Source organism: Crinia signifera, chromosome 6 (genome assembly GCF_055691185.1).
Source record: "Crinia signifera chromosome 6, ASM5569118v1, whole genome shotgun sequence".
NCBI lineage: Eukaryota > Metazoa > Chordata > Amphibia > Anura > Myobatrachidae > Crinia > Crinia signifera.
Window position 1 is genome coordinate 269,194,619 of NC_139222.1, and position 72,089 is coordinate 269,266,707.

The 72,089-nt window shown below is 46.3% G+C and overlaps 1 protein-coding gene across 3 annotated transcripts; it reads right to left on the minus strand.

Annotated features, from left to right (window-relative positions):
• Positions 1-637: 637 nt before the first annotated feature.
• Positions 638-48,677, minus strand: R3HCC1L (R3H domain and coiled-coil containing 1 like). 3 transcript variants are annotated; one of them, XM_083149571.1, is made up of 8 exons: positions 48,275-48,677; positions 45,025-45,103; positions 32,956-35,583; positions 28,043-28,218; positions 23,624-23,694; positions 22,315-22,410; positions 8,140-8,280; positions 638-1,785 (listed from the first exon to the last, which is right to left on the minus strand). In XM_083149571.1, exons 3-8 carry the CDS (start codon positions 35,575-35,577, stop codon positions 1,733-1,735), a joined length of 3,159 nt encoding a protein of 1,052 aa, XP_083005697.1. In that variant the 5' UTR covers positions 35,578-35,583; positions 45,025-45,103; positions 48,275-48,677; the 3' UTR covers positions 638-1,732. The 3 variants fall into 3 exon arrangements, with proteins under 3 accessions (XP_083005697.1, XP_083005698.1, XP_083005699.1); XM_083149572.1 differs by having other exon boundaries at positions 44,993-45,103; XM_083149573.1 differs by having other exon boundaries at positions 34,933-35,583; positions 48,275-48,673.
• Positions 48,678-72,089: the final 23,412 nt, after the last annotated feature.

Here is a 72,089-nt window from a genome sequence, read left to right on the forward strand (position 1 = left end):
ATTTCATAAAGGCGCAGTGTGGAATGTTTTAAAGGTGCAGTGGGGAATAAAATAAGCCCTCCCCCGAAAATAAGACCTATGGTCTTTTTTGAGGGAAAAAAAAAAATAAGACAGTGTCTTATTATCGGGGAAAGACGGTATATATATATATTTATTTATATATTTTTTTTTTTTTTTAACAATATTATACAATGCTTGCTTGGGACAGTGTTTGATGCAACATAACTAATAACACACAGGAGTGCGGAGTCAGGAACCCTAAAGGTATTACCCAACTACACAATATAAGACTCTTTTGTGTGGATGTACTTTGGTATATGAGAGAGCCATTGATTCGAGTTTCTGCCGTCCTGAGTTAACATCTTGTTATTAAGAAATTAACAACAGGAATATACCAACTTGGAAACCCCAGCAGCATTGTAGGTCTTTTGTCCACTACAAATCAACATCACTTTTAAATAAGCTGGACCAGAAATCTTGTGCTCTATTAATACCTTGACTGTTTAAAACAGAGGCTATTTGTGATCTAGACTAAAAGATCACATTAAAGGTAGCCCATGACCAATTAAGAGTCATATCAGTGGACTAAAAGGGGCTGGTGTCTTTCCCACTGCTTTTTAATACTTTTAGTATTATAACCATTGATTTTACCATAATTGTTAGTGGGAGAGAAAAGAACATTTTGTTATTTTTAACGGCATCTGCAGCATATAAAGCGCTCCACCCTCATTCTCTTTCTCTATATACTTGATTTTTGGGAACTGGCCCTCCCCGAGTGTGAGCAGCTAGCTCAACAACCCACCCCATAAGTGCCTGTAGTTTTCACCTCAGGTGAATATCGTCTTTCTAGTAATAAGGAGATGGTAGGGAGTGCAAAGGAAAGTAGCTATCACGGAGTCTGTCCCATGCGGCATGTTTTTGTATTTGCAGCCATCTCCACTATAATTGTCGTCTGACAGTTTGTTCCCCAAATGTGACGTGAAAGGTTTCCGTGTAAAGGTTATTTTTGACAGAACACGGTGACAGAGATGAGCGGGGAACGTACTGTTTAGGTCAGACCCTTGTGCTTACAGGGAGCTGTTCTGTGCTGAATCAAGAACAATTTTCACTTCACTGAGTTTACTCATGATAATTAAGCTCTTCGGATAGGAAGTAATTTATCACTTGAACGTTGCACTAGATTCCCACGGAAACTCATTTTATGACATCAGAAACTTGCAGTGCCCCCCCATGGAACATTTGCAGCCAGTTTTGGATTTCTTGAGACATTTAATAAAAAAGTGGATGGGGGATATTAATCAAAATACATCGTAAACTCCAACAAGTAGCAAAAACAATATATTTCTCTAAAAGGCTCATTTCGCTTCCAGTTCTATGAAAATGCTCAGACGCCGGATTTCTGCAGCTTAAGGAGAGAAGAAAAAAATAAAAGAATGGTAAAAAGTAGAGGAACACAAAAGATCTGTTTCTCTTAGAAGCAGGACTGTTTTTTTTTTCCTCGGCGACTGATGTAAAACAAACACGATAAGATCATCGCTCCCACCAGCCCGCCTCGGCGCTGTCAGCACACTCTGAAGTGTCTATTTTGTCAAATAAATCTCTGTATTCTTCCATAGTGGAGTAAAACCAAATAAAAACAGGACACGTGGCCATCCGGGCAGGTCTTCCGAGACGTATGTCCGCCACTTGTCCATGCTGTAGCGACAGCTGCTTTGTAATGCCGCCGTCATCGTCACCTCCCTTCCCAGGCATCTTCTCGCTGTTTCACTTCCAAATGCCTTCGTTCTGTAGAGGAAAATATACACATACACTAAGAATTCTCATCGTGAATGCACTTTGCTTTCTCCTGAACAAATACAGAGAGTAAATGGTCATTCTAGAACCCTGCAACTTTCAAAACATGTGCAGTTCTTCTTCCTTGCCTGGGGGTGTTACTCTGCTGTGGTGCTCCTAGCACAGCCTGGTCTGTATATCAGTGCTGAAATACAGACCACTCTGTGCTAGGAGCACCAAAGCAGTGAGCGACACCACAGGCAGGAAAGAGAACCCGATTGGTTCTTAAAGATTCGGGGGTGCTAGAACGAGCACTAGAGCTAATCATTACATCGGCACGACTCAGATAATAATCTGTTTGGGCTTCAAGGACAGCAGCATGGGACCTACACTGGCATTTGTAGGCCACATCGTGCGTCTGTCGGAGTACCTGACCATTGGACGTTGTATATATATTTACAATCAACCAAGTGCTAGGACACAACACCACTGTTACAATACTATCAGATTCCATCCACCTGCACTTACAACTCTGACCACTACTACACTGGGGGTAATTCAGACTCGCCCTTTGTGGGACGAATTTGCACCCTGTCGATGGGTTTCACGGTCACGAATATGAGCATGTGCGAACACCTTCGGCTCCAGGGTGGGCAGGCAGGGGGAACGCTTAGCGTTTTATAAGTGCCCCCGTAGAAACGCTGGGCGTACCCTGTACCCCTGCAAATGCAGGTGTGTAGATGCCTGCTTTGGTTGGGCGGCTGATGTCACATGATGTCAGCACACACCTCGAATTCGGTCATCTCCGGCCAGAATAAAAAAGTCAGTCTAGACTGATTTTTACTAATGAATGGGAAAAAAAAAATCATTAGATAGCGAGTGACCATGAAATGAATTCTCTCCTGCGCGGCAGCGGACGTGTATGCGAATGCATCCTCTTGCACGCCAGTAAGCGGATCGGGTGGCGGGCGTTCGACAGGACTCCGTTTACCTGCTCGCTTGGCAGAACTCCCATCTTCAGGCGCCCACATACGGTCAGATGCGAGCTCAATGCGTTTTGTACTAGATCACATCCAGGGACTAATTCAGGTTTGATCGGAAAGGGCCAAATTCGGGCTGGCCCAATGGGGGGGGGGCTGTGCATGTGCGTATATGCAGACCCCCTGTGCGAACGCCTTCATCAAATACCACACCTGGCAAGGCGTTCGCACGGGTAGGCGAAGGGGCGGCATCAGAGGGGGGGGAATGAAACCGCTGGGCGGGGCGGGCGTCTGATCTCAAGTCTTCGGTGATTAGTGGCGACCGTCCAATGATTTCTCTCTCCTTCAGCCACATGCGAGGGGACGCGTTCTCGTACACGCATGCTAGCGAGGGGATGCGCGCGACGCTTGTGTCGGCGTTCATACACGCACTGCCTTGCGAGCGGATCTGAATCAGGCCCCCAGTTCAAATCGCACGCGTTTCTCTAAAACGGGTTGGGATCACATGGTCGACCTCAGGAAGGTTGACATACATTAGGTCGAAAACTGAAGGTCGACACACGAAAAAGGTCAACATGGGTTTAGGTTGACATGGGGAAGGTCGACAGTCAAAAGGTCGACGTGGGCGGTCCACTTTTTTGTCCTGGATGTCAACACAGTCGACATGGACACCGTATTGGTGCACCGCTTCTGCTCACCATGCTTCGGGCACTATTTTATTCTCCCACCATGCTCTAGTGCAGGGCTGGGCAATTGCGGCCCTCCAGATGTTGAGGAACTACACATCCCAGCATGCCTTGTATCAGTTTCAGCATGGCCACATAGCAAAACTAATGCAAAGCATCCTGGGATGTGTAGTTCCTCAACATCTGGAGGGCCGCAATTGCCCAGCCCTGCTCTAGTGGATGGTAGGGCATGAAATACCGCCTGTCGGCACATGTCGGCTCAAAAAAAGTCCTGAGCTCGTGGAGTGTAAGGGGACACAAGTATGAACGGTTTTATTCCTACACAACCGCAACCCGGTATGACTGGTCTGGACACCAGTGTATTTCTATTGCTGTGTCTGGTTAAGAGAGCGCCATCTGGTGGCCGTCCCTAGGCAACTATGCAAACTCCAATTGTAGGTTACAATATGAAACAATTTTTACAAACCGGACTCTATATTTTGCTTTAGAGTGAGAAAATGTTCTGCGTGCCGCCTATAGGTGTCCTCGAACATATATTACACCGCAATGTAAAGGAGTGAAGGCCATTGATGACCGCAAGCTCGCGCTTGCTCAGATTCTGGATCACAGCAGCATGGATGGGTTTGGAGTCTGCCACTATTAATGATGTTACAATTGTCTTCCCAACTCCACTACAGAGGGTCTAAATCAATAAGGGGCAGCGAGCAAGAGAACACATCTGTGGTATTTATGGTCACCTCTGACACTGGGGGTAATTCAGACTTGCTCGCTAGGCTGCATATATTCAGAGCCTAGCGAGCAGGTTAGCACGGCCTCACCGAACGCACGTCCCCCCCCCCCGAGCGAATATGTACGCTTATACATAGAAAAATAACAAAATTTGATGGTCGCTCACCATCGAATAACTTTTCCTCTGTTGGCAGCACAAGAGTAGCCCAGGACTTACTTTTCAGCTCAACAATGTTTTACAAATTGGGGGTGGGAGCTAACATTATGTGACATCATCCGCCCGCCCCGAGCATGCAGGGGAACAACATACGTTTCCTGGGGCTCACCCAGCGTGTCTATGGACGCACCGGCCGTTTTTGTGGGCACACCGCTGAAACACCGGGTGTCCACCCCACCCGGCTTGTCACTCAGGCAGCGAGTGCTCCAGTGAATGAGAATATCCCTGAAGCCCCTCGCTGTGGGGCACTGCACATGTGCAGTACCCCACCATCGGGACACGGCCAAATCCATACCTGTCCAAGCATGTCTGAATTGGCGCCAGTCTACAAAAAAGTCTGAGAGTCCGGTGCCAGATGGGGCACCAGTGTTTCCGCCATTTCTCCCCACTCGCGCATAAATAAATTCATCCCATAGTGCGCTATATGTGATGGGATAGAAGCACTAACACAGAACATTACTATAAGGCAGGGGTGGCCAAACCTGTCCTCAAGATCTACCAATGGTGCATGTTTTCCAGGCAACCTGTGGATCTATGGTAGGAATGAATGCAGCATGTTTTAAAATGTGACAGTTAGTAATGACCACAGCTGTGCAGCAGCTACGTAACCTGGAAGACATGGATCGTTGGGTAGATCGAGGACCGGTTTGGCCACCCCTGCTATAAGGTATAAAAACTGCAAAGAGACTCTGCAAACCCCCATTTGTCAGAACTTTTATCCTCTGAATATAGCTACAGAGGCAATGTGTCCTCCCTCCAATGTCTCCTATACCAGCATACGAGTCCCAAGTGACTCAGCCGCGGGAGCGTGTGGGTCATTCTGTGTCAACTCAACACACTTTTTGTTAAAATTTGACCTCACTAGCTCAGATTTTGTTATAAGGATAAAATGAGAGAAAAATACATTTGGATTTAATTATCTCATGCCATTACAAAATAATGGCATATTGTATAAACCTCACAGCAAGTGGGAGTGGTGTGATTTTACGGTGTTCTTTACGCCCTTTCCTATGATATACAACAATAGGCTTCAGGAGGAAAATATTTTCCAAATTCAAACTGAAAATCTTTCACCATGATTATCTCAAGAAGTGCGTTGACAAATTGTTTTTTAAAAAAAATTCAGGAAATAGTCTATACTAGTGCTAAATGTTTGTTTAAAATTTTAAAGTGTGTGTGTGTGTGTGTGTGTGTGTGTGTGTGTGGTATAGGTTAATTTTTAAAAACAGTTTTAGAGCAAAATAGTTTATAAAAAATAAACGGTGTATTACAAGAAGTAATAGGCAATAATATAATTGATGGCTTCATTAGTTTAGTAACATAAATCAAGTTGAATAGAAATACTTCACTTGTATTTGTAGTTAAGGTGGCCGTGCATTTTGAACTTCTGTAGATGGCATTGCATCTAGTTTAGAACGCATGTTAAGGGCTACAGCAGCGTTTTGAACTAGATGCAATGCGATCTTCAGTCAACAATGTTAGCTGAAGATAGTTTGGCAGTGCATCACCATGGGGCAGATATATGAAGCCTTAACAAGAGATAAATGCAAGGGTGATAAGGAGAGATAAACGTCCAGCCAATCAGCTCCTTACTGACTTTTTTCAAACACAGCCTGTAACATGGCAGTTAGCAGGTGATTGGCTGGATGTTTATATACCAAATTTGATCAAAATCTGAGCTGGTAAGATAAAATCATTGCGTAGATTTGACACAAAATGACCCACGCACACCACGGATTTAATGTTCCATTTCCTATGGAGAAACAGCGGCACTCGCACACAGAACATTGACATGCCGCATATAATTTTAATCAGCAGAAGCTGCTTGCGTCCTATTCGCACAGTTTTGAAGAAGTTGAGGGTAACAAAACAGGATGGACCGCCATGTACTAGTGTTCATTCTAGCACCCCCTATCTTTGAAAACCCATGCAGTTCCTCTTCCCTGTCTGGAGTGTCGCTGTCTGCTGTAGTGCTTCTAGCACAGTGTGGTCTGTATATCAGCACGGATATGCAAACCAGACACATTACTGCAGCATATAGCCACACTTGCTTGCTTGGCCAGGAGACTAACGGGTGATTTAATTGTTCCTTTATTGAGAGGTAGATAGTGAATATATAATACAACTCCTGTGTCGACCTTTATCAATGTATGTCGACCTTACTGCTGTCGACCCTATAACCCATACCCAGTTAACCAGTCCTCTCAATTGTGTAATGTTCTCTATATTATTCTAATTTCCCACCAGGCCAGAGCTGGTAGACCGCTGCTTCAGGTGTAAGACTGCCAGGAACATGGTCATACACTGAGGTGTGCAGTGTGATCAGATTTATGCCTCTATAGGGCATATCAGCAGCTGACAATCTACAAAAGGTTTATTGCGAGAACGTTGTATCGCAGAAACAGGTTGTGGGTGGTGCACCAACGGTCAAAATACCGACAACCAATGGCAGACAGTCAGAATGCAAACATTCATCATGGCAAACCGGGCAAAATACAGACTGTAAAAACATTGACATTTAAAAATGTCGACACAAGTTTTTCATGATTTTTGACTCGTACTTCACGATTCAAGTCAGCATAGAGTAACATTCGAATAGTGAGAGGGCAGCAAGGGGACTCCTTATATGGTGTCCATGCCCACCTATGACGACAGCCCCCCCCCCCCCCCCAAGAAAGAATGTCGACTTTTTGACATCTTGACAATTTAAATGTAGGCATTTGACCGTGTCGGCATAATGACTGTTTGCCAATGCCGCAGTTACCCCCCCTGAATATCAAAAGTACATTTGTTAATCATTTGACTTCTAATACCCCTTTCACATTTGAATACGGGTCCATGACGGGAGCAACCAGGTATTTGCGGTTTGTAGCTGGACACGGCAACCTGGCTTATCGCTGGGTCCCCACTGTCATCCGAGGGGTGGAGCAGAGCATACAGGAGGTGGAGGCGGCAGCCCTGAGGTTTGTCTACCTACTTCTCCATAGCAGTAAACAGGACCTGGGTCGCTCGACCACTGCGCAGAAACCCGGCTCCCACCCGGGAATAACACTGATTTTATCTCTGTTCGGACTGCTGGACCTGAGATATTCAAAATGGCCCTGTCACACTGCACGCCGACCCGGGTCGACCCGGGTTATTTGTGCGATGTGAAATAACGAATCGGTCTCACAAAATAAAATGATATTATAATGCTCCACAGGTGTAAGGGCTAATGCTCTCTACATGAGCTTTCCCTGTACGAGCTGCTGACTAGACTGAAAGACAATAAAATAATAATAATTAATAACTATGGCAAGCCAAAAAGATACAAAAACACATAGGACCACCGCTTCTTAAACACAGTTCTCAGGACACGCTAACCATGCATGTTTTCCATCTTTTCTTACTGGAGCGCAGGCAGGTTCATTAAGGACCGATGGACTCATTGAGGTGACCTGGAAAACCTGCACCGTCGTTGCGTTCTGAGAACTGGATGTGCGAATCGCTGCATTAGAGAACCATCTGCTTAATACATTTGTGTCGCTTTAAAAATTAACAGGATCTGGAATGCGGCAGTAACAATAAAGTAAGGTCGTCCTCACTATAATAAGGCTTTGCTCATCTACAGCCAACGAGGAAGGAGCGATAAGTACTTGTACATATGCAGCGAGAAGATTGTGCCACTTAATACAGTTTGACAGCGTCTGCAGCTGCTAACAACCAAATCCTACAAAACAGAAGCCTTCTGCATAATCTAATTGCTTCCTCTCACCTTTGGCTTCCTGTAGCTTCTTGCGTTCAGCCTCTCTCTCGGCGCGGCTCTGGGTACTTCGCACTCCCAAGGCACTAATCACCAGCCTCCTTGCAAGAACCGCAGACGTTTGTGGACGGTCTTTAGCAGGCTGCAGAAAGTCTAAGTCACACAAGAACAAAAGAACCATAAGAAAAAAGTACTGGGGCTTTCAGAACATGACATTGAGGAGAGCTCATAGTTTATCTCCTGGCATCGGGGGAAGGAAGGTTGGGCTGCGTCCCCCTTACGTAGCCTGTATCCTCGCTCCCCTAGAAACATCGGTTTTGTAATAGTCATTCATGACCAATAAAAAGGACCAATCTCACATCGTGCAATTACTGTAACACTCGAGATAATTGCAGACGGCGTGCGCTGGTTAATGAAAAACTTGTTTTGTTAAGAAATGATCATTATGAATGGTACGATAAACGAATGTTAATTAGGTCATGCCGTGACCACAGAGGAGCGGAGCCGGGCAGGACAATGTCACCAATGTTATTGCGCAGAGGTAAAAAAAAAAAAAAAAGGCAATAATATGCGGTCTGTAATATTAAATAAGGCAGTAGCAGCAGAATCTAGCTTTACCTTTACACAACTACAAAGAATAAATGGCAGCACTGCTTAATGAATTAATAATAATAATAATACATTGTCTACAATACATTATAAATATATCTAGTGTTCCAGCTAGGCCGTTTAGCTCTGCCCGATTTTTAAAGGGCAAAATGCGCCCTGCCCCTCTAGCAGCGCCCTGTTAAAACATCCTGCTGCCTGGCCCCCCCAGAAGCACGGGGAAGCCCAGCGCCGCCATAGATGCCCGGCGCTTCCTCAGCAGGGCCAGGCCCGCCCTTTTTGGCATTGTTGGTGGGTCCGGCCAGCCTCCTTCCATGACTGCGGCGACTTGACCCGCCCCCTTTTGTGACATTGACGGCCGGGCATGCACCCGCTCGTAGTGTCGCGGTCCGGTTCCATCCCCTTTCATGACGTCGGTGGCTCGGCCTGGGCAGGGCTGCACCATAACGGGGGCGGGCCTGCCGACGTCATGAAAGGGGGCGGGCCCCCATGCAGCACCACCCTGCCTTGCCCAGTTCCTAGAAGGAACACTATATATCCATAACAAAAGTCTTATTTTGAATTAATAACTGCTGCACCTCTAAATAGTCAGAGCCTAAAAAATGGATCTCTATCTATCTATCTATCTATCTATCTATCTATAAAACTACTCACCTTTATGAGGTGATCACCTCTATGAGGTGAGAAGTACCACAACTGACCACTAGAGGCCACTTGGCGGACCAAATATAAAATAAAAACTGTCATAACAGAAAGTGAAAGCAATTTTTGCAGGGACACTGATCCGTTTCAAACTTGATGCATATGGAGAGGAGTAGATAGGGACTGGGGGTGGGGTGGAGAGTTTATGGGCTAAAAACTGTCACAGCTCAAAGCGAAAGTAGAAATAGTCACAGCTCAAAGTGAAAGAACACTGCAGAAGCCGAAATTTTGGTGGGCTTTTAACTAGCAATTAGATACACACAGAGTATTACAGAGCGGTAGTACCATAATTGAATCTGTTGATTTCCAATACATACACACACACACACACACACACACACACACACACACACACACACACACACACACACACACACACACACTCTATAACCCAGATGTAAAAAACAAAATGATAAAACACTTATTTATGAAGAGGGCATCTTTTAAAATATTAATAAAAAAAAACAAAAACACAATTCTAAGACCTTGTGAAAAAGTAGACATTCGTATAATATTTTATGACTTAGGATTTCATAAAGCCCAAAATTATTATTTCCACGTTGGGTGTGACCCTATGCATTTCATCGGTTGGGACTTCTTCAGGGGTTCAATCAATCGACAAACTACTCAATAAAACGTGGTTTCAAAATGACAGCTTTACAGGTTACTCAGGAACAACCCTTCTGTAGCGAGAGCCAGAACAGGAACACAGAAACGACTGTTGCGAATCCACACGTGCGCTCTCCTCATGTGCTCTGCATAGAAATGCAACATTACACCGTTTTCCATTTCTTTTGCAGATACAGCGACAGTCACACACTGAACACAGGCATGATGCATAACATTTTAACCAGCAGAGGCTGCTTGTGTGTCCTGTTTTGCAAATAAGATGCCATTAAATGTAAAAAAAAAAAAAAGCCACCCAGCGCTACAGAGTCAGCCGGAACTCACATCATGTATAAGGCAACTTGTATCGTGTGGAGGACAGATGCGGGTGTATAATTATTCAAGCCTAGAGAAAATCAACATGCATTTGGGGTACCACGTACAGCAGTGTGCTCTAGGCTACGGAATAAGAGGAATTATCTGTAGTACAATGTAACAACTACAGTGGTTCAGCCGTGTAGTAAGACATAACGCAGACCTTAAACCCGCTTGACATTAATGACATCACTAGGGCATTCCGCAAGAAGCCCGATTCCACTCTAATTGATGATACATTTAGCGTTCAAACCATCTCTGGGTCTTGTTCCTGTGATAATACCTTGTACTTTAAAAGAAAAATAAATGGTTTTAGGAACAGTCCGAGAAGCACCCACTCTGTGAAGTCACCCTATGATCCTGTGACAATTCTGTGACAACACAGAGATTCTGCCTCAGACGCGGTTCCGCAGAGAGGGTCTGAGAATAGAAGGGCTTGTTAGGAAAAGCAAGTTCTGAGCTCCCCAAGCACGGGACACAGGCGGGTCAAGATCACGGTTCCACTGAATCAGCTTTAGTTTCTGATAGAGAGAAAATGAGGAAAGTTCAGCCATGGTGAGACCCCCGGAGGTTTGCTGCTGCTGCTGCCTCCTCGGTGTGATATTTCCCTTTACTGAAAAATGCTGCTAAAAGCTTAGACATTAAATGGCCTGCGCCCGACTAGCAGAGCAGCGCTGTCATTCTCTATACCAGCACGCAAGACGGGCAGGCGTCTATTATCATTGCTTAATGAAGTAAAATGACCCCAGGAACACTTTCTTGGCTCCGTATGTATGGACAATAGGTGCGGTGGCCCTTACCCCCTTCACTCTGACAAATTAATTACTGGTTACATTGTACAACAGCCTAATAACCACTGTGAGACCAGTGCGGGCATTCCTCACAGCGACATTAGCCTTGGAGGAGTAATAGCTTAGGCCTCCCAAATAGAACAGTGACAACTTTATACTGAAATACATAAAAACATTAATGCTGTACATATATAGCTTATATACGGGATCATTCTAGAACCATATATACATCTTTCCAAACCTGTGCTGTTCCTCTTCCCTGCCTGGGGTGTAGTTCTCTGCTGTGGTGCTTCAAGCACAGGTCTGGTCTGTATATCAGTTCTGAAATACAGACTATACTGTGCTGAGTACAGTATATCATCAATGCCGGTGTATGGCGCCGGGACCTTGTAATATCACCGAATGATCGTGTTAATGATATCGTTCAGCAGGACACCCAATATTATTTGCAAGGGAGTTAAGAGGTCAATACTTGACGATATCTCTCATCGCTATCGCCGGCTCAGATCTTGAGTGCATGCAGGCACAATAACCAGACAACAAGAGGTTAAAAGGAAATCACCTACCCTAAATCGCTTAGCACACATTGGACCTTATTCTGGCCCGTTCGTAGGTCCGCGTGCGTTTGTGCATGGGGGGGGGGGGGGGGGGGTGCAGCTAACATCACCGGATGTCAGCTGCCCGCCCACTTCCTGTTGAATGTGCGCGCATATGTACGGTTGCTCAGAGCATGTTCTACATCATACACAATCTACATCATTCGATGGTCGCCGACCATCGAATGATGTGGGTGTTACGTCGCAGGCTGCAAATGGATGTCTATGTAAAACATCCATTCACAGCCAGTGTGTGCGGAGGCACAAGCCCAAGCCACCATTCGCAAGAGGGGTTTGGTGGACTGGAAAGGCTGCAAATTCAACCAGAGTTATGGTCCCCATACATCAGCAATCACAATTTATAGATTTCCAGATACAGGGATTTTTTGGCCAGATAAATGGATTGTACAATCTATCTGACTTTGCCCACACATTACAGATTTCAGTGATCGGCAGATTTTTCCATCTAAAGATTGCATCTTCATATCTGGAAATTGCCCAATCGAGTGCTGTTCATAATGTTAATAGATGAAGACGACGAATTGGGAATGCCCACACATATAAAAAAGATCTGCAGATAATACCAGATTATTAAACATGTTTAAAAACCTGATTAAGCAATCGATTGGCGATTGTGATTGGGATTGCCAAAAGGGGGAGCCCACACATCTAAAATTAATTGTGGCAGTCATCTCCATATTTGAAAATTGTCACAATTAATTGCTGATGTATGGGGCCCATAACCCCCATACTGTATTGCGCTTTAGCCACAGGTGACTTAATTAGTACCTCAGTAAATTTAATTTAGCCATCTGTGCTAATCGGGGTAGCATGGATGGTGTAACGTTAGTGTTACTGGCTCACAGCGCTGAGGTCATGGGTTCAATACCCACCATGGCTCTAAATGCATAAAGTTTGTATATTCCTCCCGTACTTGTGTGGGTTTCATCCCACAATCCAGAAATATATTGGTAGGGTAATTGGCTCCCAACATTGCCTAGTTGCATTGCATTTTGGCACAGTTTTGCGGAGTTAGTGGAGCTGCACGGAACATGGGGACTCACTATCTCTAAGCATTCTTGCATCGCATGGTGTATTAGCGTTGGATGTATGAGGGCGCATCTGTATTACAGAGCGTGTGAGCATTGGCTAGAGGAAGGTTATTACACCGTGTAGATATTAGCGCAGACTTCAGTATCTTCATGAACATACGGTAATTTAGAGAGTGGTTAGGATTCATGGGTTTCTAGTATCCCCTCCTTGTGACCTTAGGTGTCATCTCCGTCACCCTAATTAACTAACTCCGCAGCCGAAATGACAATGTAATACAATAACTTTATAATCGCTATTTGTTCTTTGAAATACTCATTTAAGGGAAATGCGGTGATGCAGAACGTTTTCTAGACATAACTAATGATTAAACCAGAAAGAAGAATAAGCTGGTATGCGGTATGGAAGATGTAGCGTTAGCATTCAAATATATTACCCTGAATACCAAGAATGATCTAGCATATACCCTGCTGCTAACAATTCAGTTAGATTTGGCCTATTTTTCTTATATAAAGCAAGATAGAATCGAAATCGAATGGACATCGAATGGTTTTCAGCAGCGAAATCAAATCGAAAAATAGACTGCAGACAAGACAGATATAGAACAGATCAAATGAGTTTTGCGTGCTGTTCCATTCAAACACGATTCCATCCCAATCGAATTGTGGTCGAATCACAAGCAAAAATCGCACCGTAGAAACAGAGATTGAATCGAACAGCACACAGAACGTATTTGATTTGGACTATTTTGCCTGCACAGTCTATTTTTCAACTCAATTTCTATGCTGCACATTGGGATGGAATCGGCATTGAATGCAGCTGAAAAACGTTCTCTGTCCACTCGATTTTGTTTAAATTTAGCTTAGATAAGCAAAATCGAGAAATAGACCAAATGGAACCGTGTGTATGGGGCATTGAGGGATGCCAGTGGTCAGAAAACTGACAGCAGCATCACGAGGCTCCAAACCTGCAGCCTAAACGGCTCCCCTTTTCATACCACCACTATCCACGTCGGCGTAGAGTTCACTTTATAAAGTGTGGCAAGCGCAGCGAGCCCGAAGCGTGGCGAGTGGACGCGGAATACACGTAAAGTAATCTGTGTGTCCTCGCCGTGCTTCGGGCTCGGTGGCTCACTGCTCTCGCCACACTTTATAAAATGAAGTCCACGCCGACATGGATAGTGGGGGTATGAAAAGGTCGGGAGGATGCGTTCCACATCTGCTCTCCACGCTTCAGGGTGATGTGGGTAGTGGGGGTGTGCTATATCGCATTGCATCGCATCAACGTGGATAGTGGGGGTGTGCTAAATCGCATCACACGCGATAAAAATCGCAAAATTGCATGCAATGCGATCTCACTACGCAGAATAGAGCACTAAGCTATTTGCTTAGTGCGCACCCTGATAATACACAAGAACCAAATTGTTTTAGCAGGGCAAGTTATGCAGCCTCTCTTATCCTTGGTGGTAGAACTATGGATATGCTCCTTAGTATGCCAACCTACAGTGGTCATATCAATGACCTAGTTGTATTTGATCCGACAGCCTGTAGCTAACATTAGACAGGAGGTGTTCTAGTATATCCAGCATCAATACCCCATACAACGCAAGAAGCCTGGTATGAGCGAGTCTCCCGGTCACATGTGGTTTCTACCCAAAATGTGTCTTTTGCGCTACACAATGCAACTAGGACACACGGAGACAGTGCTGAATAATATTAAATTAAATCAGGAGCTGCTACGATGTATCATTTTGTGTACGGATTCAGAGACTTAAGTGGTGTACACAAACTGTGCAAGTTACTTTCTATTCAATCCCGATCGGGATCGCATGGCGTGGTGTACACTTTCCATTTCAACTATATAGTAGAGATCTGTACTATAGTCTTGCCTGCACAATCTATTTTTCGGTACTTGTTTCCTAGCACGGCGCCCATCACATTGCATACCATAAGCCATACAATGGTATGCGACGCGATGGCACCCGATCTTATACAATTTAAAATTGTATACCATTGTATATGGCATATAATGCCATAAAATGCGACGCGATTTTAAATTGTATAAGCACCCTAATGGGTGCTTACAATGTTAAATGGCCCCCCTGTAATATTATTAATTGTATAAGCACCGTAATGGGTGCTTACAATGTTAAATGCACCCCCACGCCACCCCCACTATGAACGTCAACCCGAAGCGTGGCGAGTGCAGCGAGCCCGCGACGGGCGGCGGTACGCGTCCTCCGACCTTTTCATACCCCCACCATCCTCGTCGGCGTGGAGTTGATTTTAGATAGCGTGGCGAGCGCAGCGAGCCACCGAGCCCGAAGTGTGGCAAGGGGACGCGGATTACATGTAAAGTAATATGCGTCCACTCGCAGGGCTCGCCACACTATATAAAATCAACTCCACGCCGACGTGGATAGCGGGGGTATGAAAAGGTCGGAGGACGCTTACCGCCGCCGCTCGCCACGCTTCCGGTCAACGTTCATAGTGGGGGTGCATTTAACATTGTAAGCACCCATTACGGTGCTTATACAATTTAAAATCGTATTTGGGGGATATTAAACGGGCATATGGCATGCAATGAAAAAAATGCCATGCGACTGAATATCGTGGGCGCCGTGCTAGGAAACAAGTACCTATTTTTCTTTTTGATTTCGATGCCGTGCATAGAAATCTAATGCACTCAGTTTGGTTTTGCTTATATAAGCAAAATCAAATAAAAAAAATAGTCTATATTGAATTGTGTATAGTGTACCTTCTAGGAACTAGGCAGGCCTGGGCGCTGCTGCATGGGGGCAGCAAAAGGGGGGCAGACCGGGCACGCCACCAACACCATTGTGGGCAGTCCTGGGACGCCGCCTTCACTAAAAGGGGCGTGATCGAGCCGCAACGTCACTAAAAAGGGGTGGGCCCTGCCACTGCCGTCACTAAAGGGGGTGGCCCGGCCTCCAGTGTCACGCAAGGGGGCGGGCCTGGCCCTGCCAAAGTCCATGCGCTGCCGGGAAAGCGCCAGACATTGCTATCTACGTCGGCGCTGGGCTTCCCTGGGCACACCGGCGGGGACAGGCAGCAGGCTCTTTTAGCGGGGCGCGGCGCATTTTGCTCTTTGAAAATTGGGCAGGGCGCAGTGCCCCGCTAAAACATCTTAGCAGGAACACTAGGGTATACGCCTTATCAGTCACAAACAAATATACAAGTGTCCTATCACATTAATCAGCACAGGCGCATTGTGCATCCAAGTCACATTGCTTTGTGACTAAGACGCAAGAAAAAAAAAAAAAAAAAAAAGTTTGAAACGAAGCCGGTCTCCAGAAGATTCTCACGTTCCAAGCAGGTCTGTTTGCAGCAAAGATGAATGAGGACACATCTGTAGCTGCCGTGGTACATTCTACAGCAGCATTTTCGGTACTTATGTAGTATCTGGGCGTCCGATTTTTTGATTGTATGCCTTAAGTTAAGGCATACAATCAGATGCGATGCGATATCGCATCGCATGCGACCATCGGATGCGATGCGATGACCCGATTTTTCCATAGGAATCAATGGGCATGGAGTTGGATATAAACCTGTGGCGAGCGTAGCGAGCCACTGAGCCCGAAGCGTGGCGAGCGAAGCGAGCCCCGCGAAGGGACGGTATTCTGTGTCCCCTCGCGGGGCTCGCTACGCTCGCCACAGGTTTATATCCAACTCCATGCCCACTTGGATAGTAGGGGTATGAAAAGGACCCCTTTTTCCCATTGAATTCCATGTTAAAATGGACTCAGTCCATTTTAACATTGATTCCTATGGAAAAATCGGGTCATCGCATCGCATCCGATGGTCGCATGCGATGCGATGTGCCCGATCCGACCCGATTTCTAAATCGGACGCCCAGATACTACATAAGTACCGCATTTTCTTATTGTTTAAAATATTGTAATTCCTTCAAACAGCCCTGAGTATTGCCATGGAAATATATTAACTCTTAGTCTTAGAGAAAGGTCATTATTCTTTATTACCACCTTTATTACATTGCATCAACATAGAAAGCAGCACTTTAAAAAGGAGAATTTGTAATCGTTCACCTTCAGTCCTTGCTCCAGTACCTCTAACAATCTAATTCTATAGACTAGGGGGACTTACGTCCAAAGACAATTGATGCAGGTCTCTTTTTGAGGGTGCTGTGAGGATACCAAAACAGTCAGACAAAAGCCTCATGAACATGGGGTGAATGTGAAATATTCCAAACATAAATAGTGCCTTGGTAGGAATCGCTCCCTAGTCTATAGGCCGTAACACCAATAAGCGTACCACGCCACCACAACGCCCATCATCGAGGCGACGGTCACTAAATGGTAAAATTGTAGCTGGAAAATACTGTAGGTCACAATTACATGGGCTAATATATAAAAGTGACTCAATAGCAATGAAACATGTATTAGAAGCAATAGATAATGATGAATGATTAATATGACAGTTATTAAGGTATGTTCTAGGTGTTCATTTTTACAGAATGGTCAATGTCAAATGTCTCTGGATTTCGATTCTGTAAGAAATACACAATGAAGATGTAGATCCAGAATGACTCCCAGAAACTGTAGCCTCTGAGTGGGACCCAGCTGGGACTTTGGCAGATTTAATATCCACCCATGGCTCTGCATAAAATGAATTGCAGCGGACAGATTCTCCGCTGACTCCGCTTTGAACAAAAAATCGTCCAAATATGGGATGGTTACAATTGTCCGGAGTCTGAGTGCTGCTGCCATGACCGCCATGATCTTTGTGAACACCCTTGGAGCTGTTGCCAGAACGAAGGGGAGAGCACGAAATTGCAGATACAAATCGCCTATCGCAGCAAAAACTTTGTTCTTTGCATATAGGTACGTCCAAATAGGCATCTTGAACGTCCACAGATGCTAGGAATTCTCCCGGTTCCAAGCTCATGAGAACTGTTCTCAGAGATTCCATTCTGAAGTGGTCCACCCACAAATTAAGGTTCAGGATCGGTCTGAACTAGCCGCCTGGTTTGGGCACCAAGAAAAGAATGGAGTAAAACCCCTTCTTCCTTTCCTCTCGTGGTACCGGAATCACCACGCCCTTCTCTAGGAGAGACTTCGCCGCCCTCAAAAGGGCCTTTTTTAAGCATGCCTCCCTTGGTAAGGGTGTAGGAGAAACCTAGCGACCGGGGCATCTACTAGTGGGACTATTTCCCACAACTTTACATGGTCTTCTGGCATGGGGTACAGGCTCAAAAACCTTTTGGGCATAAGGAGTCTCTTATCAGGAGTCTTCCACGCCCCTCCCAGCAGTTCTTGCATGCCTTCATCTGAAGGAAAAGTGACTGTGTCTCTGCACTGTCTAAAACACTCCTTGTTGGGGAGCCTTATCCACCTCAGATACATTTAATGCCTGCTTAACAGCCAAAATCAAATCATCAATACCAGGGACAGAGGATTCAGTCTCTTCCCTCTGTTCCCATAACATGTCCTCCACACACTCTCCTTCCTCCTCAGAGTCTATATTAGGGATAGGTGGGGTGGATAAAGGGTATCTGGGAGAAACCTCAGACTCCTTTTTATTCTGCTCCATAAAAGCATTTATCTTGTGTACACTTTGAGCAGTGTCCTGCATGGCCTGTATAAATGCAGGGTTCCCTTGCGAAGGAGGAATGGAGCCAAACCGAAGACTGTGAGGATGACAATGGCCCGGGAGAACTAACCAACTCATCTCTCTGTCTGTTCAAAGCCTGTACTAAGGCAGACACAGACCTTCACAGAGCAGCTGCCTACGCAGGCTCAGGGTGCTCAGCCCTCTGGGCTTGCGCCCCACTGGTGACAGATTCACCTGTAGGGCATATATCCCCATGGTCCCCATCTGTTCAGGAGTTTATTTAAGCCCGCACAATTTGCAGTTAATTATCATGGCAGACACTCCCTCCCCAAGCACAGCAGCATTATACCTTTCGGTCATGATTTATCACAGTGCACTAAGTCAGGCGTCTGTACAAAGCCAATTTATCAGTGTACTTATGCCCCTTTCAGACCGCACTTTGTAAACGGTATATTGCCGTTTTTTTACCGTTTTAAAACGGTAATCTGTGCGGTCTGAAAGGTGCAGGACCACTTAACCGGTTAGAAAATACTGTTTTTTCTAACCGGTTAAAATGCAGGGTCCTACCCGTTTCAGAACCGGTATTTTAGGCTCAAAATCGGCTCTGAAACGGTATTTAGGACCCAGCCAATAAGCTGGGTCCTAAATTCAGTGCAGTGAATATTTAATGCGCTCATTAAATATTCATTGCGCAGGAGACCGCCGCCGCCCCCCCCCCCCCCCCCCGCACGCGGGTTAACACATACAAACCCATTAACCCCTCCGCACCCCCACCCCCGTTAACACCCCCCCCGCATTGTGTTTAAGAACACCCCCCCTGAAGCAGGTACCTCCTCACATTGCAGTTGATCGGCAGCCGCAGAACTGTACCACGGCTGGCTTCGCGTATGAAAAAAATAAGGAACTTTCTGAAAATGGCTGCCCCATAGGAAACCCCATTTAAAAAAAACTGTCTTTTGTATGGGGGGGCAGCCATTTTCCGAAAGTCACTTTTCTTATAAGAAAAGTGACTTTCGGAAAATGGCTGCCCCCGTACAAAAGACAGTTTTTTTAAATGGGGTTTCCTATGGGGCAGCCATTTTCAGAAAGTTCCTTATTTTTTTCATACGCGAAGCCAGCCGTGGTACAGTACTGCGGCTGCCGATCAACTGCAACGTGAGGAGGTACCGACTTCACGGGGGGGGGGTGTGTGTTCTTAAACACAATGCGGGGAGGGGTTAACGGGGTTGGGGGTGCGGAGGGGTTAACGGGGTTGGGGGTGCGGAGGGGTTAACGGGATTGTATGTGTTAACCCTCGCGCGCGGGGGGGGGGGGGGTCGCTGAAGACTGGCTTTGACCCTGTATTTGGAAGGTTTCCAAAAACGGGTCTGCCAGTGCAAAAAAACCGCACTTAAACGGTAATATACCGTTTAAGAGATGCGGTGTGAAAGGGGTTTTACCTGGCAGACCCGTTTTTGGAAACGTTTCCAAATACAGGGTCAAAGCCAGTTTTGCGGTCTGAAAGCAGCATTATCTGTCTGCCACTGTATCTGACCCTCTGTGGTCACTGGTGATAGCGCTGCCTCAGAAGAAACTTGTCACTCTGTCTGCAGAAATAAATCTCCTTTCAGCTCCGCACCGTGTGGGAAGAAAGGGTGCCAGGACAGAGTGAAGGAAGAGGCCAAGTCGCTGCTACAGCGGGGAGGGAAGCTTTTTGGCACCCTCCCCCCTGTAAGCCGCTCCTAATAAGTGTTTCTTCTGTCTCCCAATGTCTCCCCTTTAATGGGGACCACTTGGAATCACCCAGCTGCGCTGAGCTCCTGTGACAGGCTTCAACACTCAAGAGAGTTCGGCCTGTAAACACATTTAATATGGTGGCCGCCATCGCAGGGTGTCAGTCGCCCATGATCCCCCCCCTCCAAGTAGGGAGCCAGCTCAGGAGTCCCCAGGAAACCTCCTGTGAGGAGGTTAAAGCACTGTGCTGAGAGACCAGACAGCTCCCTGTGTACTGAGAGATGCTGACAGGACGTGATTTTGTCAGCCTCTGCTGCGCTGACAGTGTGAGGAAATTCCCCTGGAAGCCTCACACTGTAACCTGCACTAACTAAGGTGATATTGATAAAAAGCTTTAGCATAGGTGCCTGGCTCCTTTGGACCCTCTTACATCCCATGGTTGAGCTGTGTCACCAGGATAGATGAAATAAATACAATATAAAAGGCACAGGACTGCAGCATAAAAGAATCAATAGGATTCCCTCAGCCAATAAGAATCAACATTAATCTTACTGGCTATTGTAGTCACACGTGACCACTGCAGCTTCAGCGCAGTAAGCCAATAAGAATCAGCCTGATTCTCATTGGCTGCTGCTGGGCGTCACAGTCATCTACATTTGGCCAACCCGGATGTATGCACTATATAAAAAACAGGTAATAAATAATAAGTACACTTAGGCCTATCAGATTAAAATAAAAAAGGACCTTTTAAAAATAGACCCATTGCCTGCAGACATTTTGCGGCCTAATTAATATGCTCTTTATAAATATTGATGTTGGGTTTCATGAATATTAGTCATTCCATGCCACAGATATGTAACCTGTTCCTAGCAAGCTGAGAAACTGCACATTGGCTCAATATAGGAAACAGGTTCACCTTAAGAGACCAAAGTGTGCAGCAACATTTTTGTTTGGTTTGAACCATGCAAAATACAAAGGCAGCCACGGAAGTGTCCTGTAAGCGGTGGCCTGTAAACTGCAGCTAGACAATCGTCCCCATTCTCAGACTACCGCGAGGGCTTCAGCGACTTTTCCCGGAGTCACGTTTGTAACTTTAAACTAATTTTAGCACAACATGGTGTACAAACGTGCAAGGACGGCGATGTACACTTTGTGTATTTTTAGAGGCAACAATCCCAGCTTGACACCACTATTGGACACACTTGCACTTACCCCATGCTAGGTGCAGAATCGGTCAGCTGTGTGACTATACAATGACCTAGACGCATGCTCAGTTAAAAAAAAAAAAAAAAAAAAATCAACCAATCCGTGTTCATTGGAGCACCCTGCACCTCTGTCAACCTGCGCAGTTTCTCTTTTCTGCCAGTGGTGTCCCATCTCTGCTGTGGTGCATCTAGCACATTCCGGTATGTATCTTAACACGGAGATACAGATTAAATTCTGCTAGCACTACAGCAGAGAGCGACACCCCAGGCAGGAAAGAGGAACTGCCTGGGTTGTGATGGGGGCAGGGTGCTCGAATGAACACTAAACAATTGTGTGAACATAGGCATTGTGTGCAACTCAGGCTCAATGTAAAAACATACAATTGCCTATTACATAGATGTATGAAGCAGTGATAAAGGAGGAGAAGTGAGCCAGAGGAGAAGTGACCAAAGGCAACCAATCAGCTGCTTTGTATAATTTTATACTATGCAAATTATAGATGCTACATCAGTGCTGATTGGTTGCCATGGGCTACTTCTCCTCAGTAATCACTGCTTCATACCTCTACCCCAGTGTACTGAATACAAGCTCTCATAGTTTCAATGCACCATCATGTGGGCATCAACCAAATTCTGTACATATACTACACAAAGAGCTCTGTGACCACTATGCCTTTTTCTTTCAAAAATATTATTACTAGAACTTGTATTATTTTGCATTACAGAAGAAACCGTTGTTTTGTGTAAAGATGAACAGCTGCACTGTAGTCCTCGTCAAGCTTTCACCAAGTGCCAGCATTTTACACAGCGCTGTACAAACAGCAGAAAGCAAACACTGCTTATATGTACAAAACCAAAAATCGATGTGGTGAAGAAGGGTTCCCGGTCAGCAGAGCTTGTAATCACAATAATTACTATTTATTCTGGACTCAGGATGTAATCCTAAACTTACCAGCACATGCCCGAGCTTTCACTCTGGATGCCCTGGTGGCCTGTGAAAGCGGCCGTACCTTCAGCAGCGGGTTCTTGTTGGTCAGTGCATCACGGGCTACAGAAAGACAGACAGCAGAAAGGTCAGTGCTCCCTTGCTGGGCATTTGTTCCACTTGTAAAACCATCAGATACTGTATAAAGCTTGAAACATAAAAAAAAAACAAAAAAAAAAAAGTTCATATAAAATCAGACGTTCTCTCGTTCACCTTTATCTGCATTCTGTGTAACTACTGAGGGCCCGATTCAGTCTATATACAGATTTGGCTATTTTAGCAGACTGCCCACATATACATAACGCAGGGTAATGACGGGCATGACAGGGTCACACAGATCTCAGCAGCATCTCCACTTGGGACTGATTGGGTGTAACTGGGCATTAATATGGCTGTCACATGACGGTTACGTATACTGTGGGCACGCTGACAGAATCAATGGCTATGTGCAGAAGTGGGCGTCGGCAAATATCCGTCACATGTCCAGCAGCAAGAATACAGCTGGAGCATACGCGCACTGATGACGAACGCTTTAGCCAGGCGAAGGATGGGGGCAGCGTGGTCACACAAATTCATGGAGGGGAAAATGGCAAGAGAGAAATATATTTTGAATGTGCAGGAAGAACAGATAAGCACCTTCAGTCATTCACAGGTAAAGGAACGCTAGTGCTAACCATTACACCGTCCGTGCTGCCCGTTTTTGTAAAATGTTCACCCTTCCACAGGAGAACCTTCTCGAACCCAGACCACCTCTGTGAATACAGCCCCAACTATATCCTCACTTTGTCCTTCAAGTTCCTGGAGATGCCTGTGTGGAGTTTGTATATTCTCTCAGTGCTTGTGTGGGTTTCCTCTGGGTACTTCCGGTTTCCTCCCACAATCCAAAAATATATTGGTAGGTTATTTGGCTTACAACAAAATTAACCCTAGAATGTCTGTGTGTGCATGTGGTAGGGAATACAGATTGTAAGCTCCACTGGGGCAGGGACTGATGTGACTGTTCAAATATTCACTGTACAGCGCTGCGGAATATGTGTGCGCTATATAAGAAACTGTTAATAAATAATAATAATAATTACTACAAAGTAGATGAGAGGAAAGGGTATCCCCTAATTTCCTCACAGTTCCCTCTGGATAACAAGTCAGTGCTAGACCATTACATGTTACAAATAAAAAAATCCTATACTCTAAGAATATTTAATACAGGTCATTTTGTTTAAAGCACTTAAAAAAAAACCTTGTGTTTAGAGTACAGTACAAAGACATCATACAATACCTGTGATCGGGCTCGAGAACAGGCCGAGAGCGTGTGTATCATCCACCCATTTAACGTCAAACCCCTTCTTCCTGTTACAGGAACAGACAGGGGGAACATTTAGAAAAATTAAGGCATGAGCTCTGTAAATACATTTTTCATTGGAAAGTTCTTGCATACGGCGGTAATATACATCTGACATACAAGAAAAAGATCTTAATCTAGAACCAGAGATCTTACACATCATCGATTTCACACGTGCGCCATAGACAGGAACCGGCTTCTGAGCAGGATCAGGAATCCACACATGGACGGAGATCGCACGTGTGTACGGACTGATCCATTAGTCTTTGGACCACACTATTTGGGAAATGGGCGTTTGTGTGGAGACCATGTGACTGCAGATTCGTGGGTGTGTCAGCCTGGTGTGCCAAGTCTCTGTGCCAACAGGGGCTCTTTGGTGTGATTGCAGCAAAGACGTCTGTTATGTTGACAGGGACTGAATGTCAGTATGTCAACATTTAATATGTCAACATTTGCAGTGTCAAAATTGTGACTATTGAAAGCAAGGATGTTAACAATCATATTTTAAGCATTGTGTCGTGTCAGGCACCTTGCGTTGTGTGGCGAATTGAGAGTAGATGTATGAGGACCAGGGCTGTAAGTAGACATTTTGTTGTCCTTATCCAGAAAGAAAATTGGTGCCCCCTTCATTTTTCCAATAGGAACATTAGGCAAGGGCAATAATGGGGCACGAAAAAACTGATCCCAGAGAAATCCCAAGCTTTTTTTTTTTTTCTCAATATACTGCCATCCCCAGAATTCAGACCCATAACCAATTGCATTCCAGTCAAACACCCTACTCTCATTGAGTCAGTAGAGGAGGTAAATTTATAAGTGAAAGTAATTAAACCGATAATTGTAGCGCTGTGTGAAGTGGCACATAGCTACAAGATAAAACAAAATCTGTGCTCAATTTTTGGCGCAGGACCTTTTTTTTTTTTTTTTTTTAACCCCTTCAATTTTTTTTTTTTTTTTTATTGGTATCAAATTCCTGTATAAAGTATTTTTTTTTCTGCACTACATACACACTACACACTACATACCCCCCGTGTTGAAATAAAGTTTGTACCCCCCCTACACTATACACGTGTTGAAACATTACACTTACAGAAACACAAAAATAAAAATGGCATCCCAAATGTCATCTCAGTCATCCAGAAGAATGTATTCAGCGGAGGAGGCATATGCCATGCTTGCCTCTGACTGACACAGCCAGTGATGCAAGCGGGGAATTTGAAGGATTCGTCTTAAGCTCCTCTTCCTCCTCTAGTGATGAGGGACCCCCTCAAAGACGCCCCCGTAGAGCAGCTGAGACCCCCCCCCCAAATGATTGATCCCGTATGGACCCCACCACCAGACAATTTTGAGCCCCAGGTTCCTGAGTTTTTGGCCATCCCAGGAATCCAATTTGATTCAACAGGTCTCAGAGAAATTGACTTTTTCAAATTATTTTTCTCTGATGATTTTATAAATTTAATGGTGGACCAAAGTAATTTATATGCCCAGCAGTTTATTGCTCAAAACCCCACGTCATCATTTGCTAGGTGGACCCCTGTAGATGCAGTAGAGATGATGATGTTTTGGGGTCTGGTGTTACATATGGGCATAGTAAAAAAGCCAGAAATTAGGCAATATTGGAGTACAGATGTTCTGTACAGCACCCCACTTTACCGTATGGCCATGGCTCGGACTCGTTTTGAGACAATCCTTAAATTTTTACATTACACCGATAATGCACAGTGCCCACCCAGAGATGATCCCACCTTTGACCGGCTATTCAAAGTCAGGCCGGTCATTGATCATTTCAGTGCCAAATTTGCAGAGATGTACATCCCTGAAAAATTTATTTGTATCGACGAGTCCCTTATACATTTTAAAGGAAGGGTTAAATTCCGCCAGTACCTTCCCAATAAGAGGGCAAGGTATGGCATAAAAATGTATAAGCTGTGTGAAAGCACCTCAGGGTACACCCACAGGTTTAGGGTATATGAAGGGAAGGACTCAAGAATTGAACCGCCAGAATGCCCCCCTCCCTCGTAGGTGTTAGTGGAAAAATTGTCTGGGATTTAGTGCACCCCTTCCTGGATAAAGGTTATCACCTCTATGTGGATAACTTTTACACTAGCATCCCCCTGTTTAAGGCCCTTGGTTCAAGAGGTACAGCAGCTTGCGGTACTGTGCGCAAGAACCAAAGAGGCCTCCCAAAAACGCACGTTGCCCAATTACTGAGAAGGGGTGAAAGCAGGGGAATATGCACCGAAAATATGTTGTTGGTCAAATATAAGGACAAGAGGGATGTCCTTATACTGACAACAATTCATGGAGACAGTACCACCTCCGTCCCTGTACGAGGTACCAGTACCCACACCTCAAAACCTAATTGTATCCTAGATTACAATAAGTACATGGGCGGAGTGGATCTTTCAGATCAGGTACTGAAGCCGTACAGTCCCCTGCGGAAAACAAAAATCTGGTACAAGAAGCTGGCCGTGTATATCATCCAGATGGCACTGTATAACGCTTACGTGCTATTCCGTTCTACCAGCCAGAGGGGGACATTTATGCACTTTCAAGAGGAAGTCATAAAGGGCCTAATATTTGGGAACCAGCAGGCAGAGGGCCCCAGTACTTCTAGTACTGGCCCCCGTATTGTACCAGGGCAGCATTTTCCTAACGAAATCCCCTCCACTGCAAAAAAGGGCAGGACACAAAAAAGGTGCAAAGTTTGCTATAAAAAGGGAATAAGAAAGGATACTATTTTCCACTGTGAAACTTGCCCCGACAAACCCGGCCTATGTATAAAGGAGTGTTTTAAAATATACCACACATCTATGGATTATTAGGTTCATCATTTCACCGTGCTTCGGGGGTCTTGCTAATGCCACATAGCACCCACCATTCATTCCACCAGAATCTGAGCTGCAAAATCCAAAAATCACTCCTTCCCTTCTGAGTCCTGCCATGCACCCAACTGGTATTTTTTGGTCACATATGAGGCATTGCCATACTCGGGAGAAATTGGGGCACAGATTTTGGGGTGCTTTTTCTCCTTCATTCCTTGTGAAAATGAAAAATTTTGAGCCAGAACTGCATTTTTGTGTAAAAAATTTAATTTTTCATTTTCACAGCCCAGTTGTACCACAATTGGTGAAACCCCTGGGGGTTTGAAATGTACACTATACCCCTAGATGAATTCCCTGAGGGGTGTAGTTTGCAAAATGGGGTCACTTGTGGGGGGGTTCCTAACTATTAGCATCTTATGGTGCCTAGAAACCTACATGGTGCCTAAAAAATAATCTCATAAAAAGGAGGCTCCAAAATCAAGTAGGTGCTCCTTCTATTATGAAGCCTGTGGTTTGGTCAACTTGCACACTAGGGCCACATATAGGATATTTATGAAAACAAAAGAATTGGGGGAATCAATTTTTAGTCACATTTCTCTAGTAAAATCTACTGTGTTCCTTAGAAAAATGTATTTTTCACCTACACTTTGTTTTAATTCCTGTGAAACACCTAAAGGGTTAACAAACTTCCAAAATGCTGTTTTGAATACTGTGAGGGGTGCAGTTTTTGAAATGGCATCATTTATGGGGGTGTCTCACATACAAGTCCCTCAAAGTCACATCAGAACTGAACTGGTCCCTAAAAAAATCAGTGTTTGAAATTTTCTTGAAAATTTGAGAATTTGCTATTCATATTTTAAGCCTCCTAGTGTCCAAAAAAAATTAAAAGGATGTTGAAATAATGATGGAAACATAAAGTAGACATATGGTCTATGTTAGTTATTAACTATTTTGAGTGGTATGATTGTCTCACAAGCAGAAAATTTAACATTTTGAAAATTGCAAAATTTTCCATTTTTTACGACATTTTGGTATTTTTCACAAAAAAAACACAGACTGTATCGACCCAAATTTACCACTAATTTGAAGTACAATGTGTCACGAGAAAACAATCTCAAAATCACTGGGATAAGTAAAAGCAAAAAAAAGTTATCCCCACTTAAGTGATACATGTCAGATTTGAAAAAAAAAAGGGCTCTGTCAGGAAGGCAAAAACAGGCTGCGGCGGGAAGGGGTTAATGCCACCAAGAACCAAAAACACCATCGCTGAATAAAAAGCAGGACATATTCTGGAGTCTACAATTGTATTTGACCAAATCCTGGATTGAGCAAAGAATAATGTAGGCAATGACACGAGTGCACAGAGTATGTAATAGCATATTCAGCAAAGGCCTAGAACATACCATCTGTAGGTATTGGGATCCAATCTATTGTAATGTGGCCAAAAGAGCTTTTTTTTTCCATGAGGACTGTTTGACAATGATTGATCATATTCTGTGCGCAGAACTACAACAACAATGGACAAAAGACTCACTGGTAGATGGCAAATGTTCGGAACAAATCTTCCGTCTTGAAGTCTGCCGGGAAGTCATAAATTTCAATCACATGTGACAGTTCTAGATCATCCATAGCCGGTTCTTCAGGCTCATAGTTGTAATAGTTAAATCTGGACTCCTGGGGGCTTCTCTGCTCCTTCTCTTCCACAGTCAGCTGGAAAAGGGGGCAGGACTGATTACATACCCAAAATACATTACCCTGCACTTACTGTCACAACATGCCACTATAGTATTTACAAGAGCATTTCACAGATGGCGATAGTTTGGGAGAACCTGCAGGAATCTTTGGGTGTGATGCTTTACCCCCATTATGATGGTACCTAGGCATCTATATTACTAGAATAGTAGGTCTCAAGTAGTTGATGTTGCCATGTGTCCAGAAGCCTTGGGTAAACCGGATAGGTCTAATACTGTGCAAGACTGAAGAGAGGACATAAAGAGAATCCTGATAAACAGGTGGTTCAGGTCGGCTTCTAGATTTGTGGTTATGTGTAAGAGCAGGGAAGTGAAAAATGAAGTCACGTTTGTTTCACTATGCAATTAGTCGCTGACTGACCGCGTACGATGCATCATGTCTGGTCACTCTGTGCCCAGATCAGAAACCATCGCAGCCTAGGCTCCGCACGAACCGCATCCGTGTCAGAAACCACCACTGGGTTAGGGTGCAGGACCCTAAACCTAGCAGCTAGATCAGGGGTTGGCCAAACCGGTCCTTGAGATCTACCAACGGTCACGGTTTCAAACCTGCTGCATTCATTCCTTCTACAGATCCACAGGTTGCCTGAGACACATGCTCTGTTGGTAGATCTTGAGGACCGGTTTGGCCACCCTTGAGCTAGACTATTGATGACTTCTGATTAGTCACTGAGCTCCTTTACTTGGCCTGGACTGGAGTTATTTCCAGATATTCTAAGTGGAAGTATCCACAGGCGCACTCAATGTACCCCCAAACGATCTTGGTAGTATTCTTTCCAAAAAAAAAACCTGATTAGCCAGTCTACCAATTGGGCAGCCCTCTAACCTCTGCACCAGTAATCCCATTCCCCACAAAGCCTCCTGGACTGCTGATCTAGGCCATCTACAGACATTTCTGCGCATGTGCAGGCGACGGGCATGTGCGGGGGTGTTCGTCGGGCGCCTGCACACTTGGGAGAGTGTGAAGGGGAGTGGGACGACGGGCCGGGCCATTTGCATATGGGAACACCCAGTGTTCCATGGGCGTTCTAATGCAAATGCCCATATGACGCGGGGGCAGATATCAGCTTCCGAGAGTCCTCGTATATTTATTACTTCAGTCACTTTTATATGCGTTCAACTTCGCCATCATTCGATGGTCACCGACCATCGAATGATGGGGGTGGATCCCACTAGGCTGCAAATGGATATTACTGTGTGTCCACCATTTACAGGCCCTGCGAGGGAATTGCCCTTGGGAATGGGTGGCGCCAAGGCCACCATTCACAAGCTGGGGTTTGGTGGACTCAAAAGGGTGTGAATTCGTAGCCTTGCGAAATCAACCAGAATCCCCCCCCCCCAAGATCTCTGCAGACCACAGCTAAGTAATGTAGTAGTGGTCCTGCTCACATGTAATAATGTGTAGCATTTGCACAGGTCACGGAGCTACTAGTAAACCTGGCTGCTGCATCCTACTATTTGGGCCTGTGCTACGCTCTCAAATAGCCCTGGATACAATAGCTATTATCCAGGGGTTTTACCATCTTCCAAATGGGAGGATATAAGTGCCTTCCATTTGGAAGAATCCAAAATCTCTCTGGGTTCAGTGTGGAACATGAACAAAATGCATGGGAGGCATACAATTACCGCCAAAATCAGCCCCCATTTCCGGAAATATTGTCCGTTTTTTTAACGGTCTCAATAAAGTTTTTTAAAAGTTTTTTTTTTTAAGTCAATCACGAATAAAAGGAGTACCCTGAGACAGCCCAAACATCCATGAGTAAGCGCCTAGCTCGAAACGCGTTGGGTACGAGGACAGCCGGGACCGGAAGCACGGAGCCGAAAACCGGAAGTCACCGCAAGTGTGGAGAGAGGAGAGCCGCGAGTGTATCACAGCGGCAGAACAGCACTACACCTTCCCAGCAAGTAAGGGACAGTTAGTGTAACGCTCCCCCAGTGCTATTTGCACCCACCACGGACAATAGACTTCCAGGGAACTAACTTAGCTCCAACCCGGTCCAGACCAACCCACATTACTCAAAAAGAGTGTAAACATACCACTTAATACATTGCATTGTATTTTATTTATTTTTCTATTTTTATTTATTCTCCATATATTTTGTTTATTTTCATTTTTACTAATTTTTTTTTATTTTTATTTTATTCATTTTTATTTATTATGATTTTTTTACCTTTAATTTTACCTTTTACCCAAACTCTTCCTCATTCTCCCTCGTTTGTCTTACCCTCCCTCCCATCCTTATTATCAGCGCTTTGTATCCATATCCCCATAACTATTATATTTCAACAGAGCAGCTCCATATAACTCCCAGGCGCAACGAGCATAATATTTTATGGACAAAATGCAGCACATTACCGGTTTGTTAATACTTCTTGAGAAGTTTCTACGGATTATGGACTCTTGGGAGAGGATTTGATTTTTTTTTACTAAATTAGAAGAGTCCAACACCCTCTACGCAGTTCGCTCGAGGAGATGAGGGAAGTGGGCGGGCGGCAGCAGGGGACCACCGGCGTTTTATGGGCTTCCCCATAAAACCTCTGGGCCTTTCTCTGCCTGCGCTGGCGTGGTGATGCCTGCTCAGAGCGGGCGGCCAACTTCACATGACGTCAGCGGCCGCCCCCTTTACGGCAATCTGCGGGCATAATAAAAGTCAGTCTAGACCAGTGGTTCTCAACCTCGGTCCTCAGGTCCCCCCAACAGTGCACGTTTTCCAGGTCACCCGGCAGGTGTAATCATTACTCACTGACACATTTTAAAAGATCACAGGTGGAGCTAATTATTTCACCTGTAATTCTGTGTGGAGACCTGGAAAACGGGATACGGCCGTATTGTCGTTAGGTCAAGGTCAACAGGTGTCTAGATTCACATGGGAAAAGGTTGACAAATGCGTTAGGTCGACATGGTTTTTTTTTTATGTTTTTTGAGCCGACAGGCGGTATTTCATGCACTACCATCCACTAGGGCGTGGCGGGAGAATAAAATAGTGTCCGAAGCATCGCGAGCGGCTGCGGTTGACTTCCATCTGTGTCCATGTCAACTGTGTCAACATTCGGGTCAAAAACCAGTGGGGAAAAAAAAACCATGTCGACCTAACGCATTTGTTGACATAAACCCATGTCGACATTGTTCCATGTCGACCTAGACACCCGTCGACCTTCACCCATATTGACGTTGCTGCCTGTCGACCCAACGGTGTCCACCTAATGACTGTCGACCTATGTCGGGTCGACAATACGATCCACACCCGGGAAAACATGAACTGTTGGAGGGTCCCGAGGACCAAGGTTGAGAACCACTGACTTTAGTAAATGACAGAAAAATCATTTGATGGTAAGCGACCATCGAATGATTTTCGGGCCGTATGCGAGGGGATGCATTCCGCTAGGCTGCAAACATACACAGCCTATCGAATAGTTCTGAATCAGGCCCGATGTGCAGCATCCAGGGAGGTATGTGAACTAGAATTGCAGGGGTTCTTGCCATGTGACTTATGTAGGAGGGAGTGTATCCGCACTGTCTGCAGTTACAGCCTTGCACTCTGGATTCTGCACGTGTATCCGCACTGTCTGCAGTTACAGCCCTGCACGTGCATCCGCGCTGTCTGCAGTTACAGCCCTGCACTCTGGATTCTGCACGTGTATCCACGCTGTCTGCAGTTACAGCCCTGCACTCTGGATTCTGCATGTGTATCCGCACTGTCTGCAGTTACAGCCCTGCACTCTGGATTCTGCACGTGTATCCGCGCTGTCTGCAGCTACAGCCGTGCACTCTGGATTCTGCACGTGTATCCACGCTGTCTGCAGTTACAGCCCTGCACTCTGGATTCTGCACGTGTATCCGCGCTGTCTGCAGTTACAGCCCTGCACTCTGGATTCTGCACGTGTATCCGCGCTGTCTGCAGTTACAGCCCTGCACTCTGGATTCTGCACGTGTATCCGCGCTGTCTGCAGCTACAGCCCTGCACTCTGGATTCTGCACGTGTATCCGCGCTGTCTGCAGCTACAGCCCTGAACTGCACTCTCTTCCTTATGGGCTAAATGAGCCTGGCGCAGGCTCCAGCTGATCTGTACATCACAATTAGTGAATATTACATAGGCACAGATGGCGTTACATCTGCCCACGGGACTGGGTCCTAAACAGCACTCAGGGATCCATGAGCCCAAACTGAATGCTGGTAAAAACAAAATGAAATAAAAGTTCCATTACAAAATACTTGTAGGTATGTTCCTTGCAGTTTTAGCAAAGGCCGAGCAGACCGTGAAAGCAGATTAGTCTATTGTTTGTCTGGAGAAATGAGTATAGTGTTAGAGCTGAGTGAATCCTATGATTGTAGATGCGGTCGCGGCCTGATGGACACAAAGGAGGTAGATGTACCCGTGTTGCTGGACAGATGACAAGTTATGGAAGCTAAGGGAGACCGGCCTGCAGAAAGGACAGCTCAGTTCTACTACAGATGTGTGCACATACATCTATCCTCCAGGCTATACGAGTCGCGTTATACAGAACACGTGAGCTCCGTAGCGCCAGGCGTCTTTTTTGTGAATTTTTCCATTAAATAGCATCTTATTTCCACAAGCAGCTTCTGCTGATTAATAGGATATGCAGCAGGCAGAGGATAGATGTACATGGACACAGCTGATATTTTGATATCTGGATGTAGGGTTAGAAAAATGGTTATGTTGTACGGCCATTTACCTCTTCTAGAAGGTGAGAGTCAACACAATCCCCGTCATCATTAAACAGCGCATCCCAGCTCTCCGCACCATCCGCGCTCACGCCACAGGAAGCCCCATTTCTATCTGGTGTTTCGGGAGTAGTAACACAGTGGCTTGTTCCGTGCCCAGCAACCACAGCATCTGTGCTGCTTGGCGGAAAGCTACCCTTCGGTACACACTCAGATCCAGTCACCGATTTATGTTCCAGGGTTTCCTGCAGATCATCCGAGCAGTTCAAGTCTATCCCCAAGGTAGTGCGCACCCCGGTTAGCACCGACTCAGTGCTCTCCACAGCTGGCGAAGACTCCATTCTCCCCACCTGCTCCATAACCACTGGCTCTGCAATTGCCTCCATCAGCAGAAGAGGCTCTGGACATGTCCCAGATGGCATCATATCTACAGGTGCCACTTCCTCCTTAAAAACTGCCTCAGGCATTTGTGGGCACCCTGCAGTTGCCGCAGCTGGCTCAGCCGTTGTTACAGTCGGCACAGACTTCGCCGTAGCCACTTGTTCTTTACACACCTGCGGGAACTCTGCATTCGCCACAGACTCTACTGCATTCACCTGTTTTTTATGGACCTGTGGGCACTCTGCAACTGCCACAGCTGGCTCTGCAACTGTCACATCAGGCAAGGCCTCTGCAGTAGCCATCCACTCTTGATGCTCTACAGTAGGCATCAGCGGACACCCTGCAATTGCCGCAGCTGGCTCCATCCCAGCATCTTCAGTAGCCAACCATTCCTGAGGCTCTACAGTAGGTAACAATGGGCCCTCAGCAACTGCCTCGGCTAGCTCCGTACTCCCCCCAACATCTTCAGTAGCCAACCATTCCTCAGGCTCTACAGTAGGTATCTGTGGGCCCTCAGCAATTGCCTCCGCTAGCTCCGTACTTGTCCCAGCATCTTCAGTAGCCAGCCACTCCTGACGCTCTACAGTAGGTAGCTGTGGGCCCTCAGCAATTGCCTCCGCTAGCTCTGTACTCCCCCCAACATCTTCAGCAACCAAACACTCCAGACGCTCTACAGGAGGCAACGGTGGGCCCTCAGCAATTGCCTCCGCTAGCTCCGTACTCCCCCCAACATCTTCAGTAGCCGACCACTCCTGACGCTCTACAGTAGGTAGCTGTGGGCCCTCAGCAATTGCCTCCGCTAGCTCTGTACTCCCCCCAACATCTTCAGCAACCAAACACTCCAGACGCTCTACAGGAGGCAACGGTGGGCCCTCAGCAATTGCCTCCGCTAGCTCCGTACTCCCCCCAACATCTTCAGTATCCGACCATTCCTGAGGCTCTACAGTAGGCATCAGCGGACACTCTGCATCTGCCAGAACTGGCCATAGGCCCTCACTTTCTATAACCAGCTCTGCTTCTGTACACTGAGTATCTACTACAGTTTGTTCTATACTCTCTCTGCTGCATCCAGCTTTGCTTATGCCCCCTAGTTCCATACCGTCATCATTTAAAGTACTGCAGCTGCCTTCACTCTCTACCTCCCCTTTTCTATGAGCGACAATAACATTAAGTGCTCTAATCTGAGGCATATCCTGATGCACGGACCTCTCGGACATATGTCTGCTATCCAGGCCATCTCTGGTGCTCGGATTTGGGCAGGTTTCCAAATGAGAGCCGCTTTCATCTGCGTCCCTGCTACGCGGCTCGATAACACAGACGACAGCACAGTCATCATTCTCGGTTTGCACTAACTCACTTTCTACTGCTACAAGACACGGACCTAACTTGTTCTCATGGCCTGCGCAGGACGCTAGCCGCCGACACGGGTCTTCGGCTGCGTCCCTTGTAGAGATTGCTCCGGCACTATCTGTGTGGTGCAATAAGGCTGCGCTCTGTAGTTCAGCCAGGTCTAAGTCTGGTGCTTTGTGCTCACAGCTATTATGTGCACTTGGAGATGGTGATTCTAATATTGCCTGCTCACATACACACACTGATCCCTCAGTTACCTGCTCCATGCTTCTGGATAACCTGGCTAAGCTCGGGGAGTACATGTTATAGCTTGGCTTTAACTCTGCTACATATGACTCGGACTTCCTAGACTTTTCCTTGGCTCGCGTTCTCCTCCTGGCCCTATCCCGCTCCTCTTTACTCTCTGCTGACACTCTTCTCGCATGTTCGGGCCGCTGCGCTATTCTGTGGCTGCCAGACTTGCGGCTGTCGGCATCGTGCTCGCTGTCTTTTGAAGTAGAAACGCGGTGAACTGCGGCAGTGGTATCGATGTGAGATGCGAACATATCGCTTTCAACAGAGCCTGGAGACAAACGGTTCTCATTAATATCAGCGTCAGGTAATGAGTCGCCTCCTGCCGCTATGTCCACTGGCTTCCTGGCTTTGTGCGTAGCCTCTTTCTTTGAGGACTGGGATTTTACAAGCTCCCAGTCTATGTCTTCCCCGCGTTCCTGGACTCTAGAAATGGTCTCTGTAGCGACGTCCCGGTGTCGGTCTTGGATTGGAGTGTTATTAGCAGAGGTGGTGATGTCTTCGGCTGAGTTCTCTCGGACGCCGTCTTCCTCGCCGGCTGAACGACGCATAGCCTTCGGCACGTATAAGGCTTTGTCAGGCCTTCGAGGTCGGGGTCGGTATTTCTCCATTTTATCCTGCGTATTCAGGGAAAATGAAAAGGTTAGTAAATATACTAGGTGTTGCAGAAGTAAAGGAATGAGCAAAAAATAAAACAAAAACTATCTGCAATCTGTGTATTTGAAATAATAAAGAAGTTCCGGTAAGCCCCAACGCACAAATAGAAATCACATCGCAACTCAACATGTCAGTTAACTTCCCTTTAAAATCATAAGTAAAAGGAGCCCATACACGCTCCGTTCTGATCTGTCCGTTCTGTACTATTAGATGCGCGCTCCCGCGCATCTCATCGTACAGTACAAAAAGTATGTGCTGCACATACAATGTAAAGCTAGTACAAAAAGTATCACATCGCATTGCATGCACAAGGCATGTGATGCGATGTGTAATTTAAAAGTACAGAACGGATGCCCAGAACGGAGCGTGTATGTGCTCCTTAACACCGGCTACATGAGCTGTGACAGTTAGGAAGTGACTGGGACTGTGGAACTACAAAGCCCAGCAACCAGTGCAGCAAGGCGTGTGTGATAAAGAGTGCCTGATTAATAATCAAACTGGTATATTGGCAGTCCTTCCCATGAGCACGAATGTACATGTGCATCTCTAGACACAAATACTTTTTTTGCGCACCATCCAAACCTGCACCACCCCTACGGCAGCTGCAGTCTCTCCATCAGAGTATGGTCCCTTGTGAGCGTCTGTGTATGCTACCATGTTCGCCGACACAGCCTATGCCGGTGCATTCGCCAAGTCACCCTTCCAGGAATGCCCATCACATTTTTAAAACATTTTTAGACACGAGCATTTTGATAGCAACAGCCTCTTTTTGGGTAATACTCGGTGTAAAACAAGCGCCATAGGAGTTTTTAGGGATTTTTGTGCACGGGCAGTAGCAGTAAACGGTACTTGTGTAATATCTGGGCGCCCAATTTTTTCATTGCATCGCATTGCATGCAATAAAGTGACATACCAGGGTTCGCAAAAACGCGCTATATCGCGTATTTTACCCCAAAACGGTCCCCGGGGACTCAGTTTTTAAAACTAAAGGGGTCCCCGAGGACGCGCTGTACTAAACCTATGAGCCGCCACTGCGAACCAATCACTATGGCCGCCCGGCAGCCAATCACTGTGCCGCTGCGCGCCCTGCATTTTGAGAGCAGGTTACAGTTTCAGTCACTCTGCGACCGCGTCCTTCTGCCTCCCCCCGCCATGTAAGTTCATTCAGCTGCAGCTGAGAGCGGGGAGAACAGGATGGGATGCGGCTGTAACATCAGCTCTCAGCAGAGTAGGTGAGCGGGCTGTCAGGATGACGGGGGACTGAATGTGGCTAAAGCAACTCAGAGCAGCGTGTCAGCTATTCCAGCCACATCCAGTCCCCCGCCGCGCTGATAGCCTGCTCACCTACTCTCCTGAGCAGCATGTCGGCATGTTTTCCAGCCCTTGGGCAATGACACCCCCACCCCTCTCCGTGGCAACAAGCAAAAAATTCCCCCCTCCCCCGCCTCATGGGGCAACCAGCAGAAAACGCCCCCTCCCCTGTGGCAACCAACCAGCATAAAATGACCCCCCCCCCAGCATGTAACCCCTGCAAGGAGCATATAACCCCTAGCAACAAGCATGTAGGTAAGCAGCACTTATGTGCTATAATATATACTGGGCATTACGGCGTGTGCTATAATATATACTGGGCATTACGGCGTGTGCTATAATATATACTGGGCATTACGGCGTGTGCTGTAATGTGTACTGGGCATTACGGCGTGTGCTGTAATGTGTACTGGGCATTACAGCGTGTGCTGTAATGTGTACTGGGCATTACGGCGTGCACTATAATGTGTACTGGGAATTACGGTGTGCACTATAATGTGTACTGGGAATTACGGTGTGCACTATAATGTGTACTGGGAATTACAGTGTGTACTATAATGTGTACTGGGAATTACAGTGTGTACTATAATGTGTACTGGGAATTACAGTGTGTACTATAATGTGTACTGGGAATTACAGTGTGTACTATGAGTACTGGGCATAACTGTGTGCTATAATGTGTACTGGGCATTACAGTGTGTGCTATAATGTGTACTGGGCATTACGGTGTGTGCTGTAATGTGTACTACTATGTGACCACACCACTTTCCCCCCAAAAATGCCCTAAATTTTTTTACGCGCGCCTTCGGCGCGCACTGTCCCTGTTTTCAGGTTTATATAGTTTCTAGTATATATGTATCTTTATGCGAGTGGGCAAATTGATACTTACATACCCACATGCGCCATGCTGGGGAGAAGGGGAGAGGAGGCTTTATTCCGTTGGGATCCAGAAAAGATCCGGTAGGACCCCAATTTTTAGAAGTGAAGGGTCCCCGGGACCCACTTTTTTGGGTGGTTTTCGCGAACACTGCATACAATGCGATTTTTCATTGTAAAGACCCAATTTTTTATTGTATAGTCACCCATGGGCGAGTTCATTCCCCCACTATCCAACAACGCATGGAATTGATATTATATAATGTACCGAGCCCGAAGCATGGCGAGCACAGCGAGCCCCGCGAGGGGACGCAGAATAAAGTAATCCACTGCGCTCGCCACACTATATAAAATCAACTCCATGCGTAGTTGGATAGTGGGGGGTATGAAATCACCCATGGGTGACTATACAATTAAAAATCTGGTCTTTACAATGAAAAATCTCATCACATCGCATGCCTTAAGTAGTGGCATGCAATGATAAAATCGGGCGCCCAGATAATACACAAGTACCCAATAAACTTCTCGCAAGTCGGTATTGCCCTCAGCTCGGAAACAAGCCCAGACTGAGTTGAACAGTTCCCCCTAAACTAATCCACCTACAACGGTCTCATAAGAAATGTGCAGGAGGAAAACGGAGATATATGTAGTTACGTAAATACTGCGGATCAAGTATTGTGATGGGAGTGGAAGCAAGAGGAGTGTAAATAAAGTTATAAGATACAATGTCAAACATATATGGGAATAAACCCGCACAAAAGTTTATTTTATTATATGTTATCTGTTGGGGTCACAAGTCACCAAGTACACAAGCAATGTACTGTGGATAAAAGCACGATCATCTTTGTAAATGGAACTACAGATGCTCTTGTTTATTTAACCCAACTAGAAAATAACTGGGAATGCATCACGTTAGGAAAAATGAAATCCATGACCTTGATTTCATCTCTGGTGTAACATTTACACAAAGGCTGGAACTAATGACAAGGCGGATCTTGTACCTGCTGTCCTCCGTACTGTGGGGACAATAAAGTTTCATTCTGGAAAAAGTAACACCATATGGAGCAAATGGTTCACGTTACAAACCCCGTGCTGTACACAAGACACAGCTAGGCCAACACATCAATATGTATAAGGGCATAGCGCATCATAAGTGGCACATGGATGATTACATTGAATGGGGCTCACATACAGGCCTAAGCAAGGCGGCTAGGTAGTTTCAAACTGGTTCATCACGTACTGTATGTCGTCACCAATCCTATCTGCATTACACCCTCATAAATTAAACATACTGTATTGCAGAAAACATAGAATAACGTCCTTACGTGGTTACTATGTATCACCTGAACATTCAGTCAGTAGAGAAGCTATCACCCATGGATACCAAAGCATCCATGAAAAGGTAATCTAGAGAGGTACTGTACAGAGCAAGGGATAAGTCCAATAGAGTTTAGCTGTAAAGTGGGGAACACAGGCTCAGGAAACACTGGGGGTGTATTCAATGTTTCTACTTATCTCCGATTTTAGGAAATAAGAGGATGTGACTTCTGAATCCAGGACGTTTTTTTTTTTTTGCAATGAAAATGGGCTGGATTCCCGTTTGCAGATCCGGCTGTTTGAAAAGCCGAATCTGCATTCTTGGAATACGGCAGATAAATTTTTTGAATTAGCGACCGTTTTAGCGGAAAAATACGTGTATTTGTGGATCATCGTAATTTCCGTTTTTTGCATTGTATCCAAAAAAAAAAAAAAAAAAGGAAAAACGTTGAATAGATGGTATGTTTTCTATTTATTATTTTCGGAAACTGACTCTATTTCACAGTTTTTCAGTGAAAAATGGACATTAAATACCTCCCTAAGGTTAATAACCCCAAAGGTAAAGGCTCTATTAGGTTACAGATATACAATATACCGTGTTTCCCCGATAATAAGACACGGTCTTATTTTTTTTTTTCACTCAAAAAAGACCATAGGTCTTATTTTCAGGGGAGGGCTTATTTTAAAACATGCCCCAATGCTCCTTTAAAAAAATTCCCCACTGCTCCTTTAAAAAAATGCCCCACTGCGCCTTTTAAAAAATGCCCCAGTCCACAATTCACATCCCAGTCATCCATATTGTACCGTACATGCCCCCACCTGTTTGTGTAACGGATCTCTATAAAGGGATTACCGTACTGTACCAGTAACGGTATTGATGGACCAGCCGGCGCTGTGTGTGCTGAGCGGCGTTGAGCTGAGCGGTGATGTGCGCGGCGTGATGTGCGCGGCGTGACATCACGCCGCGCCTACCGCAATGCATCCCTGGGAACGGGAGCCGTGGTGTTGCAGGCGAGGTGAGCGGGCGTGAGAGGAGGTGAGCGGAGGGCAGCAGAGGTCAGCGGGGCTGAGCGGGGGCTACACTTACAAAATACCAAAAAATACATGGGAAATTTGATAGGGCTTAATTTCGGGGGAGGGCTTATTTTGGACCAGCGTCCAAAATCTGGGGTAGAGCTTATTATCGGGGAAACACGGTATTAGAATACATGCAGATGACATACAATTTTTCACAGTACTTTAAACCATTGCTGATAACACACTGGGGATCCTGCTGACAATACCCGATTGCCTGATACAGAGTACATCAATTCATTAAATCATAGGGTATAAATTGATCATATAACATTAAGCGGCGGACACTGGCAGGCCGCTGCAGACATTTATTGATGGCGAGCACAGCCTATTCTGTTTGTAATTATTCCTTCCTGAGTCCATGACACAGTAACAAATCCTATCTGGAGAAAATAATCTATGCGTGATAGATTTTACCTACGTAATTAGCAGAGTGTTAATGAGACGACACAAGTCAGCTCAGACATTGATCTCTCCACTCAGGGCCCAGTGAATGCAAATTCTGCAGGAGACATTTCCAGCCATATCACCTGTCACATATTAATTAATCCAACAAAACCGCACACTGGAGGAGAACTCATTTCCCAACATTACGTTCGGTGCGCAAGCGGCACAGAGCCACACCACCAATCAGTGAGGCCTGTAGCAGCCTTGTGGAAGTTAGACGATGAAAAAAAGCGCCTGATTGGTATAAAGTAGTTGTCGCACCGATATGCGGCAGCAGGTGGATGTGGTCACCCTATCTTTTAACTTTTAAACTCCAACAGAAGCCTTTTCAGCCAAAGAAAATCTCCTAATGATGCCGGAGCTGTTACACGCATCCTGAACAAGTATAGCTTGCAAGCGTCCACTAACGGAACACCTGTTTGCTTCAGCGCCCGTGAATTCAACAGGCGGGTTCCTAACTACAAGTCGGGGAAGCGCACATCTCCCACTACCGCTGGAAGCCGGGTCCACGGCTGCGGCGGTGAAAGAGACATCTCCCCTACCTGCAGAAAATTACCTGCTGTGATCAGGAACAGAGAAACACGGGAGTGGAGGTACGAACTGCTCATTCTCTTTCCCACCCCGTGTATGATACTACATTTGCGGTGTTGGCTGATGTTTGAGTCAAAACGGAACTTTCTATCAGGATTGTGCTATTTTTCAAATGAACTCTTAAAGAAACAGTTTCTTTTTTTAGGTGACTTTTATTTATTTTTTTCCCCTTTTTTATGGATTTTTAAATTTTGTCGCATATCCGGGACTGTCCATACCTATGTTATTAAATAAATAGTATATGTCTTTTTCAACTTTCATTTGGAATACTATTTTTTTCTGAACACCAGACCGAGCGCCTGTGATCCTCTATCCACACCCCTTTTGTTTTCCCCGATATAGAGACATAACTGATCATTTTATGTATAGAAATGCAACAAATAATTATATAACTTCAAACCAGAGGAGGGGGCAGTATATATATTTTGCAAGGAAAAAATATAAGGGGCGCTAGCTATTTTGCATAGAAACATAAAACCCAACTTCGTGTCACTTTTTATAAAATCACTCCGTCAGTCTCAATTATAAGCACCATGGGCCTGATTCAGGCCTGATCGCTGAGCTGAGAGTCTTCGGAACCCAGATCAGGTCAACGCCGCAAACTCGTTCATAGCCGTGCAAAACCATTCAACTGTTGGCAGCGCAGAGTAAGTCTAGACTTATTCGGCAATGCAATGGCCATGGGGAGAAGGAGGCCACTGCTGCCTCCCAAGAGCCGCCAGCTGTCAATCAACTTGCAAAAGGCCACGCGCACTACAATCCGTGCACATGTGCGGTCACCCGATAATCGCTAGGGCTGCGGATCCGGAGGCCAGTAAATGGGGCGGAATTAGTCAGTCTGATGACGAAGCGCGTTTGGGGTGTATCCATTGCGACGCACCGTTGATCCCGCTGGCTAGCTGTCCCTGACAGAGTTGCCAAACGGCAGCAACTTACAACTACGTGGCTGGAGACCTCGCAGACCCATACTGTGGTGCTAGCTGATTGATCTCATTGTTTCACTATCATGTGGTATCCAAGTGCACACTGATGCACAGCGGGGTACAGGATATTTATAAGAGCGAATGTACATGCTATACATACACGTCAGTTTTTCCTTATATGACCTGGGTCCTTGGTGTGGCATATCGGCCACAGTGCAACTTTAGTAGTGTGTCCTCCATGGCTGGCTCACCTGGAACACTTGTGGATGGGATGAGAAATACCTGGGCCTAACTTGTGTTCGTACCCTACCCAACTGCTACCACCCCTCCCCACACCCATGCGTGCCCTCTGGAGATCTTCAATTGTTCCTGAAAGCAATAATCCTTTCCACTCGCTACCTCCGGGGGTAGCAATGCACTGTGCTGCCATGACCACTCTAGACACTATAAAAGGTGTGAAACAAGCATATTGTCACTACGCTTGCATTAATGTGCGCTTAATATGTATTAATAAAAATAAACGCCAGTGTGCATGAAGTCTAAACTGCAAACGCAACACAGCCTTGGCCACTTCTTCTGTGTTTTATAGTCTTAACAGGGATCAACCTTAAAACAAAGGACGGTCAATGGGATCATCTATTAGCTATAATTTAACTTTAAAACAACTTTAATTAAAAAAAATGATATAAATCCACAAATAGAAGCAGAGTAGCTGTCAGACAGCAATGACGCAACTTCAAAACCCAGGCGATACAGCTGAAATTAGCAATTTTTATCCACCCAATAATTATATCCCTGACACAAGTATTTGATAGTTAAAGAGTGTGTTAGGTAAAAGTGTACAGAGAACTGCTTGTGTTTCCTGTAACTCAGCTACTTGGTGTGCAGAAACATTATTCACCAAGCCAGAAATAATAAAACGCATACACAGGTGTGTTATTAAAACCAATACACATTCTACAAATGCGTACAGCCTATGCAGAGGCCTTACATGGAAAGAGTGTTCCCGCTAGGCTGTTTTAGCGGGGCGCTGCGCCCTGCGCGATTTTTAAGGGGCAAAATGCGCCCTGCCCTGCTAGCAGCGCCCCGCTAAAACAGCCTAGTGCCTGCCCCGGCTGTGTGCATGGGGAAGCGCAGCGCCGCCTTAGACGGCGATTCTCCGGCAGCACAGCAACTTCAGTGCGGCCGGGCCCGCCCCCTTTAGTGAAGACGGCGGCTGAGCCCGCCCCTTTTAATGAAGTCGCAGCCTGGGCCCGCCCCTTTTGTGACATCGGCGGTCCGGGACCGCCCACAAGTGTGGCGTCGGCGGGCCTGGTACGCCCCCCCGCCCGCAAAGCTAGAGTGAACACTATGTTCATAAGAATTATGCATTTGCCAGTGATCAAAGAAAAGAGAGTGGGCGATTGCACTAATACAGTTAATAATTAAAACTAATTTCAAAATAAAAAATGGTCAGGTGTGGATGATAAAAAATAATTTAATTATAACATATGAATAATGCAAAAATATATATAAAAAAAAGGTAGGATTTAAAAATAATGAACCATGATAGAATAGTCACCCAATCTTTGGAGAAGTGTGTGCCAGTCCTTTAGGGAATTATCCCAAATTTAATGGTGCAGTCCTGGATGGGTTTTGTTTGTAATCCAAGCAGTTTGGGAAACACTCCAGTGCCGTTGCCACTTATTATCCACAGGATGGTAACCGGGCTTCTTTTAGGAGGTGGCGTGCCTCCAAGATGGTACTTTGACTCGGATGGTGGTAAAGGGCCAGTCCACTTAAACTTGTGAGCGAGTGTCCAAAACGGAAGATGAATATGCTGGTCTCCAACTCCAAATAGTTGTAAGAAGGGTGCTAGTGATCAGAGTCCCGTTATAAATGCACCTACGCGTTTCGCTGTCTGTAGCAGCTTTTTCACCTTGAAGAAGCCCGGTTACCATCCTGTGGATAATAACTGGCAACGGCACTGGAGTGTTTCCCAAATTGCTTGGATTACAAACAAAACCCATCCAGGACTGCACTATTAAATTTGGGATAATTCCCTAAAGGACTGGCACACACTTCTCCAAAGATTGGGCGACTATTATATCATGGTCCATTATTTTAAAATCCTACTATATATATATATATATATATATATATATATATATATATATATATATATATATATATATATATATATATATATATATATATATATATATATATGACAGGGGTTTGGCACTCCTTGTAACAGCAAAAACAGCAGCGCCGGTGCCTACACAGAGGATTGGTAGGAGATTTGTGGTGAGGCACTCGTGGCAATTGTAATCCAGAACAAAGCTAGCCAACAGGAGATAGCTGCTATCTCCTGTTGGCTAGCTTTGTTCTGGATTACAATTGCCACGAGTGCCTCACCACAAATCTCATATATATATATATATATATATATATATATATATATATATATATATATATATATATATATATATATATATATATATATATATATATATATATATATATATATATATATATATATATTTTTTTTTTTTGCATTATTCATATGTTATAATTAAATAATTTTTTATCACCCACACCTGACCATTTTTAATTTTGAAATTAGTTTGAATTATTAACTGTATTAGCACAATCGCCCACTCTCTTTTCTTTGTTTATTGTATTGGGGGTGACTCCCCCATTTTTTAGATTGCTGCTGTAAGCCAAGCACACCCATATTGAAGCGCCTCTAAAATTTATATAGATTTCTAGATCTCCTTCCTTCCTTATTTGCCAGTGATCACCTGCACCACCCCTGTGACATTACTATAGTACATACACACATCACCGCCTGCTCATCCACGTCCTGGATCTCCCACTTACCAAGATCTGAGTAACTTTTAATAGTTTCAACCAAGCTGTCCAGATTCCAGTTTAATCCCAGACACGAGTATAATCCAATCTGTCAATGACAACAAATGGTACACTTAATTTATCAATACTGTATTGTACATACATACACAAGGATCACAAACACTGGGACTCAGATGAAGACTTATTTTCAACAGCAGGTCACAGCATTCAAGGTTAAATCCATATGTAATCATAATTACAGGAAAACTCAGCATGACAGACTTTTAAAGAGGCTCCAGTGGTCCCTACCATAGTTCACACACCCGGCCTATCGATTGGGTGGCTAACCCACCATCAAGAGCATGCTGACTCTGCCCTGGAAATCCTTACATGAGGAAATCCCAGGTGCTGCTGATTACACACCTGGGATTCTGCTACTGCTACCAAAACCTGGTCTGGATTCTCCACATTACTTTCATGTGGGGGAATGCTGACTCTGCCACAATAATATATAGGTTTGTCTGTCCTTTATGCATAGGAATTTTTTTGTGCCCGGCTCCACCAGATTTGGCATGGTGGTGTAGTTTGACCAGGATTAGTTTTTTTTTGCCTAGGTATGAACTTCATCAGGGCCACACGGTCACATAATATAGACTTACCATGCAATCCCTTTAAACTGGGACACTTATGAATTACACAGGTTCTGTGACTATAAATTCAAGTCTGAATTTCGCCTGGTTTTGATCAGCCACAGAACTTGTGTAATTTAGGAGTGTCCCAGTTTAAAGGGATATAATGGGAAGCCTATACAAACACACACACTGTCATGCATAATAGGCAATGCCAGGGACAACTGCTAGGAGGATATTGGGGTACAGAAAAGCTATAGCTGATGCTCATAAATAAATTATGCAGTCAGCAATCTGTAAGCAGAGCAATTCTGTGTCCCAAATCCAACAGTCAACAGTGATCCGAACTTTAAAAACTCTGTAATACCCCTTTTACACCACCGCAAAAACCCAGGTTTTTCCCTTGTGGACCCGGGTCAGCGGCAATGTAAAAGGGGTTAACCCGTGTTCCTTTACATGGGACTTCTAACCAGGTCCTGACCAGGGTAGAACACGGGCAGGACCTGGGTAGAGGGCAGTTTAAACAGGTACGCTGGGTCATCCGACCCGGCTCCCATTTACAGCAATGGGGGTGCACATGGAGGTTGGGCGAGTTGCGTGCAGACAGCAGCGGAGGCAGGGATGGAGGTGAATGGCTGCCTGTGTGCGGCATCCATTCACCTCGCGGATGGGGGCTCGGCCATGGAGGCTTGGGGCAGCCAAGCAGCTTGGTCATGGTGGTCCGGGGCCCAGCGGTCCCGGCACTTGGAAATGAGGTAATCTCCAAGCGCTGCCCCCGTTTACATTGTGGTTCGGCACGGTAGTGTGAGCCAACCAAAATCCCGGATCCGACCTAGCTTGGAACAGTGCTCCAAATACCAGGGGGTGTGGTACGGGACTCCGACAGTCATTATCCCGACTGCCCGGAGTCAGACAGCACGGCGAGCGCAAATAAGCCACGCGAGCCACCTATTCTATTCTCCCTCCACGAGGGAAAATAGCGGGTGGCAGTCGGGCACCTGGCTGTCTGCGTTTTGACAGTCGGGATCCCGACTGTCGGGAACCCATACCAGGCTGGATCCAGGATTTTGGTGTAAAAGGGGTATATTTAACCATCTCTCCCATAAGCAGCCCATACACGCTGCAATGCGGGCTGTGCGTTCTGTGCTTTGAGGTGAGCGCTCCCGAAGCACCTCATCACACAGTACAAAAAGTATGTGCTTGCACATACTTTTTGTACTTTGTTTTCATCACATTGCATACACAACGCATGCACAGGCAATGCAATGTGATCCATGCTTGTTAGCACGGAACGCACACCCGTATCGGGGCGTGTATGGGCAGCATTAGTGCTGTGTTATATCACTTTTCCAACATCTGCAGGCATTAAATGCGAAGTTAGTAGTGTTTTAGGTGAATATATATATATATATATATATATATATATATATATATATATATATATATATATATATATATATATATATATATATATATATATATATATACACACACACACACACACACACTAGTCAGCCCTCTGTGTTTGCATGCTAAACTTTGTTATTAAGTTTTTGTACAGAGGTGGGTATAGCGCTCAAGTACTGATGTACGAAGGGGCTGCAGACCCAGAGTGGTCCAAACTCTAGATATGAGATAAGCAAACAGGGGGGGTGCTGCGCTCACCTTCTGAGGTGCTCACACAGCTGTGTGAGCACCTCAGAAGGTGAGCGCAGCACCCCCCCTGTTTGCTTAAACTTTGTTATTAGGTAGCGTGCACTATTATAATTTAAGTCATTGTCAGATCTAAAGCCCCATACACACACACAATATGATCCTGTCTGAAGCTGATCTAGTTAACGATATCATGTCGATTCTAAATGCAAATTTGCATTGGATTTGTTATAAATGCTAAAGAAGACTGGTTTATGCTAGAGGGGGGCATATTTCTCAGTAGTATTATTTTGGGGATATCTCCTAAAACTGCTGTTTTTGGATGTATTAGCCATAGTAGCTACAGGGCTTCAATACCTCAAATTGGCCAAGGGAGCTATAGCCGTTAACCGCTGCCTGCGGGGGTATGGGTGAAAACCGGACAACACAAAACCTCCGGACCGCCGGATCGGACATCAAACTCTGCATTTTGTAGCTTGTAGCCTCCGGTCCGGGGGGTGTCCTGTCCGGGGGGGGCTGCCTGTCACACCTGTCACCAGGTAGAGGAGGAGGGGGGGGCTAGAATAAAGCCTCCCTGTATGGTCCGGGCATGTAGCAAAAACCGGATGGTCCGGACCACACGGGGAGGCTGTAATCTCCCCTCCCCCATGTCCCTGGTGATAGCTATCACAGGGACCCCCCCGGACAGGACACCCCCCGGACCGGACCCTACAAGCTTCGGACTGCAGATTTTGATGTCCTGTCCGGCAGTCCGTTTTTACATAGTCCCTGCCTGCGGACTTATAAGTAAACTGCGATAGTGTAAAGATGGGTACACACTATACAATACACCGTCGATATAATTACCGATAATGGCGGATACACTGACCGATATAGGGTATACACACACTAGACGATATGCACCATTTGATCCACTTCCCCAATAATTAACAAATTCCCCAGGACAGTGGACTGGAGCCCCCAGCACTCATTGCCACCAGTGGCTGCCTCATACTTACATGCTACAGAGTAAATAGCAGAGCAGGACTGTGACCATTCCGCCCAGGGAGGCAGATTAGCAGCTACTGATTATGATTACCCCCTAAAGCCAGAGGGGAGCAGATATCGTCCAAGATATGGAGCTGCACGGCATTCTGGGAGTTGTAGTCCCCCGCCACCACTAGTGAGCCACAGGTGGCACTACTTCCGCCTACACACACTGCTCCCGTCAGACCTGCGTCAGGGAGAGGCCGGCAGCGGTTATCAAGGGGTCTCCGCTCACATGATTAAACGTTTCTTCCGCCTTGTTCCCCGTTTCGGGACACCGCAGCCATCGCCGCCGCGTTCTTTACCCGTTGCCGGATCACGTGATGTCACTCGCTGCTCGCCTCTCACAGCGGCTACGGGGCGGCGGCGGGGACAAGATTCTCCGGATGGCGTTTTATTTTATTAAGCTTGACATTACATGAAAGTACCCAGGGATATGACTGTAACGTTTCCTGGTGTTGTATAAACTCGCACATGTCTCTAGGCAGGATCATCATTCTATCATGCTCTGTGTACTGTTCCTGGTTAAGGAATTACTGTGGGGGTTCCCCTGTAATGCGTAGGCTCCCCCATATTTCAAACAGCCAGCAGTGGGCTCATAGCAGGGGTAATGCCACAGTAAGGGGAAATGCTTATATTGGTACTGCCGAAGGGGTATGGGTAAAAACCGGACCAGGACAAGATCCCCGGACCGCCGGACTGGACATCAAAATCTGCAGTCCGGAGCTTATAGCGTCCGGTCCGGGGGTGCCCTGCCTGTGACACCTGCCACCAGGGAAAAGGAGGGGGAGAACAAAGCCTCCTCCATGTATGGTCCGGGCATGTAGCAAAAACCGGACGGTCCGGACCACACGGGGAGGCTGTAGTCTCCCCTTCCCCATGTCACTGGTGATAGCTATCACAAAGACCACCCCCCCTGGACCGGACACTACAAGCTCCGGACTGCAGATCTTGATGTCCGGTCCGGGGGCTAGTCCGGTCCGGGGGCTAGTCCGGATCCGGTTTTTACATAGTCCCCTGCCGAAGCATTAACCCCCCCCCCCAACTAGTCACCCCAGCTTTAGGATTATTTGGGATGCTAGTGCAATGAAATTAGAAAATTGCAAGTCCCTATACTATACCCTCCAACATGACCCATTGCATTCGGTACACAATGCTCTGTTCCTGGACGTTCCTGGTAATGTATGATTGTCATCACCTGTGTTGAAACAACCTTCTCGTCAATTACCTAGTTCCACACAGGTGCTGGCAATCCTACATTACCAGGGAAGTCCAGGAGCAGAGCATTGTGTACCGAATGCAATGGGTCATGTTGGAGGGTATGTTATACCAGGGGTTCCCAATCTTTTTTGAATCACGGCACCCCTAGGCCAAAAAAAAAAAAAAATTGAAAACTCAGTAGATTGTGTATATATGGTAAATCAGAGGATTTTGTTCTATTTGTACGCATATTTTATGATTGGCAGTCACTAGAATTTATTTTGTCCATAAATAATTGACCAAAAATAATTTGAACTGGTCCATCAACCCGTGGTACCCCTGCAAGTGTCCCGAGGCACCCCAGGGAGCCATGGCACACAGTTTGGGAACTACTGCTTTTTTTTCCCTATATGTTTTAACCCAGCATGGGGTTGTGCTTTTAGGGGGTCCCCTTTGTACACTTTTAAACACAAGAGCCTGCAAAGATATCACTTAGTAAATTTATGATTGCAAAAAAAAGCCCCAAAACAGCAAATCGACCTTTAGTAACTGTCCCCTAGTAGTGCAGTGCTGTGTGTGCGGATTCTTCTCACTACACCTGTGCGTGCGTGCGTGCGTCCGTCCATTGCCACAGAGTTTTGCTTTCTGGAGCCTGGTAAATTTAGCGGTACTTGTTTCCTAGCACGGCGCCCATCGTGACCCATCGCATACCTTAAGTTAAGGTATGCGATGGGACCGACCGACGCGTTTTAGACAATTAGAAAATCGGATCCATCGCAGGCCATTATAATGGCATGCGATGCGACTGACGCGATTTAACATTGAATGCATTGTACTCAATGTTAAATTCCTATGTAAAATCGGGTCCATTGTATGCCATTATAATGGCATACAATGCGATGGACCTGATTTTACATAGGGAACAATGTTAAATGGCCCACCATACCCGATTTTTGATTGAATACCCACCCTGATGGGTAATTTGTATGTGAAATCCCCCCCCCCCATTGTTAACGCCACCCCACGATGAACGCCAACCCTATATAGAATCAACACTATATAGAATCAACTCCACGCCGACGTGGATAGAGGGGGTATGAAAAGGTCGGAGGACCCGTACCGCCGCCCCTCGCGGGCTCACTGCGCTCGCCACGCTTCGGGTTGGCGTTCATCGTGGGGTGTCATTAACAATGGGAGGCATTTGACCCATCAGGGTGGGTATAAAATGAAAATTGGGCTCTGCGGGGCATTTAATATTGGGCCCAATGTAAAATCGGGTCTCAGGGACCATTTTACATTGGTTCCAATGTAAAGATCGCGTCAATAGCATCGCATGCGATTTGGTTGCATGCGATGCGATCGACCCAATTTTTTAGGACCCGATGGATACAAATAAAATCGCTGGCGCCGTGCTAGGAAACAAGTACCAATTTAGCAATTCTACAACCACCCCCGGAACCCTTTTGGGGCAGTATTTGGGATTTACGGCCTGATTCAGACCTGATCACTGATCTGCAAAGTTGCAGGTCACAGCGAGTAGATAGCAGCCGTCCAGTAAGAGTGAAAACCCGCCCTGTGCATACAGATGGAGCCATTTTTTTATATTGCCCCCATTGCACCAGACGCTCTTATCTCCGACTCACACGCTCACACGTCCATTGCTGAGTCACCAGAGCACCGTGTGATTGGCACGCCAGCTATGGAATAATGGCAATATGCTGATCGAGGCCCTGCACTGACGTCGCTGACACTCCCTTAAAATGTCTGGGTACGTCTGCATTTTATCTGACTCTCCCAGAAAACATACAGTTACCACCGCCAAACACCGGCTTCCTGTCTGTCAAATTGCGAGAGGATTGCGATAAGATCCATATGTTAGTTCTGTCGCTGTTTGAGCTATGATCCCTACGCATGTGCAGTCATTCAATAATCGCGGTCTCTGCAAATTTGCACACTACCCGGATCCCTGCAACGGGGGTGCAGGACGAATGCCCCTCCAGCAGACCCGGGCCCGGGTAAAAAGTACCCGCCCCCCTCCCTCTCAATGCCACTGATCACTAATGCATCATCAGTGAGTACATGTTATACATCAAGCTAAAGCTATGTACACACTTTGTTTTACTTTAGATTCGATGTAAAGCCCAGTACACATGCATCGATTTTCCCCAAATTTCGATTCAATTTTGCTTATAGAAGCAAAATCGAATCCTTAACGAAATCGAATGGTTTTTGTGTCACTTTCGATCTACATTCGATTCGATGCACGCTCCCGTTTTCACAAAATCGAACAGAAAAATCTACTGTGCAGCCAAGGAAATATCGAATTCGATCCAGTAAACCGAATGTGTACAATGTACCATGAATGTATATCGAATTCTATATCTAATGCAAAAGTATAGATCTAATGCCAAATCGAATGGAAAGATCTAATGCCAGATCTAATAGAAAATCAAATATATAGCCCTGTACACACACATCAATTTTCTTTTGATTCAATTTTCTATTAGATCTGGCATTAGATCTTTCCATTCGATTTGGCATTAGATCTGTACTTTTGCATTCGATTTCACAATGTAGGCACAATGTACGCATTCGATTTACTGGATCAAATTTGAGATTTCCTTGGCTGCACAGTCTGTTTTTGTTTTCGATTTTGAGAGAAGGGGAGCGCGCATCGAATCAAATGCAGATCGAAAATGTCCTAAAAACCATTCGATGTGGATTCGATTGTGTACACAGCTATAGTTATCTCCCCTATCCACTAAGAGATCTGAGTGAAGAGAGCGGGCGCATTGCGGTGGACCAGGAGGCAGTGTCAGCGGGACTGCAGGTAGGCATCGGCGGGGCATTGTCTGCGGGCATTACTCAGAAGCAGACTTCCACAGGCTTTACCTTATCTCTGGTGAGTACATCACCCTTATAGCCAGACAGGAGAGGTTTCTTGTTTGTGATTGATTCGCTGTTTACCTGTATTGGACAGTTCGTATTAAACTCATGATTACAATTCATTGATGTGTGCTTTGGCCTTTAGATGAACAAACTGCAGGCGTGTAGCTCTCCCGCCAAATGTCAGATGTGTAGCTGGTGTAATAGGAATCCATTGGTTACACATGATACTATTTTTGTCTTGCAATTCATTTTGCATCATCCCATGACTAGATCTAGTCTTAAAAACACATTTCCTATTGGCTAATGAATAATCACCAATTGTCAGTTATCATGAAGTTTAAAATCACCATGGACAAGATAAGCTTAAACAGACATATAGGGGGAAATTTACCAATATGGATTCGTAAAAAATAGGTGTATTCGTAGGCAGAAATACACCTATTTTTTACACATTTGTATTTTCGGGATTTACAATCCCGAAAATACAACAATTCGTATTCCTAAAGATGGGACACTCGTATTTGTATTTACTAATACGAATGTCTACACCACGGGTGTCAAACACAAGGCCCGCGGGCCAAATCCGGCCCGCCAGACCTCGTCATGTGGCCCACGCAGCCGCCGCCACCCACCCCCGTCTGGCGCCGATTACATTACTGCGGGAAGCCATCACAGTGTGAGTGTCACATCACATTCAGTGACACTCACATGACGACTCGAGACTGAGAGACATACCTAACAACGTGAGGAAGCCGGGTGACACAGTCACTCCGCCGCGGCGCTCGCTGGGAGGAGGAGGGAGGCAGGACAGTGGACACAGACTTGTTAGTGTCACTGTGTGACGTGCCCGACTCCTCCCCGGCTCCTCCTGCGGGCAGCGGCTACGGCGCTGCCATGTGTGACACACGCCCGCCTGACAGCAGTGCCAGTGACACCGTCACGTGCATGCGGCTGCCTGTCGGACTTGGACGCCGGCCCGGCGGTGAGCTGCCTCCTGCCTGTGGTGCCGCGCTGCGCAGCAGTGGCATCAGTTGGTTCAGTATATTTACTGTAAGTTCGGCAGTGGGGTGGGCACAGTTGTGTTGTCTCTTGTTGTCCAGACCAGTCTGTCCAGTCCAGAGTCCGTAGCCGGGCAGGCAGAGAGCCAGGCCAGCAGCACACAGCCGCAGCCTGAGCCCACAAATCTGCAGTGCGGCTGCCTGTGTCCAGGGTCATTATCATTATCTGTCCCACTGTCACCACCAGTCCAGAACTATAGCGAGAGTCCTGCGAACCCAGAGGCCCAGGTCACCTGCTGGGCGATCTGACGTCACGTCCTAGGCCCCCAGCCAATCTCCCTGCTAGTTATTACTTACATTATTACAAAAAACAGTAATAATTGAATGCAGTGACAATAATTTATGATAATAAAGAGTGGACACATAGTCCTACAGATACAACCGGCCCTTTGAGGGTGACCAAACTGCTGATGCGGCCCCTGATGAATTTGAGTTTGACACCCCTGGTCTACACCATCGATAGGATACGACAGGAATCACCATTCAAAAGAATGGTGGTTCCTGATGTACTAAGCAGCCGTATTGATAATCTGGCTGCTAATTGGTGTAAAACAGGCACCAAAATACGGCAGGAAAATACACCTTGCTTTCCCTGTCGGATTTGCTTTAAGCCTGCACGGATCAGTCAGATCCGTGCAGGCTTTAGTGTAAAAAAAAAAGGAAAATTAAATAAATAAATTAAAAAAACAGCGTGGGGTCCCCCCCACAGCTGTAACCAGCACCAGGCTAAAAGAGCCGAGCCGGTAATTAAAAATCAGGGAACCCGACAAATAGGGGTTCCCCGATTTTTAACAACCAGCCCCAGGCTCCAGGTCCGGGGCTGGTTCCCAAAATACGGGGGACAAAATGAGTAGGGGTCCCCCGTATTTTAAGAACCAGCCCCAGGCACAACCAGCCAGCAGGGTAATGTCACAGCCGGGGGACACTTATTATATAAGGTCCCACTGCCAAAACATTAACCCCCTGACCGGTCAGCCTGGCCAGGGGTCCTGGGGGAGTGGGGACCCCCCCAATAAAGGGGTCACCCCCCCCTCCAGGACTTACCTGACCAGGCCTAAGCCTGGTGCTGTCACCGGTGACCCTGGGCTGTGGTCACCGGGCTGATTGTGGTTTAAAAAAAAAATAGATGAAAAAACTATTGTTTAAAACTGTGGAACTATGAGTCCCAGCAAGCCTCCCCCGCAAGCTGGAACTTGGAAAACCACAAGTCCCAGCCTGCGGGGCATTAAAGGGCCCGCTGGGTCTTGTAGTTCCACAGTTAAAAAAATAGTACAATAAACACACACTGACACAATGAAAATAAAAGTTTAATACATACATTACACACATACTGATACTTACCTTTCTTGATCCCGTAGGTAGCCCTCTGTCCTGGTGTCCGGTGTCCTGTGTCGTCCTCCAGGTCCATGTCGGCGGTCCGTGTCGTCCTCCAGGTCCATGTCGGTGTCCGGGTCCGAAGAAATCCATGTTGGAGCTGTGGAAGGAAATCCTACTCACCTGGTCCTGTGCTGAAGATGTCTTCTCTTGGTCCGCCGTAATCCAGGTAATCTTCATGCTGTCGCCGGTCCCCGCACTGTCCGCATCGCACTGAGGAGAGATGCAGAGATGTTTCATCTTCTACGCCTCTCCTCAGAATGATTTCTATTGGCCGCCTAGCGGCCAATCAGGAGCCAAGAAAGTCGTCTCCTGATTGGCCGCTAGGCGGCCAATAGAAATCATTCTGAGAGGCACCGAGTATGAAATATCTCTGCATCATTCCTCAGTGCAATGCGGAAAGTGACATTACCCTGCTGGCTGGTTGTGCCTGGAGCTGGTTCTTTAAATACGGGGGAACTCTACTCATTTTGTCCCCCGTATTTTGGGAACCAGCCCCTGGAGCCTGGGGCTGGTTGTTAAAAATCGGGGAACCCCTATTAGTCGGGTTCCCTGATTTTTAATTACCGGCCCCGGCTCTTTCAGCCTGGTGCTGGTTACAGCTGTGGGGGGGACCCCACTCTGTTTTTTTTTTAATTTATTTATTTTTCTATTTTTTTTTACACTCTGCAGCCTGCACGGATCTGACTGATATGATGGATCTGACTGATCCGTGCAGACTGCCTGTACGAATTCGTATTAGCGTCCGTATATATGGCCAGCTAATACGAATTGTTACACCATCGGAGGGTTACAAAGCAGTCGTATATGACTGCTTTGTACATTCCCCTCCGGAACACGACTTTGCATACGACTGAAACAGTCGTATGCAGTCGTAGGGGAAATATCAATACGAAAAACTAGGTTTTTCATATTAGTAAATTTCCCCCATAATCACCAATATTTCACCTATGCTGTTTAAATATACGTATATTTTTTGCATTGTTGAACTGATTGACGACCTCACTTGGGATATTCTGGTCCGTTTACACAGGGTCATTTCTGCGCATGTGCATATGCCGAGTGCGTGCGGCCACGGGGAGCAGACTGTGAAGGGGGCGGGCAGCTGACATCACTGGATGTCATCTGCCCGCCCACTTCCTCCCAAGGGTGCACGCAAATTTAAGTTTAGATCTGCGTACACGTTCCACATCATTCGATGGATTTTTATGGTGGGGGGGGGGGGGGGGGGTGCGGTTTGGTGGACTTGCAGTGCCCTGTACATATGGCCAGAATGGTACATTCTAGCCAGAATCGCCCGGGATATGATCACTGAATGACCATATCCCTGTGCGTACAGGGTGACGGTCGCGGGAGCGCGCCCTGTATTTGTCACTGGTCACAGGAACATGCTCCTGGTCGCTGATGGAAACGGGACACTGGGCGATTTGGTCGCTGAGCGATATTAACCCCTTCATGACAGAGCCAGTTTTTGTCTTCCTGACAGAGCCCTTTTTTTCAAATCTGGCATGTATCACTTAAGTGGGGATAACTTTTTTTTGCTTTTCCTTATCCCAGTGATTTTGAGATTGTTTTCTCGTGACACATTGTACTTCAAGTTAGTGGTAAATTTTCGTCGATACAGTCTGTGTTTTTTTGTGAAAAATACCAAAATGTCGTAAAAAAATGGAAAATTTTGCGATTTGCAAAATGTTAAATTTTCTGCTTGTGAGACAAATAATCTTACCACTCAAAATAGTGAATAACTAACATAGACCATATGTCTACTTTATGTTGCCATCATTATTTCAACCTCATTTTCATTTTTTTGGACACTAGGAGGCTTCAAATATGAATAGCAAATTCTCAAATTTTCAAGAAAATTTCAAACTCTGATTTTTTTAGGGACCAGGTCAGTTATGATGTGACTTTGAGTGACTTGTATGTGAGACACCCCCATAAATGATGCCATTTCAAAAACTGCACCCCTCACAGTATTCAAAACAGCATTTTGGAAGTTTGTTAACCCTTTAGGTGTTTCACAGGAATTAAAAGAAAGTGTAGGTGAAATTTCCAAATTTCATTTTTTTTGCAGATTTGCAATTTTAATACATTTTTCTAAGGAACACAGTAGATTTTACTAGAGAAATGTGACTAAAAATTGATTCCCCCAATTCTTTGGTTTTCATAAATATCCTATATGTGGCCCTAGTGTACACGGTGACCAAACCACAGGCTTCATAATAGAAGGAGCACCTACTTGATTTTGGAGCCTCCTTTTTATGAGATTATTTTTTAGGCACCATGTAGGTTTCTAGGCACCATAAGATGCTAAAAGTTAGGTACCCCCCCACAAGTGACCCCATTTTGCAAACTACACCCTTCAGGGAATTCATCTAGGGGTATAGTGTACATTTCAAACCCCCAGGGGTTTCACCAATTGTGGTACAACTGGGCAGTGAAAATGAAAAAAATTAATTTTTCATTTTCACAGCTCAGTTGTATCAAAATTGGTGAAACCCCGGGGGGTTTGAAATGTACACTATACCCCTTGATGAATTCCCTGAAGGGTGTAGTTTGCAAAATGGGGTCACTTGTGGGGGGGTTCCACTGTATGGGTGTTTCGGGGGTCATTCAACCAGAATCTGTGCTGCAAAATCCAAAAATCACTCCTTCCCTTCTGAGTCCTGCCATGCACCCAACTGGTATTTTTTGGTCACACGTGAGGCATTGCCGTACTCGGGAGAAATTGGGGCACAGATTTTGGGGTGCTTTGTCTCCTTCATTCCTTGTGAAAATGAAAAATTTTGAGCCAGATCTGCATTTTTGTGTAAAAAAATGTAATTTTTTACAGAAAAATGCAGTTCTGGCTCAAAATTTTTTATTTTCACAAGGAATGAAGGAGACAAAGCACCCCAAAATCTGTGCCCCAATTTCTCCCGAGTACGGCAATGCCTCACGTGTGACCAAAAAATACCAGTTGGGTGCATGGCAGGACTCAGAAGGGAAGGAGTGATTTTTGGTGGTGGAATGAATGGTGGGTGCTATGTCGCATTAGCAAGACCCCCGAAGCACCAATACAGTGGAACCCCCCCACAAGTGACCCCATTTTAGTCACCAGCTTTGGGAGGGGGGCTGGCGCTGCGGCTGGCGGGGGGGTGGGAGGGGTGCTGGCGCTGCGGCAGCCGGGTGGGTGGGAGGGAGGGGGGCTGCCGGGTGGGAGGGGGGGGGGGGGGGCTGGCGATCGGTGGTAATCGGTGCGGTATATACACACACACACACACACACACACACACACACATATATATATATATGTGTGTATATATATATATATATATATATACATATATATATACACACACACACACATATATATATATATATATATATATGTGTGTGTGTATATATATATATATATATATATATATATAAATATATTTTTCAGTGCATATGTTTATTTTTTTACTTTTTCTGCAGCTTGATGCTGCTGCTGCTGCTCTGCGGGGGGGAGGGGGGAGGAGGGCAGCGCTGCGTGCGCTCCAGACGCTCCGGGGGAGCCGGGGGAGCCGCTGCTGCTGCCGGGTGAGTGCCCGGCGGGTTCGAGGGGGGGCTGCACATCGGTGGTGATCGGTGCTGTACTTGACAGCACCGATCACCAGTGAATCCCTGTGTTACCGAGCGGCTTAGCCGCCGGTAACACAGAAAACGCTGTGAATGGCTGTTCAGATTTGAACAGCCAATCACAGCGATCGCCGACCGGGGGGGCACCCCTGCCCCCCCTGGGCGGCGAGGGGGGATGTCTGCTGTCAGGGACAGCAGACATCACCTAACTGTCACTGCGTCTCTAGACGCAGTGACAGTTAGAAGTCATGACGTATATATACGTCATGTGTCGGGAAGTACTTCCCGATCATGACGTATATATACGTCAAATGTCGTGAAGGGGTTAAGTCAATATGGCTCAGCGACCAAATCGCCCCGTGTGTACGGGGCTTTCCTCTCCCACCCGCAACCTAGCATCCCCCTTCTAAGGGGTATTTAACTAAAGCTTCTACAAATGGAGAGGATGTTGCCCTTAGAAACCAATCTATTTTCTAGGAAATGACAGAATATGGTTGCTATGGGCAACTTCAGCTCTGAAGCTTTAATAAATTTACCCCATAGTACCTAAACCGTACCACTCCTTCCCCATAGCCATAGCGTATCCCTAACTTTCCCCTACCTCACCCACAGGTGCCCAAACCTAACCCTCCCCGGTTGTGGTATATTAGATCTACAATGTCTACATCTACAATCATATGGTCGACCTCTAATGGTCGACAGGGTCAAAAGGTCGACAAGTTCAACAGGTCGACACAAGTTTTTCCATGTTTTTTTTTGCGGTGTCTATGTCTACATAGGTCGACATGGACACTGTCTAAGTGTACCGCGTCCCCTCTCATGGCTCGCTGCGCTCGTCATGATTCGGGCTCGATGCCTCATTGCGCTCGGCACACTATGGTATTCTCCCTCCACATTGTATTGGATGTCGACATTTTGACTGTCCACCTTTTGACCCTGTTGACCTTTTGATTGTCGACCTTTTCACTGTAGACCTTTGGACCCTGTCAACCTTTTCACTGTCAACCAATAGTGGTCGACCTTATGACTGTCAACCTAGAGCAGGCATATCCAAACGATGGCCCTCCAGCTTTTGTGAAACTACACATCCCAGCATGCCTTGCCATAGTTTTAGCATTCCCTAGTAGCAAAACTGTGGCAAGGCATGATGGGACTTGTAGTTTCACAACAGCTGGAGGCATGTCCATCGTTTGGACATGCCTGACCTAGAGTCAATCTATGATGAGTCCGGATACCTCCCCCACCCCACCACCGGTTATATTGCTGAAACACCCTGTTAGGTATGCTGGCAGTTGGGATTCTGGCGTGACACTGCTGGTCCCGGGCGGGACGTGGGACCGTCCCCAAAAAACATAATGGTCCCCTGAATATCGGGACAGTTGGAATGTATACATATTGGGACAGTTGGTATGTATATATACTGTTGACAGCAAGAGGATACAAGAATCTATAAACTCCATATCACTCGCTGGGGCATTCACAAATTGCGTGACAGGCAGCCAACGCCCGTCGATAATTTGCAGAAGAACGATCTGCATAAGAGGAAGTCCAGTAACCTTCATACACATTCGCCCACATCGTAGCGTGGGGATTCGGGCGGTGGGATGGGCGTGCCTCAGCAGGGCGGCATTTACTTGTGTGCTAGGCAGCGAATATACTCCGCTTAGAGGCAGGTCTGAATCAGGCCTATTATTCGTAGCAAGAGAATGAAAATGGAAGATGGAGAACAGACCAAAGGCTGATAATGGCGACACCTTGGACCGGCTCGGAGACGTTACTGTTGCTGTTTAATCCCTCTTTAGAATGAATGCAGGCGCTACACAGCGACTATCCTGGCCAGTGTTTGTCTTCCGTTCATCATTATATTTTTATTGCTTCGTATTATTTTCTCACCGCGTCTTGTCTCAACCGAACATTAACATTGAACTCTCAGGTGGTGTCATGTGTTTCGCTTATTGCAAACTGACTACTTTATAGTGTTCATTATGTTTTTGTTCAACTCATTGCACTTCAATAAAGTGCTGACCCATGTTTTTAATATAGTGTACAGCCATAGCACAGGTTAATCAATGAGTGGACAGCCTGGCACCCTGTAATGTGCGCACATCATCGCTGCTATATAAGTAATAACACAACGTAGGAAAGCAACACTGCTCATGCATGGTATACGAGATAGCGTTTCTGCGGTCACTGCAGTGGGTTTAACCCCTTCAGTGGGTTTTCCTGCCCCAGAAATACCCACCACAGATGGCACAGACCACTCCCCCCCTCCCTCCTGTTGCTCTTCCCGCTCCTCCACTCCAGCTATCGTACACAGGAGTTCCCCTACCGCCACCATACACAGCAGTGACCAGGTGGCAGGCTCGGGGGGGACTCGGCGCATGCACAATGCAGTAAATGGCGGCGGGGGGCAGCAGTAGAGGAGCTCTGGCATACAATCGGAGGCGCGGAGGGGCTGGGGGGAGTGACAGGAGGGGAGGAGTGACAGAAGGGGAGGGGTGAGCTACTACTGGGGGGGGGGGGGGGGCGAGTGTTGAAACGCCACTGCAGGCACCACTGGCACACACCTGTATATTGGTAGTATGCCCAGAAATTTACTGGGACAGCCCGCTGCGGCAGGAAATATTGGGTGATATTCAGATGTAAGTGCTGTTGTGCAAAATTGCAATCCTATTGATTATGGAATGACAGCGCATTTGTCGGGGTTGCAGCGCACATGCACCAGGCGAAACAGCCACACAAATCACCAAATTCTGCCGGCAGTGAGATTGACAGGGAGCTGCTGTTTGGGGGTGGTAACCGGCTGTTTTCTGGGTGTGTCAGGAAGAACGCAGCCACACCCAGGCATTTTCAGGGAGGGTCTGTGACGTTAGCTCCGGCCTCGATCAGCCGGTATCTGTCGCACAGTTGTGGAGGGGTCGGAGGTAAGTACGTTTGCGCAGACTGGGAAAATCATTTGATGGCGAGTTGCGAAATATTTGCAGATAGACGGCGATCCCCGAACTATTAGCAGACTTGCCCAGGGCGGGATTTCACTCTGCCTGGGCGGTGGCTATCTGATCCCCGGGCTCTGCAATTGGGGGGGGGGGGCGACGGGTGTGTCTCAGTACCCCAAAAACCCTCCCAACAGAGGAGAGAAAGCAAGCAATTTTTAAAGCTCCTCCACCTTGCTGCAATCTGCTGTGATTCACAGGTCAATTTGTGAGGTGACAGGGGGCGAGGTGATGGGGGTAAGTTGACAGGGGAAAAAGGAGAGGGTGGGGTGAGGAGGCAGGTCTCTCCCCACCAACAACACCCCCCCCCCCACACACACACACTCTCCCTCTCTTCGGAGACAGCTGCCTGCACTCGCCTGCTCCCCGGCGCCATGCAAACTTGACTGTTCTCTGGGTCCAGCCAGCAAATCAGCAGAGCACATCCCGGGAAACACACTTTGCAAAAACCAGTCTGCAATTTAGAGCAAAATATGTTCTACCACTGAATGATCTCTCTCCCCTTTGGAACTAAAAGTTAGTCTGAACTGTCCGCTGAAGAGTGGGTGGGCGCTGACGTCCTGTACGCCCAGCATTTCATTAAATGCTGAGCGTTCCCCTCCCTCCCGCCCCATACTAACAGAACTGTGATAGTAGCCGAAAGGCGTTTGTACAGCGGCCCTGCACGTGCACAAATACGCGCATGCGCTGAGCCGCACCGTCGGTCCCCACCTGCACCAATCAAGCCCTAAAATCAAACATTTGGAAACCCATCTGCAGAAACCCTGCATTTGCCACTGCGGCCGATGGTTGAATAAAAAATGTAGAAGTATTTTCAAGGATGTGTATTTAAATGTTGAAGCACTGTACTGTAGGTGTGCCACATGCAAGAAAATATATGATGGTGTACTCTGTGCTGCGTGTGAAATACAATCTATAAGTCAGGGACTTGGCTCCAATTATTGCACAAACTACAGTAAATTCATTTCCCACTATTATATCTGTGTGGGTCTCGGTCTGCACTTGGATTGTTTTCAACCTCTTATGAAGAAGCTCTGCCTTGTGTGGCCCGATGTTAGGAGTGGATATCTCAAAGCTTGCCTTTAATAATGCATCGGGAGTTCAAGAACAGTGTTTCATGAATTATTGCACGTATATGTTTCTACAGTGATATTGGCACCGACTGCACTTATAATGTTCTTTATCAGGGATTCTATACCTGAGGCATGTGTAACAGCGGGGCTTCCATATCCGGCTAAAGGTGCCCATACATGATGGTGCGTTGTGCCCGTGCGCTGCGAGATGAGCAGCCCGGATGCTGGGGATCTGACTGAGTTCCGGCCAGTTTCGGATCCAACGGTGAATCCGAATTCCCAACGTCGGATTTTCCCATGACAATTCTCTGTAGGCGCCGCTGCCTGAACCATTCGCCACATGCTGCCGAAACCCTGCACTGTACTCTGCTGTATCGGCGGTGCGGGGACTCCAGGCTCACGCCTGCTTGCTAAACTGACTGTGTGGAGGCATGCCGCTGTATGCTGTGCTGTACTCTGCTGTACTGGGTGTGCTATGTCCACAGAGGAATCTCACAAGCTCTGTGTGGTGACACGTTGGTGTATTGGCTGTGCTGAGACTCCAGGCTTACTTTTGGCCAGAGCTGGATTTAGGGGGTTATTCTGGTTTATTCGCAAGGCTGCAAATTCCACCAAACTCCACCTTGCAAATGGTGGCCTGGCTGCCACCCATTCGCAGCGTGTGTTTGCACGCACTTGCTGCGAATGGACCATTGAATGATGTGGAACGAGCACGCATAGCTAAGGTTGCTCAGAGCAACCTTAGATCTGCGTTCACATTCTGAGGGAAGAGGTCATGCAGCTGGCATCCGGCGATGTCAGCTGCCCGCCCCCTGCACCCGCACCATCGGACCATTAGTATGAGAACACCCAGCATTACCATGAGAACGCCCGTGACATGCTGGGTGTTCCCATATGCAAATGAGCCAGATATGATATGATAGATATGAAACAGATAATTATATAATACTGTAGATAGATAGATAGATAGATAGATAGATAGATAAATGTGAGATAGATAGATACAGTAGATAGATAGATAGATAGATGTGAGATAGATAGTTGTGATATAGATGGATAATATATTGTCATGTAGATAAATGTAATTGTGTATAACTCATTAGCCACATTGCGTGTCTGAGTCACCAGGCTTCAAGGTCAGACTTCTTACCATGCAGGTTAGTTTATTTCTTGACTTTGTAAAAGGGACTGCATATGCCCAAGCCTGTAACTGTGTTCTTGGAGCGTCCCAGTGTTATGGTTTTACAGTACTTTGCCCAGGAGAGATTGATACCTTATCCTATTGAATACTGTTTACATTCTATTACATTTTATCCTTTTATCTTCAATAAAACCTACTCCGGTTTGGTGTCAATATGTGTTCTAACCTCCTTGCTCACATCCACTATGCACCTACCAACTTGTAGCCAATACACAAGATAGATTGATATGAAATAAATAAATATAAGACAGATAAACAGACATCTATATGATATACTGTAAAAGCACTTACGCCCTCTTAAAGGGAAAGGATAGGAACCGGCACACGGGCATGAAGTGAAAGAAAAGTGGTTTATTGTACAAACATTATTGCACAAATGGACAGATGTTCACCTGACAGCTGTTTCAACTGCATGGCAGCAGTTTTTACCTCTGATAAAAAAAACTGCTGCCATGCAGTTGAAACAGCTGTCAGGTGATCAGCTGTCCATTTGTGCAATAATGTTTGTACAATAAACCACTTTTCTTTCACTTCATGCCCGTGTGCCGGTTCCTATCCTTTCCTGTAAGAGGGGGTAAGTGCTTTTATGTTTCTTATATGTTCCTGGCACCGGAATATTATCTATCATCAGCAATGAGTGCCATCCTGTGACACATCTCTTTATGATATACTGTATAGATGATACATAGATAGATATGAGATAGATAAATATAAGATAGATAGGTAGATAGATAGATAGATAGATAGATAGATAGATAGATAGATAGATAGATAGAAAGTCTGGAATCATTTTGCCCATGAATGGTATAGACTATGGATGGATATGGAAAGTGTAATTGCTCTGAACCAGGTTACAGACCTCTGCAGATTATCCAACCTTCCGAGCTCACTCTCTGTTTCCTGGCGTTTTTGGGTCAAGTGCCGACAGATTAGTGCAGGAAGCGATGAGCAGAAGTTGAGAGCAGAGATTCCTATGGGAGATACAGAGTCTGCATCTCTGCTGTGATAAATGGAGTTACTCATGAGCTTTTTATATGCATTGACACTGCTCCCAGCTGATGGACTGTATATTAGGTGCTGATGGCTCCTCAGTACCTGCAGAATGTGTAATGACTCCATATGTTACACTCTTACATCTATTCTCTTACCCTGGCCCCTTGACATCTCGCTAAGTTCCCCGCTTTACTTGACATTCGCGTAATGGCTGTACAGTAAGTATACATGTGTTTTTCTTATTCCACCAAGTTTTTATACGCTTTTCCACAAACCGATGTGACAGCGGAGCCAGTTACCTCGATAAATTTCCATTAACGCGCCACCGGTAGTGTATTACCAATGCCTGCTGCGTCTGCTTGATATACAACAACACTCCACTGGGGATCATTTATCTTTGTAAAAGTTGTCAAGGAAATGTCATTTTTTTTGCAAAGTACCCAACTAACTAAAATGAAGCATTTGGCAAAATAATGCAAAGCACACTGAAATGCATTATAGAGCCTTTTAGTTTCTTCATAAGTAGGTCTTTAGCACACCAAGGGGGGGGGGGGGGGGGGGGGGGGGGGACGTGCTCAACATCTGACCTTTACTTCCAGAATTGAGCTAGATTATTAATAGCTGGCTACCTGATAATATACTGTGGTTGAATCAAGAAGACACACATATACTTGCTGTACAGCCATTAACTAAATGTCAGGTAAAGCGACAGAACTAAGCAAGATGCATTGTGGGAAAGAAGTAATCAGAATCTGCATAAAGGTGAAATGTATTCCATTCATAAGTATTGTTCTGTAGCCAGGGGCACCAGGGGGGAGGGGTACTAAATACCCGGGCCGAGGTCTGTTGGAGGGGCCCAGAGGGGTCCTCCCCCCCATTACCTGGATGCAGCAACTCCTCTTCAGCCCAGTACAAGGCTGTGGTGAAGCTAGGGAGGAGCTTAAAGTACTATTTTTTTTGTATTTTATTGAAAGGATGCCTGGCCACACCTTCTGTGATTAGGCCAAACCCCCAGAGAAATTCCTTGACCCGGACAGGCTCTCTACTGTGCTGTCTGTAGAATACCTCCCAACATACTTGATGTGGGAGTCGGGACTCCTGCACTGCGAAGCCAGCCCCAAAAACGGGTGGCGTCATAGGAGTGAGGCTCCCACAAGTCACACCTCCCATGATCTTCACTATGGGGACATACTTACCGACTTTTGGTTTGCTCTTTCTCAGTTCGGCTGATCTTAGGGTGGAGGGGGTGGATTGGGGGGGCTGACATGGAGAAAGGGGGCGAGCTGGAGGTGAGACGAGGCATGGTGGCTGCGGTTGCATTACTGTAGGAGGCATAGCTATGATTCACCTTGAATTGTGTCATCAGCCGCCCACGCCACCGCCTCTACATGCTAAGTGTGCGGCCAGGCAGTGGGGCATCCCAAAAACCATGAGACTTGTTTGTCCTTTGTGGGGACCTGTAGGGCAACCTGATTTTCAGGACCGTTCTGGGCGGGAAGGCTAGTATGTATAAGGAGTTTTGGTATTTGTGTATTATCACGGTGCCCCCGATTTCCATTGCAGGTCATTGTACAACTAAAAATCGCGTTGCATCGCATCGCATGCAATATGATCACATGCGATACGACCGATTTTAAGTCGTACATGCACCCAGATGCCTAATTCCTATGTTAAATGCCCCTCCAGACCTGATTTTATATTGTACACCCACCGTGATGGGTAATGACTATGTTAAAAGCCCCCCCATTGTTAACGCCACCCCACTATCAACGCCAACCCGAAGCTAGGCAGGCTTGCGAGGGGCGGCGGTACGCGTCCTAGGACCTTTTCATGCCCCCACTATCCACGTCGGCATGGAGTTGATTTTATATAGTGTGGCGAGCGCAGCGAGCCCCATGAGGGGACGCTTAATACTTGTGAAGTTATGCGAGTCCAATCGCGGGGCTCGCTGCGCTCGCCACGCTTCAGGCTCGCTGCGCTCGCCACGCTTCAGGCTCGGTGGCTCGCTGCGCTCGCCACACTATATAGGATCAACTGCACGCCGACGTGGATAGTGGGGGTATGAAAAGGTGGTAGGACGTGTACCGCTGCGCTCGCCACGCTTCAGGCTCGGTGGCTCGCTGCGCTTGCCACACTAAATAGGATCAACTGCACGCCGACGTGGATAGTGGGGGTATGAAAAGGTCGTAGGACGCGTACCGCCGCCCCTCGCGGGCTTGCTGCGCTCGCCACACTTCGGGTTGGCGTTGATAGTAGGGTGGCGTTAACAATGGGGAGGCATTTAACATACTCATTACCTATTAGGGTGGGGATACAATTAAAAATCGGGTCTGGGTGGGCATTTAACATTGAAATCGCGTTGCATCGCATGCCATTATAATGGCATGTGATGCGACGCGATATTAAAATTGTACACTCTGCCCGGGAAAAGCCTCAAATCGGTCCCATCGCATGCCATCGCATACCTTAATTAGTGGTATGCGATGCGATGGGCGCCGTGATAATACACAAGTACCGGAGTTTTTTCTTGACTCCGTAAAAGGGACTGCGTATGCCCAAGCCTGTAACTGTGTTCTTGGAGCGTCCCAGTGTTGGAGCATCCTGGTTTTACAGTACTTTCCCGTGGAGACATTTGGGAGCTATGCTGTAGTGAATATCCTGCCTTGTTCTTTGCCGAGACAGACCTGCGCTTCTTTTCACTGCACCCTAAAGGCACTGAACAGAAAGGTATTGAATAGCCGGTTTCCTTTATGTGTGTTACACTCCTAAGTGACAGATTTAGGATTTGGCTAGCACTGGGCCAGGTTCCTGGCAGCTTTGCACAGAAGCATCTACTGTACATCACTTTGTAGATATTATTGAAAGCTGTGGACTACAGGTCAGTTACTCATTAAACTATATTCCTGGGCTCTGTTTTGAGGATGGGCGTGCCATTCTGATTTATCATGCCCCTTCTTCACAGAGCCGGGACCCGGAGCTGCAGGGCTACAGTAGGATTCATCATTGGCTCCTGTCAGCTAAATCATTGAAAAAACACCTCTCCGGTAATTAATGTGGAGAGACAGATGAACGGTCCCTGGGCCCATTAATCTGAAACATCACCAGACATCTGCGATTATGAATGTCAGGATGCATAAACTGTCATTGGATCAATATGCCAGGAATGAATCCAAGCCTCTGATTTCCGAGACATCCGTACAAAACTCCGGTGCTTTCAATTCCTCTCCAATGAAAACCATTCACCCCTTTCGCTGGAGCTTTTTTTTTATTTTTAATTATTTTATTTTCGGTCTGTTGAAGTATCACATCTACAGATAAATGCTTTTTCAGAAAGCTGTTTTGGGAGCTGGACTGAAGGCTCTCCAGCTACTGTAGTGTCCAAATGGCCAGTGCGTTTCCATAGCTGCACTAGTACAGATATGTGCTCATATGCGTAGTGCCGGTATATACCATATGGCACAAAATGCCCTGAGCCAATAAGCTGCTCTGAGGGGTAGCATAGTGACATTATGGGTGAGATTTAATAGGATGAGAGATTCAGAAAGTGAGAGATTTGGTGAGAAATCTCCAGTTTTGTTAAAGCGGCAATCATTAACACTGCTAAACCAGTTTGATTTTGAAGTGTAAATGATTGCCGCTTTATAAAAACTGGAGATTTCTCACCAAATCTCTCACTTTCTGAAAATCTCATCCTATTAAATCTCACCCCTTCTTTCATTTCGTCATCTTATTGGTAGCATAGATGCAGCCAAACACCACTCACAATGCACTAGAGACATAGGATGTGCAGGAATTATTTCTGAGCTTGTGTAAAGTCCCACACATCGGAACTTGGCATGAGAAATCTCTGCAGTGGCAGCATCGTAGCCCTTCTTTCATTGATTCAGGCTCAAGCATTACGTCGACAATGGGCAGGTCGACGGCCAAAAGGTTGACATAACTGTTTTACAATTTTTTGAGCCAACAGGTGGTATTTCATGCCCTACCATCCACTAAGGCATGGAGGGAGAATATAATACGCCGAGCAGCGCGAGGCTCCGTGCCAGAAGCCCGAGGGGACACAGTGAACTTTTTCGGTGTCCATGTCGATTGTGTCAACATTCGGGACAAAAAAAACATGAAAAAATCATGTTGACCTTTTGACTGTCAACCATTGTTGACCTAATGCTTGTGTCGACATGTTGACCATGTCCACCGTAGCCATGTCGACTTTTCTTGTGTCGACATATGCCCTGTCGATCCTTATTGGTCGACCCAATGCATGTTGACCTTAATTTGGTCGACCCAATGACCCTTACCCAATGCACAAAGGTCATCAAATTAGCTGCACGTAAGGGGTTAATTCAGCGCAGATTGTTAATCGGAAAACTTGCAGATGAGATTGCACCGTGCAGTGGCAGATCCCTTAACATCGAGTCTTTTCCGTCTGAGCAAATGGGAGTAGTACGGAAGCTGCCACTTATCCGCGGCTGAGACCGGCTGGAAGTGGTCAGTGCTGGCATCAGAGAACCACCTTAAAAATGCTTTTTCAGACGCACCCAGAAAACACCATGGGGCGAAATTTAATAGGGTGCGTTTTTTTTTATTTTTGCAAATTTTTTCGCAAAAATGGCCGTTTTCTGACATTTTCTGAAAATCGCATATTTTATATGTTGCGATCTTTGGAAAAATTTGCATTTTTTAAAGGTGCGATTTTTAGTTAGACTAAAAATCGCATCCAGATGGTTTCCCATTAAAAAGTATAGAACTAGCATATTTAATGGGTTGTGATTTTTAGTAAAGGTTACTAAAAATCGCTAAAAGAATAGACCAGGTTCTGACTGGCGATTTTGTCAGAAACATGCACAGATCATTGAGATCTGTGCATGGTTCTGTTGTAAAAAAAATAGTTAAAACAAACAAAAAAATAAATAAAACGGCGTGCGGTCCCCCCTCCTGAGCATAACCAGCCCCGGGCTCAAAAAGCCGGTGCTGGTATCATAAAATCAGAGGGACAAACAAAGAGGGGTTCCCTTGATTTAATGAAACCAGCACCAGGCTCAAGGTCCAGTGCTGGTTCCCAAAATACGGGGGACAAAATGACTAGGGGTCCCCCGTATTTTAAGAACCAGCACCAGACCCAACCAGCCAGCAGGGTAATTCCACAGCCGGGGGACACTTATTATATAAGGTCCCGCGGCCAAAGCATTATCCCCGTGGCTGGTCAGCATGGGCAGGGGTCCTGGGGAAGTAAGGACCCCCCCCAATGAAGGGCCCCCCCCCCTCCAGGACTTACCAGCCCATGCGGAAAGTCCGGGGCTGTCCCCGATGCCCCATGGGCGGTGGGCATCGGGCTGATGAAAAGTGTAAAAAAAAGAATAAAAACTATTGTCTTATACTGTAGAACTATGAGTCCCAGCAAGCCTACCCCGCATGCTGGGACTTGGAGAACCACAAGTCCCAGCATGCGGGGCATTAAAGGGCCCGCTGGCACTTGTAGTTCCACAGTACAAAAAATAGTTAAATAAAACACACACTTGACACCCAGAAAAGTAAAAGTTTAATACATCCACAGCCCACACATACTGATACTTACCTACCTTGAGCCCGTAGGTCGGTCCCTGGATCCTGACTTTCTCGGCTCCTGATTGGCCGCTAGGCGGCCAATGGAATCATCCGGAGGAGAGGCGCGGAAGATGAACATCTCTGCGCCTCTCCAGTCCGGGAGCGGGTACCAGCCGGGAGCAGCGCGTCTGCTGGAGAAGATGCCGGGGTCGTCGCCGGGGACCAGGTGAGTAGGATTTCCTTCCTCAGGTACCCCTTTTGGATTACTTCGGATCCTGGACCCCGGAGACATCAGCCCTGGAGCCCAGGACCCCAGACCAGCCCCGGAACCAGGACCAAGGCCCCGGAACCGGACTCTTCAGCCCAGGAGCCCCGGACCCCGGATCCAGGGACGACCTACGGGCTCAAGGTAGGTAAGTATCAGTATGTGTGGGCTGTGGATGTATTAAACTTTTATTTTTCTGGGTGTCAGTGTGTGTTTTATTTTAACTAATTTTTGTACTGTGGAACTACAAGTGCCAGCGGGCCCTTTAATGCCCCGCATGCTGGGACTTGTGGTTCTCCAAGTCCCAGCATGCGGGGTAGGCTTGCTGGGACTCATAGTTCTACAGTATAAGACAATAGTTTTTATTCTTTTTTTTTACACTTTTCATCAGCCCAATGCCCACCGCCCAGGGGCATCGGGGACAGCCCCGGACTTTCAGCATGGGCTGGTAAGTCCTGGAGGGGGGGGACCCTTTCATTGGGGGGGTCCCCACTTCCCCAGGACCCCTGCCCATTCTGACCAGCCACGGGGATAATGCTTTGGCCGCGGGACCTTATATAATAAGTGTCCACCGGCTGTGGCATTACCCTGCTGGCTGGTTGGGTCTGGTGCTGGTTCTTAAAATACGGGGGACCCCTAGTCATTTTGTCCCCCGTATTTTGGGAACCAGCGCTGGACCTTGAGCCTGGTGCTGGTTTCCTTAAATCAAGGGAACCCCTATTTGTTTGTCCCTCTGATTTTATGATACCAGCACTGGCTTTTTGAGCCCGGGGCTGGTTATGCTTAGGAGGGGGGACCGCACTAAGCATGACTGAAAATCGCACATTTTCAGGACTTAAAAATCGCACAAAATCGCACTTTATTGCACTAATTTGCCGCAAAATCGCATCTCATTAAATATGCGAAAATCGGCCCAATAACGCGATTTTAAAAAGTGCGATTTTGTGCGATTTTTATACATGCTTAAAAATCGCATGTCATTAAATTTCACCCTATGTTTCTGCTCACAAATGCCATCTTGGTGTCAGTCAAATTGTGGCTGCATTGCATACCGAGCCATATGTGTTTTTCCTTCGATAATCGCTCGATATGAGAATTCTCTAATTAGAGTTCTGTGTTGAATTAGCCCCTTGCTAGTGAAAAAAGACTGTGGGCCAAATGTAATAGGGTTAGAGTTTCAGAAAGTGAGAGATTTTGGGAGAGTTTTCCCATGTTTTTTTAAAGCAGCAATCAATTACACTGCAAAACCAGGTGGATTCTGCCATGTAATTGATTGCTGCTTTAAAAATCTCTCCCAAAATCTCTAGTTTTCTGAAACTCTCACCCTATTACATTTGGCCCCGTATTTGTTTTGCGATACAGCTCCTGACAGCAAGTTCTTGTAGTCACTGTCCGTCAGCACCATGGACAGAGACAACACCATGGAAATATGAGGTTAATCTGGTTGAATTGCAAGGCTGCGAATTTCGTAGCCTTGTGAGTCCACCAGATGCCACCCGTGCGACCGCTCCCCCCTCGCATGCTGTGAGGCATGACAATGGATGTTTTGGTCGGCGACCATCGAATGATTTTGCAAGCCCTCGCAGACCCTTAACAC

Bases quoted from the DNA above. Each gene is read 5' to 3' on its own strand.
- R3HCC1L (XM_083149571.1), bottom strand. From the start codon at position 35,577: ATGGAGAAATACCGACCCCGACCTCGAAGGCCTGACAAAGCCTTATAC. The intron at 28,219-32,955 runs GTAAATGGCCGT...CCCCTTTTCCAG, and splicing joins ACTCTCACCTTCTAGAAGAG to CTGACTGTGGAAGAGAAGGA. The intron at 22,411-23,623 runs GTATTGTATGAT...GTCTTTCTGTAG, and splicing joins GTTCTCGAGCCCGATCACAG to CCCGTGATGCACTGACCAAC.